The sequence below is a fragment of the Sphaeramia orbicularis genome, chromosome 22 (genome assembly GCF_902148855.1).
Source record: "Sphaeramia orbicularis chromosome 22, fSphaOr1.1, whole genome shotgun sequence".
Lineage (NCBI taxonomy): Eukaryota > Metazoa > Chordata > Actinopteri > Kurtiformes > Apogonidae > Sphaeramia > Sphaeramia orbicularis.
The window spans coordinates 37,757,149-37,823,655 of record NC_043978.1 but is presented as its reverse complement, the minus strand read 5'-3'; the positions used below and the strand labels follow the sequence as shown (position 1 = coordinate 37,823,655).

The 66,507-nt window shown below is 39.2% G+C and overlaps 1 protein-coding gene across 4 annotated transcripts; it reads right to left on the bottom strand.

Annotated features, from left to right (window-relative positions):
• Positions 1-33,273: 33,273 nt before the first annotated feature.
• Positions 33,274-62,708, bottom strand: ldlrap1b (low density lipoprotein receptor adaptor protein 1b). 4 transcript variants are annotated; one of them, XM_030126637.1, is made up of 10 exons: positions 62,371-62,708; positions 48,326-48,468; positions 46,876-46,988; positions 44,524-44,638; positions 43,660-43,732; positions 40,571-40,666; positions 37,772-37,905; positions 37,256-37,290; positions 35,403-35,434; positions 33,274-34,737 (listed from the first exon to the last, which is right to left on the bottom strand). In XM_030126637.1, exons 1-10 carry the CDS (start codon positions 62,453-62,455, stop codon positions 34,691-34,693), a joined length of 873 nt encoding a protein of 290 aa, XP_029982497.1. In that variant the 5' UTR covers positions 62,456-62,708; the 3' UTR covers positions 33,274-34,690. The 4 variants fall into 4 exon arrangements, with proteins under 4 accessions (XP_029982497.1, XP_029982498.1, XP_029982496.1 ...); XM_030126638.1 differs by having other exon boundaries at positions 37,811-37,905; XM_030126636.1 differs by lacking the exon at positions 35,403-35,434 and having other exon boundaries at positions 37,811-37,905; positions 62,371-62,707.
• Between the last annotated feature and the right edge of the window lie 3,799 nt (positions 62,709-66,507).

Sequence of the window (66,507 nt, the reverse complement as noted above, 5' to 3'; positions counted from 1 at the left end):
GGAACAGGAAGCTTCAATATTTCTCACTACACCCTTAAACTGAACATTATAAACTGAAACAGGATAGTCTTGCCATATAAGTCATCTGATATTGTACCATGCACTCAGCAAAAACAGACTCTTTGGAGGAATACAGATCCAAATATGTACAGTATAATAAACATGACTGTTGCCCTGCACTTGATGCACAGTATAGACAAGATAACATCAGGCTGAAGCTATTATCCTAACACCATTAACACCGTTAAAGTTTAGACTATAAAGCCTGCATGCAGTTATTTCAAAGATAACAGACATGTCCTTGAAGTCCTGGACTCTTAACCTCACAAAACTCAGACTGCTCACATATTCGGATTTCCTGCACCTCATAGTTTATTCATAATTTAAACCCGTTCTCCTCAAAACAAGAGGGTGTCAAGCTCAGCCTAATCTGGATGGAACTTGTTCTACTCATACTTAACTTCGATATTGCATGCAAATTTAGCATTTTATAAACAGGTCCAAATGAATCAGGATGACTTGTTTGAATGATGGTGGGACTTAGATTATCCTAAAAGTGTAGAAATCCTACTGAAAACCCCAGTGTGTAGCACAGAACATGACTAATCTGGGAAATCTCACGTGCAGTGTGTGGCGGTGCTTGTAGACGGAAAACTATTTGCGTCATTTTCCAGAATAAATCTTACCGACTGATCCTTCACACAAACAGCACCATCCAAATGGGTGAACAGAGTAAAGATGTAATAAATTACATAGCGTTGAATAAATCAAGGGTTTTTGCTTTTTGCCTTGTTTCAAGTTCAGCTTCTGTTCAGACAATCTGGTTACACACTGTACACCAAGAAATGCCATGTCCCCACATACGAGGACATTAAAAACAACTTCATGTTCAAAGACAGTGCTTAGTTACTCACAATACTTACTAGACTGTACAAGTTCAAATAGCAGGAAATATTTTAAAAATTTACACCTTGAATCTTCTGCATTAACTGCACAGAAAAGAAATAATAGGGAAAACTTTTGTATGCACAACAAAAAAAACTACAACACAGACACAGTAAAACATGCATTATTTCAAGTATAGTAAAAGGACAAGCATGCAAGACGAAACAAGTGCTCATTCCACAACAAAATGTACACAATTAAAACATGCATGAATTTTAACAATCTTAAAGAGAAAACGTACAGCATACGCATACACAAAAAACATTAAGTTTCACTGTTGACAAATTGCTATGCTTCTTTTATTATGCAATGAATTCAGGCAAGATGAGCGTTTATGGAAATGAACTCCTCTCAAAAATTTTTCTGACATTGTCAAAGCGTTTGTGACCTATATCGCTTTTGGCCTGCCATTCTTGGAGGGACAGTTTTGGTATCGTGTTCCCAAAACGTCGTTGGTAGTTCCTGAAAATAAACACAAAGTCCTGAGATTTGTCTTTAAAGTTTTTTTTTTTTTTTCCATCTTTAAAGTTGACCTCAACTTAGAATAAAGAAACCTGCTGTACCTGCATGTTAAGTCAGCGGGATGTTGCCACTGGTTACCCCTGGAGTTCTGCGTCTTGTAAGCCACATGTGTCATCAGGTTCTGAAGCTCTGACATGACATCTTCACAAACACATGCGCTTTATTTAGAAAACAGGCTTAAAATCCATCTGTATTAGGGCTGCTAACAAAAATTCTACATTATATTCCAATGAATAAAATTCAGATTAGGAAATTAATATTCAACTGCCTCACACTGCTGTGGTTTTCAAAATCTCACATGAGCAAAGCTTGGTCAGTGATTTGCACTCCAAGCTACATTAAAAGCCCTGTTTGGAAATAATTTGTCAGTATATGGCAAAATTATGGAATCACAAGATAAACCTGTGTAAAATCTATGTTCTGGCAGACTAAACTGTGGGCCTTCAGATAATAATGGGAACGTAAGTGTATCCTTTGTATCAGGCAGATCTCACCGTTGTACATTTACATGTACAGCCATTAAATTGGACTACTGTCACAGTCTACATGCACAGGAGTGTAACTGATTTATCGCTTAAACATGTCTCCTCCACTACTAGAGGGCCAATTCTGGTTGACGTAGGACATCAAAGACCACAACAATACTCAACAGAGAACTAGCAAGTCATCAACCCAGAAGTAAACTGGCACGACAATGGACAATATTGCAAATTCATACATCGTGTACTTTCTGTCCATTCTACTTTTTGTGCAGATGACAAGCATGTGGTTTGATGTCTGGGTCAGGATTCGGTGCGGAGTTCTGGTGCATGTGCTGAACACTTAATCCAGTTCCAGTCTGACTGGTCTGTTTACATGCAGGAGTAGATCGACTTTAAATCTCATTAACTTCATTTCCATGTACTTTCAAAATCCAGTTTGAGTTGGACTAACAATAAATCATTTGGGGGGGGGGGGGCACCATGTAAACCCACTGACTAACTTATACAACTCTGGATGCAAGACAGATGTGCTAATCACAGTGCAACTCACTAGGAGCATTTGCTCTATACTGACCCAGTAACGTTTAAATAAACGCATTTATACCAGCAACCAGTATTTAGGACTATCGTTGTATTGGTTCAGTGTCTTGTGGAAAGTGGACAGTTTAAACCTCTATTTGAAGAAAAAAAGAAAAGAATAATCAAACATAATTTTTGTTCAATTTTGACACCATTAATCTGAAGTCACATTAACTATCCACAGTAAAGGATTATAGAAAACAGCATCCATATCAAAAGACTAAATATAAATGACCTGACGTTGTTTCTTGCCATAACGGAAGCGTGAAGCCATATTTCCAGGTGTCTGTGTTGAAACACAGACAAGAGCAGTAGAATCTTATAGAATCTCATCAGTGATCAGTAACACAGCTATCCGTCATGTATTTAACCCTCTTTCCTGTGATTAAACAAAATCTGGGCCTTGTTGAATACACCTCCCACAGCCTGAAAACACTGAAAAGGAGTAGACTCACCAGTCCTGTGAAATCTCAGACACTTAAATTACAATATGCTGAAAGGGAATTATGGAACTGTTGCCCAGTGATGCTAAAACATTATCAAGCGCCGCAGCTTAAAGGATTGACATTCTATTTAAAACCGCGCTGCTTGATAGGTTTTTTGGCGCCATTGAGCAAAAATTCTATAATTATCTTTCAGCAGCGTATTGTAACACAAATGGTGTGAGACGAAACAACAGTTCTACTTATTTCTATGAACTCCCAGACATGAATCACCTGCACTGCTAGTGGCGGACTGTTCTTTCCACAGCAGTATACTCCTGATCAAAATTTTTAGACCAGTTGAAAAGTCACAAGAATTTACATTTTGCACTGTTGGATCTTAAGGTTCTAAGTAGAGTTTCAAAATGCAGAATAAAGAAATGGGAGACAAAAATTTTTTTTGAGTAAGCAATGTATTGAAAACAATTAAACTGAAACAGGCTGTTCATCAGCCGATCAAAAGACCACAGCCTTTAAAAGCCAAAATCTGTGCAAAAATGTGGATTCAATGTCATTTTCTGTCAGGTTCTCACACTGTCATGACCTCCTGATGGCAAAAGCTAAAAAGCTTTCTCTCTTTGAACGTGGACGGATTGTTGAGCTGCATAAGCAAGGCCTCTCACAACGCGCCTTCACTGCTGAGGTTGGATGCAGTAAGACAGTCAGGAGTGTGTGAATCAGCATCAGGTCATCTATATTATATGCGATTTATATATTTAGTCTTTTGATATGGACCAGAGAAGGAAGGTGTCCATATTCTCATTCTGGCATTTTTCCCCCTGTGATTTCAGCTCCTGCAACTTTAATCTTGTACAAAAATATGTATACACACACATCAGAGTGCTATCCATCATCCATCCAGCATTTAAAATGATGCTCACTGACATTTTCTAGTTCAGGTTCATACCTTGACCTGCGGCTGGGTTCTCATTGATGTGTCTGGTGATTGAATCCACATACTGCCTTTTTTCTCGCTCCCAGTCCACCTCATCCCTAAACACCTCTGGCCTGTAAAAGACAACACATTAAATAAACACATAATATCAAACAACGTCATATTTTGACACCCTTTCCATATCATTTTCTGCTGTTTGAGATTGGACTGATGTTCTTTAAATTACCTCATTTTTGTACATTTCAATAATGGGTTTTTAGAAATTTATCAAATATGCTGTGTATTTTTTTTTTTATCTACATACAGAAAAGCAGCTTTGATTTATGGCTTCCAATGTTCAATACCAACAACGGCTCTTCATTAATTATACTGTGTGTGAATAAATTATTACAATTGTTAGACCTATACTATTCTAGCTGTACAAAATGAACAGAAAACCAAATTACATCATTTACTACAGATATTTGTACAGCAGCTTGTCTGATCTTTGACTTTTCACCCAATTCTTTAGTTTGTTAATATATGTCAATTTAAGCTCTTAAGTGCATATGAGATCATAAATTTGGTGACCGCTGTGGTATGGCGTGAGCTACAGCTGCCAAGATTAATCGATGGTTCAAGTAGTCATCAATTAATAAATTCATCCTCAACTCTTGATAGTTGGGGAAAAAAAAGTGCAAAGTCTCTAACTGCATCTTTTTTATATGAATACCTTCCTGTTTATCAGATCCTACATAAAACTAGAGTTGTGGACCAAACATGACATTTGAGGATGTTATCTTGGGTTTTGGGAAACATTTTTTCACTATTTTCTGACATTTTATGGGCCAGACTATTCATCAATTAGTCCGGCATCAATACAACCCCTAGTGGCAACTGACTGAATGATGGATATGCTGCACGGTGCTGTCTACAACTGTTTGTTTTCATGTCAAAAACCAAAACTCAAACATATCTGTCAAAAAATGGTCAGACTGCTCCCCCCAGAGGTTGTTATAGTACCTTTGACTTGTATTGCATTCAGACTTCCTGCTCTGCTCTGGCTGAGGATGTGCTGGTTTACTGCTGCTCAAAACCACTACAACGGATTTAACCTTGAAAAAGAAAATACAGTTGAGTCAAAACACAACCTAAGTACACAACATACAGCTGCAAAACTTCCTGGCTTACCTTTACTTGGAGGGGTAGTGAAGCTTCATAACTAGTGTCCTGCGAGTCGTCCCTGCTGAGTGCGGTCTGGTACTTGCTGTCAGGTTCTACCTCAACTTGGTCCTTAATGACCTGTTCATCTTCAACACAGGTGGACGACTCCAGCAGCGGAGGCCCGATATTCCACTGTTCATAACCTCCTATGATCTCATCAGTAGAACTCAAATCTTCCAATACCGGTCCCCTTACATAAGATTGAGAAAAATAACCCTCATCCTTTCCCTCAACCTGCCCTTCCTCATCCTTATGCACTGCAGTGCTGAAAGGATCGAGTGACAAGATATTGTCTATGTCGCTGTCAAAACATGTCTCATGAGTTAGTGATCCAGCGTCGTTGCCAGTCCCTGATTTTATGCTGCCAAAGTCCACAAAACAACCCTGGTCTGGAGACAAAGCCCTCAGACAAACAGGCTTTTTGGCTGGAATCTCACAGGTCTCATCTGACTCAAAATGCTTATATTTACGTTTTCTGGAATCATTTGCTATTTCAATCTTAAAATTAATGAAGGGACTAAGAAAGTCAGTGGGTGGTTGATGAGTGTCTTTTGGGTCACAACTGATCACCCTCGAGTGCAAAGAAAGGGGTTTCAAGTGGTCTGATTTTTGTGCTTGTAGTTTACTGTAGTCCATGGTTCTTGTCCCCCGTCGTTCATATCTGAAACAGACAAAAGTAGTTACACATCATTCTTTTGCTGTCTGAGCTATAGTTAAAGGTGCTGTATGTAGGAATTATGTTCCAAGTAATTATAAAATGGCCTTGACTGTCACCACACATGAAGGAATCATGGTCATTTCAAATACTGATATCACTGACAGTAGTAGTCCCGCCAGAATATTTGCATTTAAAAAGGTAAGTGTCAGCCCCTAAATAATGTTTATGTTGTCATTTTGTGTCCTACTTACAATACTATGGGATGGGGGGTGGTGGGGGGTACGGCCCATGCCACATGTTCTTTGGGTAGGTAAAAGTGAAACTTAAGGTTCATTTACCTCTTCCCTACCTGCTGAATCTTCGCAAACTTTCATTTGAGTGGGCAGGACGTTTGTCCTGGCCTATTATATATTATACATATGTATAATAAGTCTGGTGATGATTTTTTTGTATGAAATTTATGGTGTGGTGGCAAGGATTAGCGGAAACGCTGGTAGTAGGCGCTCATACTGGATCTGCTACCCCTAGTCTGGGGTGAGGTATAGTGGAGGGAGGCAAAGACCCACAGCAGGCTATAAACAAGACATCAAGCAGACATCTGGGCAGTGGGCACATTATGGAGTTTATGAACTTGCTGGGAAACATGAACTGGACAAGACGCACGCTGTTTGTAAAATCTCCTCCACAAAAATTAGATACTCTGGGGATACAACAAATCTAAGACTATAACCACAACTGCCATCAGTCCAGCTTAACCTCTCCAGACAACAGAGAGGGTTCAGAGAACTTACTCCATGGCCTGTGTCTGTGGCAGGCTTCATAGTCAAGGATTTACGGCCTTATGTAGTCATAGAAGACTATGCCCACCTACTGAACTGGGGTCAGACACACACCTATCACAATACAACTTTACAGAAATGGCAAGCATTATAAAGCATTCTATAAAGCATTCTATATAGCATTCTATAACAACCAAAGTCCAGATAATGGAATGTCACTCAATGTTTATTTAAGGGTGACATGCCCTTTCTTAGTACTGTATTTTAATCAATTATAGATGAACTTGTAATGCAACTGGATTTCTGTATTGAGTACCATATTGTATTGATACCAATACTGGTCTGGAAAAAAGCAGTTGCTATGCTGATTCTACAAACCCTAGTCTAAATAAAAGGCAATTAAGATTTACTTGAATGTAAATAATGAAAAAAATGTGATGTGCAATACAATAGAAAATTGAGAATGTGAAATCAAGATGAATTGTGAATGATAATCTAAACAAACTGTGGCACTCTGAGGAAGACTGCAGAGGTAGTCAAAACATGTCAGCAAGGTAAAACACTCATCCACACTAACTTTGTCTCAAAGAAGAATTGCTAATCTAAACTGTGGGGCCACTAAAGCTGCACAGCCCAATGGGCTCTATGCACAACCCCACTACTTCCTGAACTTCAGGTGGGTCCTTTATTTCCTGTCTTTCATTACTGGACACATTGATTCATCCAGGTGTGCCTAATCAATCAGTTGTCCCAACAAGTAGCAGACACACCTGGATTAATCAGTGTGTCCAATAATGAAAGACAGGAAATAAAGGACCCACCTGAAGTTCTGGAAGTAGTGGGATTGTGCATAGAGCCCATTGACTTGGGGACACAGTGATCAGGTTTTGGTCACATTTTCCCAGGCAATCTATTATCCAGCTATGAAAAAATGCACAACCCATTAAAACGTTGCACAATGTATAAATGCTGCCATCTTTTGGTTCTGTCCATTTATTGGTGTAAACCAGTTAATGTTGTAATATAATTGCTTAGCGTTTTTTTTTTTTTTTTTTTTGCTATTTATTCTTAACTTTATCAGCTATACTTCAGTTCAATATTAAACTGTAGAAGGTTTAACACTGAGACCTGAGTTCTGCATTTTCTTTACTTGTTCTGGGAAAATGAATGGCAAAGTATCCCAGTGCAACACCACTACAATAAGGATCATTTCATTCTAATTATTAAAAGGAAGAAAAAAAAAAGCCAATCAATGAATAACTTGGGTTAAATTTTTCAGGGGAGTTCATGGAAAGAGGATAAAATGGTGCTAAACTGAAAAGTAATTCCTTCTCCATGGGCATTTTCAGCCTAAGAAAATCTTTCACAAATGAGCGGGGGAAAAGGGCGGCTAACTAGACAAGCTAATACAGCATTTTCTTTTTGTAAATTCGAATAAATGAATAACAAAAAGTGCATACAGGCTATAGTTAGTTTTGCATCAACTTATAAACTACATGAAAATTCCTCGCTACGTAGAAAACGAGACAAAACACCGGAAAACCTCATTTTAATCACTGGTTTGCTTTCTAATGTTTCCATCAAGAAACATTAGCCTTAAAGAGTTTAGCTAAAATCCCAACACTTGAAAAAAATTAAACTTATCCTTAACAATGGGCGGCTTCCTTGCCGCAGCGGTTCTGTCAAAGTTGTTGTGTTCCCTCGTTTTAGACCACAGATCTTAACACAATTGGCTAAAAGAACTACAGTTTTGGCTCCAGTTTGTTGGGCGGGCGCTAGCTGCTAGCAAAGTGTAGCTAATGTTAGCTTTTTAATACGGTTTTCTGGTGTGCTTTACCCTGCTAATTATTATGGGTAAGCTGCACCAAGTAAAACGCACTTAGATCAGTGCCCAGATAAAATGTAAGACCACAATAAAGTATGTAGTTGAAAAAAAAATCAGCCACACATCACCCACCTGGCGTTACCGCTCCTCAACATGAGCATATTCCGGATCTCTGCTGCATGAACTGGGGCCTGGTCCGAAAGGTCAAAGGTGACGGGGCGGGGTTTAAAACCTTCATTATTTGTTTCATCAAACATTACAGTTTTTCTCAAATTTGATGAGAAAGTTGCACCTGTTACTGTGTTCCAACGCATAGATTTAAGAAAATATAAACAAGTCTTGAAAAGAAAAACACTTGAAAAACAGAATCAAGATTAAAAAAAAAAAAAAAAACAGAAATGAGGAGCTTAGGCCCAAACAGCCATGGTTTTGTCCACACAACTAAGGAGAACTCCTATACAGGGAAATGGTCGAGTCACTGGTTGTCCAAGCTCAGGTTTATCCACAGAACAGTTGGGATCTAAATGCATTTTAAATGAGGACTCCCACCCTTTACACAGTGATTTTAGTGGTTTGTAATCTCACGGTGCAGGACTAGGCCTTAGAACAGGGGTTGGCAACCCTGGTCCTACAGAGCCACTATCCTGCATGTTTCAGATGTATCCCTCTTCCAACACACCTGATTCAAACGATAAGCCTTTCATCACGCTCTGCAGAAGCCCGGTAATGACCATCAGGTGTGTTGGAAGAAGGAAACATCTAAAACATGCTGGATAGTGGCTCTGTAGGACCAGGGTTGCCGACCCCTGCCTTAGAACAATAGCTTTGTCCCTCCTACTATTAATGATTGGAACAACCTGTAGCAGTATTTGTTCAGGGTTTTTTGGGTTTTTTTTAATGTATTTATTCTTGCTGTATCTGCTTCTTATTCATCCATTTATTTTCCAAACTGCTTAATCCTCAAGAGGGTCACAGAGGTTCTGGAGCCTATCCCAGCTACCACTGGGTGAAGGTGGGGTACACCCTGGAAGGGTCACCAGTTGGTGGCAGGGCTGACATGTACAGACAAACAACCATTCCCCCTCACATTTACACCTACGGGTGATTTAGTTTGACTACTTAAACTATTAGTGCATGTATTTCTCTACTTCTTATTATATAAGTTATCTATTTAAATTTTTAGTAGCTCTGTTACATCCTGATGGGTGTGGCCTTGTCCACTTTTATCATGGTTTTTTATCTACAAATACTTTTCTATTATGTTGCCCGTTATATTGTTTTGTTCCTTATCAAAAGTGGACGGTACCAGCTTGCTGTGAAACACATCTGCCGACATGACTTGACAAAGCAAACCTTGTGCTATTTCAGCAGTGACTTCCAACATCCTATCAGCATTACCCTTTTTTCTTTATTTACCATTTATATCAGTTTGTGTCAAAGTAATAAAAGTAGTCAAGAGCTGCACAGACTGGGAGGATCAAATAAAGTGTTTTAGGACATGGTGTTTGGTTAAAGCAGCTAATGTTATTACGGACATAAATTCAGCACAAACTGAAGTTATGGACAGAAAATGTAACAAAAATTTCTTCTTTTTTTTTTTTTTTGGCTTAAATCATTAAATACTGAGTTTCTAGTGATTTGTGTTTCCTGAAAAATCTGAAAAAAAATTACTTAGGCAATTATTTTAGAAAGGTGATATGATAGATGAAAAATTTCTGAAAATAAACTTGTAAGGATCACATGAAACAAAAAGCCTACCTTGGTGACTCTTGCATGATAACCAGATTTGAAATTACAAAACAGACTACAGCGTTTAAGTGTAAATGTTAGACTTTAATTTCAGATTGCTTAAATTCAACACCAGTAGATGGCAGTGCAGTCTCTAAAATGACAACAGTCCAATTGATTCGCTACTGTACTGATATAAATGGAACAAGGTACATAAGGACACTTTTTATTGATAAAATCTCTGGTATAAATTCCTGCACTTTTATTTATGTATTTACTAATCTAATAATCTAACTTATATTGAGCACAGCATTCACAAAGCTGTTTAAAATATGAACAGAACATAAATGGCTGGATCAGAGCAGTTTATTTATTTTTTATTTCTTTATTTATTTGCACATACAGTATAAAATAAGACAAATACATGTAAATATCTCTCTTTAAAGAGAGAAGGGTATGAAAATGTACAGGTGAGGTCGGAAACCCAAAAGGCTTGTAGAATGACCTCACCTTGATTTAAGTGTACTTTAAACAAAATAAAAGAATGTCATTTGCATACAGCAGTCTTTATAATAAGAGATCCATGGTTAATGTAGAGACTGATTCTAAGTTTTTATGAATGTCTGCATGATTATTAAATGACTGACTCACTTGTTGACAAAACTTCATTTGGAAATCTCTACGAAAATAGTTGTTTGTCTTTCAAGGTTAACTGTCTCAAAAATCAGAGTCATTTTTCAGCAACTCTTTCATGTCACATTAATTGTGAATTTCAGGAAGAAGAAGTTGGTGACAAAAATAAAATTCCAGCACGGGATGATTCATGATGTGACTTTCCTATTTAGCAAATCACAAGAAAGTGGTTGACCGCCAGCAAAGATGTGGTAGACTGAAGGACAGAGAAACTGAAAAGTATTCCTACACAGAAATTATAATTATTTTTTATGAATGTAAAAGTCTCGGTGTTAATTCTGTGATATTTTCTGGTCTCAGATAAATGGCATGACAGAGGAGATTATATCTAGAGTCGTTTTCATACAGACATTTCTGAGTGAGCTTCTGTTTTGTAGTTTGTGTACACAGACCAAATTGTATGTGACTCAGCACACGTCCATGGGTTTTTCTTTCAGTCTTCTGTTTACAAACATGCATATATACACAGTGTCCCCTTATCTATATTGCAAATCAAGTACACACACACACACACACACACACTGCTTTAATAGAGGAATGAGAGTGTGTAAAATGTCCTTAGTGAGAATCAGTGTGTCCTTATATCGGCAAAAGATTACAAGGACAAAAGTACCTAAGCTTTGAAGGCTCTATTTGAGGTTCCTCCTTTTCTTTAACTACATCATTAACCCCTGAAGACCTAGAACTAACTGAATTGTTCTGTATCTAACCTTTCCTAAGTGATTTATCACCGTTTATTACTTTATCCTCTACATTTTTTAATTAAAATAAAGTATTTTCTTTTGTTTAATTTGCTGATGATGTAGATGTTTACAAAAACTCAGTGTAAATTCAAAGGCTATTATATCAGAACAGAGAAAACTATCAAACTATATCATTTATTTGGACATAAAAACTAGCCTCCACAATTACACTATATTGCCAAAAGTATTTGCTCGTGAGAAAAAATAAAGGAAGGTCCGCACAACCAGTGAGCTCCCAAACCATTTAATCGTGACGTTTCGGGCCAAGGCCCTTCATCAGACTGAGGACAGAAACTTACACAGGTGTTCTATATGTGGCGTCTAATCATAACACGTGACCTGCGTTACACGTCATAACAGAAAAAAATTATTAAAACTTTTCAAACATATGACCAATTGTAGATGATCAAGAGTCTTACATTTCAGAGTATCCACAAATACAAAATACACAGGTGTTTTATATGCAGTTTCCGATCAAAATAGCACGTGACATGAAATAAACATCATCTTAGAAGATCAGAAAATAACTTGTAAAGCCTAATCATATGTGCAATCAATCATAAATCATGAAGTGTTACAAACGTCTGCAAATATACATGATTTTTAATGATCAAATTGCTTTGCACTCATATTTGTAAATAGATAATCAAATTTCTACAGGTCTACGTAGTTATACTGTCCATCTGAATGTGGTGACAAGCACCACAGCATGTGTGCACGGTTCTTATTAACAAAAATACAAGAACAGATTTACAAGAGCAAAAACAAAAGAAAAATTCTTTTAAAAAAGGTTTATATTGGGCAACGTTGAGATACATCCAAATAGACATCTAAACTGCAGTGTTGGAGTGAGAATATATATACTACATACACTGGAGTGAAGTGGTCTATGTGAAGATTAATTTTAGGAATGTGTGAGAAGTTGTGAAGAGTCTATAAAAATGGTCTAAGATCAAATTCTTCATTAAGGCCTTTAGGGCTAAGTGTGTCTAAGGTGTAAATCCAAAAAGTCTCCCGTTGGAGTAACAAGCGGTTGATATCTCCCCCTCGGCTGGGCACACTGACTTTTTCTATGCCACAGTATTTAAGCATGCTGACATTGTGTTGTGCTTGTGTGAAATGTATGGCCACTGGGTTCTTTGTGTCTTTGTTACGTATGTTTGATCTGTGTTCTGAGATCCTGGTTTTCAAATGCCTACTGGTTTTTCCAATGTAGGCTAGTCCACATGGACATTTTAACATGTAAATTACGTTTCTTGTGTTACAGGTTATTATTCCTTTGATTTTGTAGGATTTGCCAGACCTAGGATGAGTGAAGGTCTGTGTTTTATGTGTAAAATTACACTGAGTGCAGTGGCTGCATCTATAGTTACCATGTGGTATATTTTGTAAAAAATGTGGCTGAGTCAAGGGAGGTAAATAAGCCCGAACCAGCATGTTACTCAAATTAGGTGGTCTTTTGAAAACCACTCGTGGTGGTGCAGAAAAGTCTTTTAGGTTCGGATCTGATTGTATTATGTGCCAGTGTTTATTGATAATCTGTATAAAGTCTTTGCCCAAGGGTGAGTATTGTATAATACAGTTGATTTTTAGTTTTTCTAAGTTGAAGACATTGATTCTGAGTCTTTTGGTCAAACCTTTTTCGTGCTTCTGAAATCCATTCCTCTTTATACTGTCTTTGTTGGAACCGCTTTGTCAGATCCTCTTGCTTGAGTCTTATAATCAGAGTCAGAGCTGCATATGCGGCGGATCCGGTTAAATTGGGAAATGGGTAAGCTTCTCTTCAGAGGCGTAGGGTGAAACGATTCACCATGTAAAATAGAGTTCCTGTCAGTTTATATCGGAAAAGCACTGACAGGAACTCTATTTTACATGGTTAATCGTTTCACAACTTCTCACACGTTCCTAAAATTAATCTTCACATAGACCACTTCACTCCAGTGTATGTAGTATATATATCCTCACTCCAACACTGCAGTTTAGATGTCTATTTGGATGTATCTCAACGTTGCCCAATATAAACCTTTTTTAAAAGAATTTTTCTTTTGTTTTTGCTCTTGTAAATCTGTTCTTGTATTTTTGTTAATAAGAACCGTGCACACATGCTGTGGTGCTTGTCACCACATTCAGATGGACAGTATAACTACGTAGACCTGTAGAAATTTGATTATCTATTTACAAATATGAGTGCAAAGCAATTTGATCATTAAAAATCATGTATATTTGCAGACGTTTGTAACACTTCATGATTTATGATTGATTGCACATATGATTAGGCTTTACAAGTTATTTTCTGATCTTCTAAGATGATGTTTATTGCATGTCACGTGCTATTTTGATCGGACACTGCATATAAAACACCTGTGTATTTTGTATTTGTGGATACTCTGAAATGTAAGACTCTTGATCATCTACAATTGGTCATATGTTTGAAAAGTTTTAATAATTTTTTTCTGTTATGACGTGTAACGCAGGTCACGTGTTATGATTAGACGCCACATATAGAACACCTGTGTAAGTTTCTGTCCTCAGTCTGATGAAGGGCCTTGGCCCGAAACGTCACGATTAAATGGTTTGGGAGCTCACTGGTTGTGCGGACCTTCCTTTATTTTTTCTCACGTTCTACTTTTTTGGGATCCAGCACACCTCTAATTTTGGATGTGCGTGTCGTTCACCTTTTTTCAAAAGTATTTGCTCACCTGCCTTGACTCGCATATAAGTGACATCCCATTCCTAGTCTATGAGGTTCAATATGACGTCGGTCCACCCTTTGCAGCTATAACAGCTTCAACTCTTCTGGGAAGGCTGTCCACAAGGTTTAGGAGTGTGTTCATGGGAATTTTTTACCATTCTTCCAGAAGCGCATTTGTGAGGTCACACACTGATGTTGGATGAGAAGGCCTGGCTCTCAGTCTCCGCTCTAATTCATCCCAAAGGTGTTCTATGGGGTTGAGGTCAGGACTCTGTGCAGGCCAGTCCAGTTCATCCACACCAGACTCTGTCATCCATGTCTTTATGGACCTTGCTTTGTGCACTGGTGCACAGTCATGTTGGAAGAGGAAGGGGCCAGCTCCAAACTGTTCCCACAAAGTTGGGAGCATGGAATTGTCCAAAATGTCTTGGTATGCTGAAGCATTCACAGTTCCTTTCACTGGAACTAAGGGGCCAAGCCCAGCTCCTGAAAAACAACCCTGTGGAATATTTAGGAGCGAGGAAATTTCACGACTGGATTTGTTGCACAGGTGGCATCCTATCACAGTTCCACGCTGGAATTTACTGAGCTCCCGACCCATTCTGTCACAAATGTTTGTAAAAGCAGCCTGCATGCCTAGGTGCTTGATTTTATACACCTGTGGCCATGAAAGTGATTGGAACACCTGATTCTGAATATTTGAATGGGTGAACGAATACTTTTGGCAATATAGTGTACTACCATGTGATATTGTGTTTCACTGATGAATCAGTGTTACAATGGTGTTTCAACTTTCACTACAGAGCATCTGCACATCCTAATGGATCATAGGTGAAGCTACAAAAAACCTGTGAAACTGCATTTTACTTGAATTATTTACATATATTGATAAGATCAGCGGTTCAAAAGTTATTAAAAACTTTAGCTCAGTGGATGCATTTGGGGTGCTGGTGGCTGTTCAGGTCTGTGAGCATCAAAATCATCACCTGAATAATAGATTACACAGGCCATTATCTCAGACTTGCTCAACCTGTTTCAACCCGAGTGAGACATGACGTCGTTCCTTCACTACAGTTTCCCATATATGGAAAGAATGCATATACAGTTAGCATGTGACCCATTTTTTTCACGACTCTAAGCTGAAGTTCACTTCAGGTCACAAACATTGAACTTTTGTTACCTCAGTATGACTTTCCTTCTCTATGACCTACTGTAACCCTAAGAAGTTTCACACTAAACATACAGTACATACATTCTTCTGTTTTGTTGTGGAATGTGGTACTTAAATTACCTGCTTCAGAGATTAAATGTGCTAAATGTTATGTATTTTCATAAGATTAATTGGAAAACAAATGACAGAACTGTTGGTTTGCTGATGTTTTCAAGGTATATGATAAAGTGTTATTACATATATATTGGTTTATTTACATTTATAAAACAGATGTATGAATCTTCTATTAGATAGAATCTGTAAAGTGAATGTATATTGTAATGTGCAGAGTGTTTTGAAGTAGATCTGTAGCTCTGAGACAAATATTCCTTTTGAGTAATACCCATTCTCTCATTAATTTTCTAATTTCACAGTTTGACCCAAGACTATATCTGGGAAACTTTAGCCAACCAGCATTTTTTATTTGATTTGTCTTTATCAGTGACTCACACATGGTAAAATGTTGCTACTTTTATTCTGGAAGCATTTTACTTGTAGACCAGTGCTATCACAGCTTGATTTCTCATTCTCTAAAACCCTCAGAGTATTCTAAACATTCCATTATGATACCACTTACTGCTTTAGTGTCAGACAGTAATGAATACTGAATAGGGTAATATCAGGTGACACTGCAGTGAACAGACTTTACATCTAGATCTGTCTGCCACTTCCTTCCTTACACTCACACCACCTCACCTCCCTTACATAATAGGCTGAGAAAAGTCACCCCATCAAATAGACCACACCTGGTATGTGAAAGACAATCAAAACAACAATGAGTTCAGGGAAATTTTATTATCATAAAATCAGACATTTAAAATAAACAGGATTTGGCAGAGCTTATAGATAAATAATCACAGCCTGGCCAAAAATTTGATTTAACTCAGCAAATAGAGATCCTCCCGCTGAATAAATACTGTAGTGATTGATGTATTTCAGCTGCAACAAGTTCTTTAACCATTTGACTGATGCAGTGAGTAGCTTCTTGTTTCTGAAATAACCACCAGTTTGATAGACAGCATAAAGATTGGACTGTGATTGGACTTCATGTGGTCTGATGAGTCCAGACTAACCCTTTTCCAGACTGATGGATGCATCAGTGTAAAAAAAACAGAGATGAAGTGATAACCCATCATGCCTAGCGACTACAGTACAAGTATATGGGGGCAGTGTTATGATCTGGGCTTGGTTCATTTGATCAGGTCTGGGTTCAGTAACATGTGTTCATACAGTGACAGAAATAAATGTAACACTGCATTAGCTTATTGAAACAACGCCATGGCAAATGCATACTGTCAAATTAAATATTGGAGTGTAGGGCTTTTTTTTTTTTTTGGCCAGGCTGCACATTATTGTATTATTTATAAAAGTTCAGTGGTTGAACATGAGCACCTACTACAGTTTTCACTCTACAACATCACAAAATATCCTTTCATTATTTCCCACGCTACATTTCATTTATGCTGTATAAAATATACATAATTTAAATGCATATATTAGACCGATCTACATATACACTGTTGCTCATAAAGTTCGAATAAAATATTTTTATCTCTTCTCATGAAATGATTGGGACAATGTGATTTATTCTTGACAGATAAAATGTAACTGGGACTCAGTATGTAATCATTACACCTAGTCAAAGATGATTAATGATGCATATAAATAGGAATAAAAAGACAAATGTATCTAAAAACAAATTATTCCAACTTTGTGAGTAACAGTGCATATAATGGATATCAGTATTAATTCATTTTATTTTCTATTAATACATATGATATAAAAATAGCAGGGATGCACAGATACACTGGACAATATGAGGCTTACTGACTGACACTGGTTATGTACAAATAAGATGACAGATAGAACACAGATAGAATAACAAGACATTTCACTGATGTTAAAGAAGCTAATCTTTGTTCTGTAATAAGTCTGTGCTCATTCGACAATAGCGTTATAAAGGCTGGAGAAGACATTAAAGCTGAATTTTTAAGGAAATTTCTCAGTGTCTTTAGTATAAGGGCAGGAAAACCTGACAACAAAACAAAATCATATTGGTGTCAATATCAGCTCAGAATTTCTCAGTCTGTGCACCCCTAATAAACAGATAATCCATTAATATAAAATATACAATAATATAAATAAGTAAAAATGCCATCAGTGTTTGTGTGTGCAGTGACAACTGTAGAAAAGGCATACAAAAGATTGAGGAGGTATGTTGAGTGTTCAGGGGTCGCTACAGGACACTGAAAGGGCACACCCTGGTGCAGCATTACAGGTCTCCAAGCTTCCACAGCATTGGTTCACAATAACGCCAATTCGGAGGTCTTATCCTGAGTGGGCATAGGGGAGAGTGAGTGGGAGGGGGTGTGGTCATACTGCATTGTAACTGGTCCTCAAAGTGCACTCGCTGGTGCAGCAAAGAGCCTGTCAGCTTCCACAGCCGCTAGAACTATTTGTCTGTGCACCAATACATCAGAAGTAACTAACTATTGGTTGTGCAATAATTATTAAGGCTGAGACTATTACACGCTGTTTGTGTTTTATTTAACACAAACATTTCTCCCGAGGTGAGAAGTGGAAGTGTCTGTGGGCTTTTTATTTGATAAGAATGAGCTTTTTGTCTACATATCAAGACTGATCTCATGAAATCGCGTTCTATGTCATGCCAGTTCTTATGGCATTTGGCGTGCTATACATACGCATTTTTGTCCTTTCGTGTGTTATTTGATCGCGTGTCAATTTACACCGAGATCACCGGTTCACATATCCATAACTGCTAACCCTAACCTTAAATCCTAACCCCTGACCCAGTGGTCCCCAACTTTTTTTGTACTACGGACCGGTTTCATGCATGAAAATTTTCCGTGGACCGGGTAGAGGTGCGGGGGTTCCAATAACAAAAACCTTTGTCAGTTCAGAGCATGTGATCTGAAACACTTGCACTGTATATCAGGCAATTCCAACGATTCTACAGTAGAATATCAACTCACCCTAATGCAGAACTAGTGGAACCCTGGACTTGTTTTCCTGCAACTAGACGGTCCCATCTGGGGGTGACGGGAGACACACACAGTCCAACTGTGTTCCATAGATTCAGTCTACCCTCAGTGCGTGGTATTTGATGGGACGTGAACATACACGCGAAAAGCTTATAATGCATACAAATAAAACTCCAAAAAGTGCCGTGTATATTTGATATCACATTGACATATCCTAAGATTACCATCATAGGACATATGAGGACTAATGATTTAGTAGGGTTGTTTGGCAGCCATATCAAACCTCCTCATATGAAAAAGAAGAACAAAGTGTAAAGCATCTTACGTATTGAAGCTGTGGTGGTTTTTGTCTTAGTAAAAATACAAAGTTGAAATGAAGCTTATGACTGTTCAATACGTATTTGATAGATATTTATCTATAAGACTCTGTCACACTGTTTATAACCTCCCTGTATTCTACATGATTGACTAAATCTGAGTAAAGATGCACCCTGAGAGTACACAGCATACTGGTGCTTATGCATTATAACATATTCACACCAGCTGGACCTCAGAGGGATCATTTGTAGGAGTTTTCTGCATATCGGCAGTGGGGTACCGGCATTTGCTCTGGCCACAGCAGCACCACCTACCAAAAAAGAAAAGACTATCACTGAGGAATATCAGATAAGAGCAATTCCTATAATTTAATAGACTGATTTGTTTAAAAAAATACCTGGAGATTTTATCTTTGTATATGTAGCACACAACAACCAGGACCACCAGCGGAAGACCAAGACCAAGACCAATCCAGTTGTTGGGAGAAGCTTTCTGGAAACCTAAAAGGTTTAACAGTAAATCCATCCATTAGCAAAATTTTACTGCATTTAGATAACATGATTAGGCTGTGTGTAAAAGTTGATTAAAGAAGCATCATACAACAGATCTTTTGTCCAAATGACTATACTTCTACAGAGTCATTTGGATTGTGAGAGTTGATTTGGGATTGATTTCTTTACCCACAACTGATACTAATATGAATGAATTACAATACAAGTTATGCCTTTTGCTTCATCCTTACCTTTGTCATGTGCATTTTCATGGCAAATGGCTGTAAAGAATAAATAAAAAACATATTTACTATGACAATACAAAAATATAAAATTAATAGCAAAATAAAATTTCTGACCCAAGGTGGAACAAAGTATTTACAATGACATCTGCAATAAATATAAATTAAAATACCCACTGTTACACACAGCAGTGTGCCGTTCACCCTGGTAAGAGGAACAGAGAAATAAAACACATTATATTGTCTAGAAATTGGACAAATGCAGGCATTTTTAAATACAGATTATATGTTTTAGGATGCACTGATGTAAAAGTTAATCAAGATTTTTTTTTAAATTACATTCTTTTTTTACTATAATATTTTAGCTTTGGAAAATCTTGTTACACTCTATTTGTGTCTAACTAATTTTGATTATTTCTCCAATTTATTTTCTGAGTTGTTCAACATGTCTTTATGCTTTTCTTTGTGTGTGAATAATGTACCTCTGTGATGCAGATTCTGGTGAGGTACATTGTGTTCATGCATTTGGATGTGACGAGGAGGTTGATGCTGTTATTCACCACCAGCCCCTTCATTTGATCCATTTGGTTGGCAAGGGCATGACTCTAAAACAAAATAAATTAAAAAAAAAAAAATCAGCCCAGTACACAAATCAGAAATCTGAAGAAAACATCACCTTTATGGTTTATTATAATGAAACTATATGAAAGCCATAGATCCTAACAGAAGTGTGAGTGATTTTGTGATGTGGTTTATGGCGGAAAGTTGGAGGTGTTAGAACTTGTGATGGTATGACGTAAAACAGAACGCTGTGGTTCTTGTGTTTAACTTACAGTTTCATTGGTCCAGTCATAGTGGCAGTTAATCAGACGGACATTAGAGGTGTCAGTGATGTTGTAGTATGTCAAGTCACCATTCTGGGTGACAGTACAGTTCAGTTCGTAGGCACTGAAGAGAGGAAGAAGTTCTGGGGATAAAAAGAAAAACACCAGAGTTTACTGAGTAAAAATGCACATGCATATAGAACCACTAACACACAGGAAATGATCTTTGACTAAAGGGAGGTAACCGATCATGCACTCCAAAAAAATTATAAGTTGGCTCAACGTAAAAAATTGAGGCAACAATTTCCATTAATCTTTTTAAGTTATTTCAACATGGCAAATTGCTTAAATGCAAACAGACTTCTGTAGTTCGGTAAACACTATTACTTTAGTACAACATGATTTGCTTTTTGCTCTACAAGATCAATTAAGTTGAACCAACTTAGTTTTATTTGTGTAAAAACTACTCCATTTAGTTATACTGACTCATTGTTTTACTTTTATTCTACTCAAAATTATCCATTCAAGTAGTTACCTTAATTTTTTGAGTTGATCTAACTTACTTCTGTACGTTACCATAAATTCCACATAGAAATTGCAGTTTGATGATCAAATTGCTTACTTCTCTATGCATCTTCCTTACTAGATATATCTGCATGTTATTTACACAATTGCACACAATACTGTTGTCCCCATATCTTTATTGACAGGAAATTACTTTTGTCATGCAGTGAAGAAATGCATCAAACACAACTTGTTAACAATAAACAGTAAACGCATGGTTTGGCCTATGGCTCTGACTCATGGTGCAATTCCATAGAAATACAAAAATAAACACAAAAAGGCCAATAAACATTAGCATGCACACATTAACCCAAATTTAACACTAACACCACAACCCTGCTGTACCCCTGCACATAAAATAACACATTTTCAACAATATACCCAATACCCACAATGCAATGCGGCAAACACTCTACAATATAGACTACAATTTTAAATTAGAAAGGTACTAAATGTGTATTATTCAGTCCTTGACTGATTAAAACTACTGTTACAGAAACAAAACTAAATTCTATCAAGCCTTAAAGTTTGGTAAAGTTCTGTGCAAAATCATGTTTCTCCTTTTTTTTCTGTGCCTCCCTCCATTTCTTGTGGTAGGCGTGGTCTGTCAGCAAAACATGCCCAGGCATGTCAGATTTGTACTCAGCTTTTAGAGGAAGTTTACAAGATTTTTAAGTTGTACAAACTTAATCTACTTCTTTGTTAAGTTACAGGCAGAAATGTCAGTTCAAAATCGATATGTTAATAAGTTAAGACTGTTTTACTTGTTTTTCATTTAGATCAACTTAATAAAATAACTTATCAACTGATTTAAATGTGTACATGTAACAAAACTTATTTTTTTAAGCAGAGAAAGCTCTTGATTTTAAGCTTAATTTACTAATCCCATGAATCATTTTTTAGAGTGTGGCTAGTGATTATTACAACCAGGCAATCGGGTATCTTCTTACACTGCACATAGTGGAGGACTACTGCAAAACACTGCAGCAGTGTCTCACGTTCTCTTTTTTTTTGAGGCTGTTGTAATAACCAGTCTTATCATCCGGTTGTTAAGGCAGTCCTAGGAAGCATAATCAATTGCAGTTTAACAACATGGTTTTGCACCCCAACAGCGCAGCTGGCAAACAGGTTCACCTACATGTACAGCCATGAAACCCACAGGCCACAAAATATCACAGCAAAGAACTCAGGCAGCCAGAATGCAATACTAAATCTAACATCTGTCAAACTACAGAAAAAAACAGAGCACTGTGATAACTCAGCATGTGTGATTCACTCACAAATAGGCTACTTACTGATTTATTACCAGGTTATTGTTAGTAGGGCTGGATATCATGGCCAATTTCCATTATCGATTCGATTTTGATTCATAAGGTTCTGAATCGATTAATCACGATTCGATTCGATTCAATATCAATTCGATTAAGTATTAATTGACTGATTCAGAGTAATTTAGTGATACCAAAGTACAATTTTGAGTTGTAACCTGATTATTTGAGTACGGCAGTCATGCAACACATCAATACTGGTGTCAATATTGATATTAGAAAGGAAATAAATATGACGTTTCAGCAGTAAGTAGCTGAATGTGCTCTTAAATAATGAACGGGACAGAAACATGTCCATGTTTGTACAGTGGCTCAGAACGGACTCCTTCGTCATCTTTATTCTGTTTTATGGCTGGAGGCTTCTACTCACTGGGGGTGGGGGTGGGGGCGGGGGGGCTGCTCCGTGATTGTTGGTCGGGGAGTGGGGGGCGGGGGTGGCGTAGCGGTCGGATATTGTCGCTTTACTCTACCTCTAACTTCATACTCAGCCATAGGTGATAGTATGGATCCAAGTTATTATTCCAAGAACGACCGGGTTCCGCAACTCGCCGGGTGGCCACTTCCTTCACACTGCAGGTTCGAGTTTGAGGCCGGGGGGGGGGGGGGGTTCCTCACCCTTCCTCCGCGTCTTTTCCGCGTGAGAGCCGCCGTGAGTGAGACCCAGTTTTCCCCAGGGGTTCACAAGATGGAGCCGCCCGCAGTTCCGCGTACTCCCGGTCCTGCTCTGAAAAATCGATCTAATCCATTATTAATCGATTACGCAAAATTAAAATGAGATCGATCTAAGATCGATTAAATCGATTTTTTTTTACCCAGCCCTAATTGTTAGCATTATTGCATCATTAACAGTACTGTACAAAAGTCTTAGTCAGCATTTAGCTTTGTTCTTTGTAAAGGGCTCTAATGGGTGTGACTATTTCAACCAAGAAATCCTCAGGAAACATGTGCACAGTGTTCACAAAAATACAGCTTCCGCAGGTAAAGTCTATATTTAGTGTGACTTCCAGTGTGTGACTGAGTGTCTGGATGTTGCCTTAAACAAGCCTGTGTTATATTACACACCTTCAAAATGTCCCAGAGCTTTTAACTGCCTTTTATCCTTTTCTCTGTCCAGACTATCTCAAATCGTCTGGACAGAGAAGTATCAGGCGCACTACTGTTAACCAGTGGTTGGCAGTAGTGCGCCTGATAAGTCAGGTCAAGGGTTTTCAAGTGCGCGCACGTTATGTTTATCTTTAATACTGTTTACATAGCCTATGTGCTGACCATTTATTGCACAATCAAGGCCAATAAAAAACACAAAAAAACAAAATTGAAAATCACAGCAAACAATATCTGGTATGGCCACCATTTGCCTGGACACAGGCTGTCTCATCGAGCATGTTGCATGTCTGTCTTGTTGCAGGATCCGGATTTCTGGGAAATCATTGCGGACCCAAGGTGAGGTGAAGTTGATTCTTAGATCATTTTGGCATAGCATCGTTCTTGAGGTCTGGTTATTCTTCACTTTTCGGGGCATTTCATGGACAATATCAGTCACAGAATTATAAGTACGGAACTGGCACTGACCACTGAGGAAAATCACCAATTTATTTTTCAGCCAATCACACGGCAGCATACCAAGGAGGACAAAACTGGTTCCAAGTCAGTGGCCATCAACATGCCTTGAACTGTTACAATAACGCAATGGTGACTTTATTACCAGAGCTCAAACTGGTTGCTGCAGAACGCCAATCTACAACTCTGCTCTTCTGCGTTATATGTTCTCATACTCATACCCCATCACACACACACACACACATACACACACACACACACACGGTTCCTTTTTCCGCCGCTGTACACCTGTCTTTCAATCTTCAATCTCTCATAGCACACATACACTCACTGCTCCACAATCAGCAAATATAGAACATTAACACAACACAACCAAGCTGCAGGTCTCTACAGTATTTATGAAAACATAACAACAAAAAATACGTGTAAAGTTGTCATTAATGCCAAGTCTGTATTACTAAATACACTGAGAAATGCACGTGTGCTCAATACTTAACATACTTTTTCCCGACTTGAATAAAAACAGGTACTTACGCAGCAAGAAAAACTTGGTCGCCCTCTCCATTCTTCTAAGACTGAATGGGTAATGGTCACGCTCACCAAGAACTCCTTTTTTATGGGGCGGGGTTACGTCCTGCGTCAGTGACGTGTTGATGCGGCTTCTTGTCTGCGTGGTGTCATAATCGGGTTATCCCCTAACCCTAACCCTTCCCCCAACACCAACCCCAAAACTAACACGCAGGATGTAACCCCCCTCCCAGGTGAAAAGCCCCGAAAAATAGTCCCGTCGCTCCATCACAACAAGGAAATAGCGGAGCTGCGTTTAAGTCTGTCGGAATGTCGGAGTACGTAAATAACTCCAGAGTTTTACAAGCTATAGGTTGAGAAGACTTCAGTATGAAGTAGAGCAGATATATTGTCTCACCCGACAAAGCTGCAATTATAAGACTCAAATCAATCAAAGTTAATCCATAAACTTTTGCAGGTTGTTAGAGGCTTCTCTGAGTCTTCCCAATGCACAGTACAGCGATACAATGCATACTTCAGTTTAGTTTCTGTTTACATTTCATCTGTTGTCAGTGCAAGGAAATTATGCTGTTACACTTAAGATAGTATAATGCTATTGTATATACAATTCGACCCCCAGATATTTGATGTTTTATTATTTTCATGTTGTTCACTGTAAGTCAGTCAGGATGAAGCATCTGCACAGTCGCATACCTTGTTTTACACAAAACATGTAATAGATAGCAATTTGTTGTTGTATGTTTTAATTGAGACTTTTCCAAGTGTATCACGAACAAGTAAACCAGTAAATTTAGGGAAGTCAGGAGTTTAACCACACACACCCACACAACCATCGCGTGCAACAGTACACTTACAGTGTCATACTGCAATGAATTGATCTAACAGAAGTGCATATATAGCATTCTATCATGACATCTTTCATGTTTTGGGTCTTTAAAATGATGAGGGTCTTAAATTAGGTAGTTTTACATAATATTAAACAGATCCAGGTGGTTTTTCTTGCATCAATCGTCTGTGGTGTATTGTCAGTAGATATGAATGGTTGATCAGCTCAGTCATCTGCATCAGCCTTATATAATTATCATTACTGCAATCTATGTGGACCTTAAACATTTGCATTGCAATTAAAACATTTTACAACATCATACCTTAACACAACCTTAAAATGTGTTTTAAATGTGTTCTAGTAGATATAAATCAACACTTACAGGGTGGGGAAGCAAAATTTACAATATTTTGAGGCAGGGATTGAAAGACAGTGTATGACCAATTAGTTTATTGAAAGTCATGAGAATTTATTTGCCACAAGAAAATTTACATAATAGAAAATGTTTTTATTCTATGTGTCCTTCTTTCTCAATAACTGCCTTCACACGCTTCCTGAAACTTGCGCAAGTGTTCCTCAAATATTCGGGTGACAACTTCTCCCATTCTTCTTTAATAGTATCTTCCAGACTTTCTCGTAATAGTTTTGCTCATAGTCATTCTCTTCTTTACATTATAAACAGTCTTTATGGACACTCCAACTATTTTTGAAATCTCCTTTGGTGTGACGAGTACATTCAGCAAATCACACACTCTTTGACGTTTGCTTTCCTGATTACTCATATGGACAAAAGTTTCTGAAAAGGTATGGATAATAGTGTTAGGTATGATTATGACATCAATATATATTTGGTTTCAAAACAATTGACGTAGTTCCAGCTGAGAAAAAAACAACTAAATGTTCATTGTAAATTTTGCTTCCCCACCCTGTATAAACCAGAAATTTCATTCTGTGGTTGTCACATACTTTTTATATTTATATTTATAACTTTTCTCTCCCAAGATGAAACTCCTTGACACATTTAGCATTTTCAGTCCAGTCAAGTAAAACGTTGTGCAGTTAAGCCATGTTTCAGTCTCTTCAGCTTTACCTGGACAAATCTCTTATCTCCAGTTTTCGAGTACAGTTATTCTCCTATCACTTATGTACACACAAGGACAAAGGAAAAAGTACTCTTGATCTGGCTTATCAAGAGTCTGGTCTTAACCAGCTCTAAATGTAAAGTGTCATGAGATAAGTTTTGTTATGATTTAGTGCTGTATAAATAAAATTTGATTTGATATGATATGATTTGATCTGTATAAGCATTCATTCGGACTCCAAACTGGATGATACTGTGTTTGTGAAACACCAGAATGAACCCTTAATGGTCCAATGGGCAGGATATGAATGACCAGCCTCTGCGTCTCAGGTATAATGAACCCTTATGTGGTGTTCATATTTTTGTTATTCAGCCAGTGTTTGTGGGTTTGGTGGACCCGCTGCATTTGTAGGTTCATCCCAATTACAAGCAATATAAAAAGCATATGTGTTATGTTTTTGCCTTTGCTTGATCACATTTATCAATTATAATGCTACTCGTTTTTTAGTTGGTTTTTTAGTAAAATGTAATGTAATCAAGTTATGAGAGGAAATAATTCAATTAAAGAATAATTACTCATCATTTTTCTTTTAATAAAAAATGAAAACGGGTTCCACAGACCCAAACATCATATAAGGGTTAATCTAAGAATCTCACATTGATGAAGTTCCTTTCCAATTAAATTATCTGTTTGCATGTGTCAATTTTCAATATGCATGTTAGATTTGACCATCTATTTAATAGCTGATAACAGTAGATAAAGTTGTTGTCAGTGGAGCTGTGAGGAGTCAACTGTCTCCTGCAGACAAAGACCTTGGCAAATACCTCTTTAATGCCACTTCATCTCTTCAGTTCAGAAGATTCACAGATGCTGGACCAGGTAGCTCATGACCTTCTGCCTGATGGAAAGCGCACCACAAATATTTGGAACCTTGGGATTGTGTGAAGTATAGCCTTTTAGGTGTTGTGTTATTAAGCCGACTTTGGTAGTTCCTGAGAGTAAACACAAATTCCTAATATTGATTTGGTTGGATTAGTGTCATTTTCAACCCACACATCTCAAACCTACTGTACCTCATATGCTGACTGTGGGATCCTGCCACATAGATCACCAGGTTCAGCAGCTCAGACATGACATCTTCACAAACACATAAGCTAAATTAGAATAAAAGGTTTAAAATACACTTGCATTTACACACACTACCTATAGTTTCATTGTGGTGGCTTGCCGGTCTATTTGTTTCAGCCATAGTCTCTTAACAAACCAAAAATATTGAGGAGTATGTGGAGTATCACTCTAAACCAAGTGACGATGTAAGGTCATTTGAGGACATGGAGGTGCTGCAAATGCTTCAAAAGAATGGTGATTGAAGTGAAATTAGACACACACAAACATTTGGCACCGTTCTATGTTCACACAGCTGGCGTAGCACACTTTGACTATCAGATACAGAATATATCACACTGAATAAGATTCTGAACTAACAACTCCTGAACCCAAAAGAGCTGCAGCTACAACAAAAAAATCAGCTCAACTCAATGTAACACGCTTATTATAAAGGCTTGTTAATGTTTGTTTTATAGTAACTTGTTAGTATCTTTTGATTTTACAATGAACTGGGCAGATCCTTCAGAGACACACCAGGTAGCACACTAACACTGATAACATTTGTCTTTTTACCAAGCAACTTATGACTTAGTGTGTGTTGTTCTATTTACATAAACTGGACTGTTCACGCTCTGACGCTGCACAGTTCTTGCTGTAACAATGTGAAGTAGAGATACCAGCTATCAGAGCAAACATCCATTTCCTGACTCCTCATGCACTGGAAAAAAAAAACTGAATGGAAGGAGTAGACTACCTCAGCACTTCAGTTAAAAAGGTCTAAACTTAGAACGCGTAGATGATAAAGGCATTGTAATCATTTTAAAAGAGGAGTAAGTCTCTGCTGCTTTTGTATTATTTTATATATTTATATGACCAGCTGCTTAGTGAATGCCTCAGGCACCAAAAGCCCAGTAAGGACGAGGAGCCTGAGGGACTATCATGGAAGAACAACCCCCTGCATGGCATGTACCACCGGCAAATTGAGGAAGCGGCTGATATCAAGAAAACATACCAGTGGCTGGAAAAGGCAGGACTGAAAGACAGCACAGAGACACTACTCACGGCTGCACAAGAACAGGCCCTGAACACCTGAGCAATAGAGGCCGGGGTCGACCACACCAGAGCCCTCATTAGCCCTTATCTAAAAAATACTGCCAGAGTAAGAGCCTTTCTCTCTCGAGCCAGTGCAGAGACTCTGATACATGCATTTGTCACAAGTCGCATTGGTTACTGTAATGCTCTCCTTTCTGGTCTTCCTAAGAAGACCATGGCACCGCTGCAGCTGCTCCAAAACTCAGCAGCCCGATGGCTGATGAGGACCAGAAAGAGAGAGTATATCACACCAGTGCTCAGGTCTCTGTACTGGCTCCCTGTGAGCCTCAGGATTGATTTTAAAGTGCTTTTATTGGTTTCTAGAACTCTTAATGGTCTTAGCCCTATTTATTTATCTGATTTGCTTTTAACATATGAGCCCTCTCAGACCCTCAGGTCCTCAGGCAGTAATCTTTTAACTGTTCCTAGAGTCCACTCCAAAACTCATGGTGAGGCCTCATTCAGCTTTTATGGCCCCAAACTATGGAACAGCCTACCTGAGGACCTGAGGTCCACTGCGAGTGTTATTATTTTTAAAAGTCTTTTTAGTTTATCTTTTAATTAAACTCTTACTTAAACATTGCTTTAACTTTGTTGCTTTGATTTTTAGTTGCAACTGCAGGACGGTGGGGGGTTTGATGTGAAGCACTTTGTGCTACATTTACCATGTATGAAAAGTGCTATACGAATAAAGTTTGATTGATTGATTGATTGATTGATTGATTGATGGAGACAAGACTCCAGGTGTAGGCTGTGTAGAAAAGCCCCTGAGACAGTCCAGTACATCCCAGCAGGATGCAAGATGCAAGGCATACATGGAACGGCATAACCAGGTAGTGGGCATGATGGACAGGAACATCTGTACCAAGTATGGACTGGAGGTCCCGGGGTCCAAATCTGAGACACCCCTGAAGGTAACAGAGAACAAACAGGCCAAGATCCTGTGGGACTTCCAGATCCAGACTGACCAGATGGTGATGGCCAATCAGCCTGACATAGTGGTTAGGGTTAGAGTTAGGGTTAGGGTTGGAGCAGCCACCTACTGGTGTATGAGTGTGTGAATGTGTGTGTGTGTGTGTGTGTGTGCGTGTGTGTGTGTGTGTGTGCGTGTGCGTGTGTGTGTGTGTGTGTGTGTGTGTGAACGGGTGAATGTGAGGCCTTGTAAAACGCTTTGGGCACCATGAAGGTGTATAAAATGCGCTATATAAGTTCAGTCCATTTACGATTTACCATTGGAAGACACAGTGGTAGTGATAGATAGATAGATAGATAGATAGATAGATAGATAGATAGATAGATAGATAGATAGATAGATAGATAGATAGATAGATAGATAGATAGATAGATAGATAGATAGATAGATAGATAGATAGATAGATAGATAGATAGATAGATAGATAGATAGATAGATAGATAGATAGATAGATAGATAGATAGATCTCACTGAAAAGTTACTCTTTAGGTGATTATGTCTTATTTTAGGTGTGATGAGATATTTTGAATAGAAATGAAAAATATACACTCGGTAAGATTTACATTTTTGCAGTGTCACCCCCTTTAATGAAAGTTGCTACAGTTCCCTTGATTTGTCTTAGATACTTCCTGCTCTGCTGTATTTCCATTCTGTTGGCTTCCTGTTGCTGAATGTGGTTAGACACTCATGACAACCCCCCCATGGGGGAATGTACAAGAATCACAACCCATGCATCTTATTGTTAATTTTATCATCTATATAGCCTTTATTACCTGTAAATATCCTTATATGTTGTTTATATTTCTTTTACCTTTTTATCTTTTATCTGTAATTTTGTAGTTTTTGTGTAGTTTAGTATTTTATCTTTGTAGTTATTGTCAATATTTTTCAATATATATTTTCAGTACAATTTGTGTGATATTTTATAGTCTTTTTCCACTTTAAGTGATTGCTGCAAAACAGAAACAGAGCTGTTAAACTGATTTTCTTTGTTCCGACATATTGCTGCATATAGTACTATGTGGGTTTTTTTTTAATGTCTGTAGAGTTGTTGGGCCTTGAAAAACATTCTGTTTTCAATGTAATAAATGAAATAGATCTGCCAAGTTGGAGACTGAATGACATTTTCCTGCATCTATGGTGTCCTGTGTTTTGGTAACCAGCTTTATCATCTACCTTATACCTATATCCAAATAACTGGTATAAAATGCATTTTGTCATCTTTTCATGGTCATCAGATATGACTCATTTGGACTTTCAGAGCCTCCGTAGTTACCATGGAAACACCATCATCTTCTGCAACATTGATTCACCAGTAAAACCCATGGAGTTGGATCAATGACAGTGGATGGAGACACTGGGTTTATGTTCAGTTAATAAATCTTTACTGAAAAAGTAACTTTTTCTTCAGTTTTCTATGTTTCTGATTTAATAACCTTCAACTTTAATCTGAGCTTTCATGGACATCTATATGATCAGTGAATTAAATATAGGAAAATACCTGATTTATACTGAAAAACTGCACAAAAAACAGGATAATATTATAATAAATGGTGATAAAACACTTAAGAAAAGTTAAATATAGAGAAAAAAATTTGGTGCCACAAATGTAGCACTGGGTCTTTATGGGTTAAATACATTAGGCAGTTAAATATAAGAACACAAACAACAGATAAAGATGAACCACAAGGCCCAAGCTGAGACAGAACTGTGATCCTACTGCACCACCCAGAGGTATGTTGGCACCAGTGTCTTTCATGCCAACTTGACCCATATTTCAGTTCAGAAGCATCATAGTGACACTAACCAGCAAGTGCACAACCTGATCTCTGTTGGAAAGCAAACACATGACTATTTCAAGGCCAAAAATACCCCAGGATCTCCTAAAATGGCAGAATCATTGAGCATATTTTGAAGTCTTCTCTGAGTTATGTGCATTATTTTTCTAATCTTTGAAGGAGCTAAACAATCAGGAAAAAGTATCTGATGCAAAATGGTTGTCCCATAGATAAGAAAAGAACTACCATGACAATGGAGCTGGGTCTGAAAGCAGCTCCAGGTTTTCCTTAGAAGACCTCATCGCAGCAGGTGCTTGTTTTGTAGCTATAGAATTATTAAAGACCACAGAAACAGGACGTGGATTGACTGAACTGACATGTTCATGGTGAGTCTATCATCACTGCTGATGGACATCTGGGATGTTTATATGTGTCAGTGACCCACTTTGTTAAGGAGATTGTACAAAGTGACCATAAATGTCAGAAAGTAGCTTGAATAGAGGAATTAACAGATTTATTTGTTGATCATTATGTTTTATTGAGTATGGATGGCTTCTATGGTATGGTGCACCAAATGATGGTATAAAGTTAGAGTACTCCTGTAATTCTGTATCCTGAAGGTGCTACTGCTCTCCACTGCGCTGATGGCATTTTAACCCTTTAAGTGCCAATGCACCAATACTGGGAGAAGCAGTATAACCGAATGAAACTGATCATACACTACCAGTCAAATGGTTGGACTCACCTATTCATTTAAATGGCATGAGATGGACCACAGATGGCCAACATCACTGGAAACTCCTTCAAGACTTTTGGAAAACATTTCAGGTGACTACCTCATGAAGCTCATCAAGAGAATGCCAAGAATGTGCAAAGCAGTAATAAAAGCAAAAAGTGGCTATTTTAAAGAATCTAAAATATAAAACATGCTTTGAGTTATGTCACACTTTTTTTTAACTACATACATTAACTTCCATAAGTGTTCATTCATAGTGTTGATGCCTTCAGTGAGAATCTACAATGTAAATAGTCATGAAAATAAAGAAAAACCAGGTGAGTCCAAACTTTTGACTGGTAGTGTAGCTCCAGATAGAGTTGCCAAATCTTGTTACCGCCTCCCATCAATAAATAGTGGACATGTGCCCTGTCAATCCTAACTCCATTTCAGGGAATGTTTTCTAAGCAAAGCAAAGAAGAAAATGGAGTTTGAAAGGTGTGGTCCCGAGCTGGTTTAATGAGTATAGCCTCGAAATCTTGATCTCAAAATGTAATTTTTTTTTAAATAGTACAACTCATCAAACTTGAGAAGGAAGGTTAGATTTTCAATTGCGGGTTCTAGTAATGTTTTCAACAAAACCTGGCAGCCCTTCATAGAGTATTTAGACTGAATTACTATTTACCAAGAGGGTGTAGATGCACCCCCACCCCCACCTCGACCCCGTCCTCTAGTTTGGTTTAATCATCTAATTACATTTATTTCATTGTAAATCCAGCAGTGGTCATGTTTTGGTTTTTTTTGTTCTGTTTTTTATATGTATATTTCTTTGTGTTTTATTTAGCTTTTTCTCTTAATAGTGGGTGGGAAGGGATTAATTATGGTGCATTTATAGAAGGTGTTCTGGCTTATATTAAAACTGTTGTTCTCAAGATACATTGTATAAGACAACTTTCTATTACCTTTCAACTAGAACACCTGGAAACATTGTACATGTCAGATATTGCTATGTGTGTATGAAAAATCCAATAAAAAGATTTATATATATGTGAAAAAAAAAAATAGTACAACTCAGTGATGTACTAATAATTAACTCAGCAGGAGTAAAATCAGCATTTATCATGTCAGAAAACAAAAAAACAGTCAGTAGTCCTTAAGATGAGGAAACATCTGTGAACATTAATTTTGTGTGTTCTTTAGATTTTTGGATTATTCAAGGCTTTTTAGCTGTTCTTCCACAAAACTGCTCCCTCTAATTCTTAATTTTGAAATGCACTTATTTGCTCATGAAGCAACAAATACAGGGCATCATTTTCTTGAGTCCTGCACTTAGCATAATGACTCGGGCAATATGTACAAATATTCAAAGTGACACAATGAGGCAGCTTAAAAAATATCACACATACACAGTTTTACTTTTCTTTCAAGTTTATGTAAATTAATGAATTAAATTAAATTCATACATAAACAATTTGTCAAAAGTTACACTGGGAACCATCCCTGGAAAAATAACTTGCAAATTAAATGCAATAGTATAATTTAACATACAGTGGTACAATGCCCATACATGTCAAATGTACTCCGTCCCTTTGGCTTTATGGTTTGTGGTTAATTGTTAATCATAGTGGCGTAATGAAGCTTTTTGACTAAATAAAGAAAAAAGACAGTCTCATCCGAGTGCCATAGAAAGTCATTAGAATGGTTTAAAATGTATTGCTACTTTCCAGCATACAAGGATGTAAGAAAAACCCATTGCATGACGTGAACAGGATTGAGGCACAAGGCTCTGTCCATCTCTGTCATAAAAGCCTAGATAGTCCACTGTGATTTAAAGTTTTAAAACAGTAAAACATGTACAAATCCACGGGGAAGAATAAATAGAGGTGGCTCTATACAAGCTGCAATGACTTTGATGCTTGCTGACATTATATTCCCTTACATGAAAAATGTGCTTTTAAAGATGGATGAATGCTGAGTGCAAAAATAGATTTTTGCATTAGAAAAAAAAATAGGATTGTCATTTTGTTCTCATCTATTTCTCCCACACAGTCTTTGACCCACACATACACATTTTTAAAGCTTTTGAGGCTTAACAAAAGGCTGAAGCCTTAAACCACACACAGTAGGTAGTAACTATTATTCTATTTCATAGTAGAACTGGGGCATCGGTGGCCATCACCAGTAAACTTTCCCTCTAATCCAGTTACATCTCTCAACCTCTAAGTAAATAAACAATGCGACAGCACCTTTTTGACCTTTTACTTAATTAATGAACTGCTTCAAACTAAAAAAAAAATCATATTTCTCATGTCTCAGTTTATACATTTATATTCTGTACATACAAACGCATACTTTCTTTAACATAATGCACACAGCACATACCACAAACACATTACATACAGTGAATGGGTAACCAGACATATAAAACTAAGTAATACACTGACAAACATTAAATGACTGCATGTATCTTGTAGAAAAGAGATAAATTGGTTTGTATTGTATTGCTTTGGCCTGTTCTGTCAGCAGCCTGCTCATGCTGCCCTGCTCTCATTGTGTGACTGCATCTGAGAGCCACTAGGTGGCACCGCTGAGAAGACATGGCAGCAGGGAGGAAATCCTTACTGATGTCACAATGTCCGTTTCCTCATTTGTCCAGGATTCAACGATGTTTTAGTCACTATTCCACCTGATCTTCCACCGTTTTCTATCTTATCAGCAGAAGCTTCACATTAGAACCCCACAGAGTCTTTTTGTGCAGTGAAGTCTGTGTCCTCTTGGTCCCATTTGCCTGGGGACAGGCACTCTTCAGTGTTGAAGTCCTGAGGGTTTACCCCAATGTCCAGGACCTGGGGGTTAGTGCGAGACTCAGCGAGTCTGGGGGAAAAGAGTACAAGAAATGTTTTATTGGCAACTGCTATGATGAAAACCTGGGCATGAATAAAGATTATCATCATCACTACAAAAGTAGGGACAACTAACATGAGCAATGCATGAGGGGATACTAAGTTGTAATAATGAAGATTCACAAAATAAACCAAACCACACACAACCAATGGTGGTACTGGAATGGTTTCTTTTATGACTGGACCATGAGAGCCTAACATGATCTGATAGGAATACAAGAGACCCACATAAACATGAACATGTTAGAGACCTACATGTACACACAGCGTTGTGGCTCAACACAATATCGTATTGAATGACAGAGCATTAAAGGAGTACACAGCTGATGAATGTGACGCAGAGAAACACAAGATGAGGACATGGACAGTGAAGGACTACATCATGTTCTGTAGCAAAGAAAGGATTCTTATGTTTAATCAAATGGTGAAAAGAAAATGAGGAGGATCCCCTTATAGTGTATCTCTATGTCAATAAAGTTAAGAAAATACTTAATGGTACTAATATGGCCTCCAAAGACAACTAGATGAGATTTAATTCATTTGGGTGGACACTGATATTGAGACGGATGAGCAGAATTGTGGAAATAACTATAGGAGAATGAAGTGAAAGTCAATATATCCAGCGAATGATGTTACCTGAGTAGGATTCAAAGCTATCCAGACTGCGGCTGAGGGTGTAAAGGAAACACCACAAGTCAGGTAACAGTTACAAACTGCCTTATAGTAAAGTGAATGACCACGTGTCTGTTTTTTATATCTAGGGATGCCTCATACAACGGCTGTAACTGGTAGATATACACAATTAGTGCAAAATTATATCAAATCAGTAGGGCAGAAAACATGATCTTAAGCGTCAAAGTGACTCAACAGGTGCCTCACAAGCTTTTCTATCACTAATCAGCAAACTGCAACCAGAAGATGGCAGTGTCGTCTCTCACATCTCAACACAAGATAGCCAACACTTAACGCGTGAACCAACCTGGTGAGAAGGAACAAATCAAGCTCTCTTTACTGCTCTCTTCTAAGAGAGCTGTAAAGTCATGCAAAAAAAAAAAATAAAAAGGAATCAAACTAAGAGACACTTTGATCCTCAGAGAACCCCAGATTGCTGGGAAAGGAATAGATGTTTTTATGATTCCCATAAGTTGCTGTTTAATACATGATCTTCAGCATGTTGAAAGGGCTGTGTGCCTCTGAACTGTTTGCACACTGGGTACTTTGATCAGTCAGGAAAGCATGTTCTGTCACCGTTTTGCACTTTTACTGAACTGTGAGAAGCAAGAACTTGCAAAAAAAGAAATCTTAAAGCAGTTATATACACCCTATCTGTTTCTCAAATTCACATCTAAGACACTTAATCTCCACTGTTTATAGCCTTATGTGAAATAAAGATGTGGAGACTACGTAGAAAGAGCAATAATGGAAAGGCACATCTATCTTGCTCTTCTCTGAACCATTCATTAATCTGGAGCTTATATCAAACTGCACAAGCACGTGTGCCATCAGGTAATGTAAAGATAATACATGCACCATCTTTTATCAGTGTCATTAAGTCATCTTGGCTCTTTCTGATCCTGATAATATACTGTGTAAACATCTGCTTTGGATTGATGAAGATGTCAGCCTGGCCCTGCAAAAATCTGGATCTAGATACACTGCTGTTTATAGTGGGAGCATCCTTATTAATCACAGAGAGGGAGATTAACAGCTATGGGGTGTAATTATAGTGTGTGCAGACAAATAATCATCTGATAAAGGGGCTGAAATGGCCTCTTAGGGCTTGATTACAGAGACTGTGGAGCCCATTCTCCCTCCATTAAATGAAAGTGAGCGCATTAGAAGGCCACAGTCAAATTAGCAGAGGGAATGAAAAGCTGTAGTGAAAGACTGAATGAGTCTTTATGGGGGTCTAAAACAAATCGTGGTAAACAGTTAGATAGCGACAGACCACCGTGTCTTATCTACGTGTGCCACTGATGCAGACTAAATTGAAACATTAATCATAGTGGACTCCAGCTCTGGTCTGAATGGCTCGTGGACGTCGTGGATAGAAAGTGAGGAATTCCAGTCATTGTGGACAATACACTTTCCTGTCAAAGCTAAACCAGAAAAAAAGTATAATGCCTTAAATAGTTGTCTCTTGGTTTAAGACATGAGTATATGCTGCGATGATTTGTTTTTCAGTATGCATGTGTGAGTGTGAGAGCTCATGAAATCAGTGTGTGGGCCTGAGAGGTTGAGAGTAAACTGAGCCTACAAAAGCAGCATGACTCAGGCTGGGTGTCGGCTGTGTCAGGGCCTGTAAAAGGAGCCCGTCTCCTGTCCGTGGGAGTGCACCAGGCTGAATCAAGCAGAGGGAGCAGTGGTGTTTAGTATAAGAGACTGAGGGCAGCCCAAACCACAGGTGGCTATTTTCAGTCCGACGCTGTGTGTGGCTGTGGCCCAGAGCCTGTTCTTTAGGGAAACACCAGCCCCACACTTATTCTCACCTTGAGAAAGCTTCGTCCAGACCATCCTCCAGCTCCTGCCAGACAAAACATACATTCAAAGGGTAAAGTTTGTCTTGGGTAAACAAAGGTAAACAGTGCTCATTCATGAAAATATTTGCATGTACAGCCAACTCTTTGCTATGACATGTGTCATTCAGTAAAAGTACATAGAGTGTTAGCATTATGAGATGTAAGTACACACATTAGCAAACTTTTCTTGAGCCTGACATGGTCATGGGAGGTTAGTCTAGGCTACTTGCAGCCCCACACCCTCTCCAACTATGTGACCGTTAGATAAGGCCAGCTCTGTTCAATGGGGTATTGTCTAGCTAAGCATAGCAGCTGTACGGCTCTCGAATCCACTCCTTTGAATATAGCAGGTACAGTACATCACCGGGCGCTATGGCCAATTATTCACTGCTTTCCCTTTCCCCAGCAGCGCAGCATTCTTCTGGTTTCCATCTTATCGAGCCCTCGCAGACTGAAACTTAGTGACCAGCCTGACTCTCCTCTTACCCATACAGTATTGTTGTTCTCTGTTGCGTGATTATGCACCATAAAGGGATCCGATTCAGTCTGTTTTGTTCCTGAGTGGACCAGCGCCACATTGGCCCCCTCTGCCAAATCAAGAAGTTTCCCCGTAGCCACTTCTGTAACACAAAACAAACACAAGCATGAATATTTACATACAACTTTTTTACAACTATCATTAACCTAAATTGCTATGTAATTAGAGGACTATATTAACTGTAACAGCGCAGAGTGTAATTATAAAGATGGATTGTCTGCATGTAACCGTTTGACTGATCCTGTGATTATCAAACTCGTGCAACAGTAAATGGCAGCATGCATGCACAACCACTGTGATTCCACTTGTCCTAGGCTGTATCTCATCAATGTGTCCATCTGTGGATTGTCACCTTGTGATAAGTGAGTGTGGAATAACCTCCTGACACCACTGATCTGTAATGGGATTGGTCTATAATGGCCTTCACCGATGATTAATGTGTGTCAATAGTGTGTCAACTCCAATTTTGCTTCAATATTTAAACTCATGATATCTATTGAAGTAACAGTAAAAAGCGATGCTACAGCAGCTAGATGTGTGAATCTTCATGACCCTCACAATTCACTGAAGATTAATTTGTCCATGTTCGTAATCTATATCATAATACTGGAAGGTCTCAGAGCATCGTGTCTGTGTGCACGCGTGTGTATCTGCACAGTTTTGAGAAACTGAGACATTTTTAACTGGCCAATTCGGTACCTACAGTGGAGGAATAGTCCCATCTCCACATTAAATATCTCTGCATGTTGATAGGACAAATATTTTGGGAGATATTAGTCATTTTGGAATACAATAGCCTTACAATCACATTGTATTGCCCATGACGGTTGATGGGAAGTGAGTACCACCTTGACGGGAAATGAAGTTAAAAACACCAACAATGCATTTACTAACTTCAGTCCCTTGATATCAGTATTAATATGATCCATGGTTCACCACGGGTCAATGCTCTAGTGTACAATAATTCTAGATGCATTTCAAGGTATGGCATCCTAAATTTTCTGTTTCACTGCACATTGTTGCTTTTCATCAAATTATCTCAAGAACTTAGGCAACTCTGAAGATGGTTTAATATAAACAGTTGCACCTTTTCAACATACAAATACATAAGTATACTGATAGCAAACAGTTCATGAGAAGAGAAAAAATATTTGATTCCATCATCATGGTCATGGGTAGATTATGATGCCCAGATCATGATGCATCTTTGGAGAATTCCCACACAACCATACAGTTTTCTTGTAGTACCTCAAGAGACAGAAATGCATATAGCGAACTATTAACTGACTGGACACGCAACAATAGCCTCATTCAGCAAGCTGAAAGGCAGTGAAAATATTCTCTTGACGGTATCGGGGGACATCTATAGATAAGCAGGGGGTCAATGCACATTTGAAGTCAGTGCCTCCAAGATACCAGCTTGCATGTTTGCATAAACAAAGAGTCAGGCTAATGCAGGGAGAAGGGGCATTTATATCTGCAGCCACTCTCAGAGGCCTGGCATGGGAAGAGAGGTGAAAGTATCATGTCTCGTGAATAAAGCTGACTCATCTCTGACAGTACCGCTAATCCTGAGAGCCCCTCTGACTCAGTATCATGCCATTTGATCATCTGCAGTGAAGGGTACATAAATGTAACCTTGTGATAGCTCTATAGTTGTACTCTACCCAATCACTGATTTACAGTTGGTGATGAAAACCTCTGCCGAGAGGGAATACTCAGCCTATTCAGAAAAGCATTCAGTAGCTTTTACCATGTATTACTCTGCTGTAGAATTATGGAAATTTACATTAGAGAAGTCTGGAAGCTATGAATGGCAAACCAAATGGGTAGCGGGATAGAGTTAGCTTAAATGCACACCAAGCCTCTGTGTTACCAAAATCTGTTTCCAATGCCCAGTTTGTCAAGTCTTCTCACTAGGGATCATCCTTAAAGCCATGTTGGTCATAAAATGCTATACACGTAGGGCAACAAGCCACAAATAAAGTGCCAGAGCTGATTTATAGAGATTCTGCTCTGACAGGATGCCAGAGAGTAAGCTCAGTACAAAGCTGATGTTTTCAGAGTTGTGTCTTTCTCAAACAGAAGCCTCCATTAGCATGAGGATCAGGGAAAACTCCGCAACACTGACCATCAGCATGTAAAACACTGACAGGAAAAAGGCACACACAAACACAGACAAACAGAAGAAAGGGGTTATGGGGAATTATTGTGCAGTCATTGTGCCCCAGGCGAAGGACATTTCTCATTTAATTTAATCTCAAGCATTGCCATAAGGTTTTCTGGCTCAGTGGACGTCAACAACATGTTTAGAGGGCATGAGTCCCATCTTAAGTCCTGGAATCATAGTAAATACAATGAACAACGGGGTCACAAAAGATATAGACCTTTTCCATGCTTTTTATACACATTGGGACATTCATTCACAGGGTTTGTTCTCATACACGGTTTTTACATTACCATCAAATGTCAAGGCTCCACAGCAAGAGTGCAGCATCATCATTACCATTAGCATCAGAATCACCTAAAAATGTCATTTGTGGTTTATTCTTAGGTTGCCAAATTGCTCGTAGTGACAAAGAATAAGCAAACAAATGTATATCATTGTCAGCTGACCAGCAGACTCGATATAGGGCAACCTTTGAAAAGCAACTGGATACTCGTTGCTCCCTGAGGCTACAATTGCTGAGAGAGGAGACAAGTGACAAGTAAGGGACGGAGACAGGATGATAGCTGACATGACTCACCTCCTCCCTTCAGACTGGCCAGGCTGGCTGAGCTCTCCGACTGGGAGTTACTGGCTCCTTCTCCGTCTGAACCTAACTTGACTCGCTTTTCTTTCTCTGTGTTGAGAATGACAGAGGGCAAAGACCAAAAAAAAAACAAAAAAACAGAGCAGTCAGCAAAGACCAGCAAGCTATGATTCAGAAACGTGTACCCACCAGGTTAGTGCCCTTGCAGTGAGATGAAGTCAAGTGTTTATTTTTCTAGGTGCTGTAAATACAGGTCTTAAATGTTTCACTATCCAAGCGCATAATGTGTGCAAACAAATTAGTGGCAGTAAATTGGCAGATAAGGTTAGGACCATTACTCAAGCCATCTGGCAGCCGAACACCCACAGGGCCTGGGCTTTAAGGATAGTAACACACTTCACACATCAGTAAGTACAAAAACTGCAGCATTTAAAGAGTAGGCATGGCATCTGGGTCAGATGGATAATAGGCTCTGCTTGCTCCACACATTCTCACCTACTAAGAAAAAGGTGTACCTCACAGAACAGGTAACTGAAAAAGATTTTATGTTCCCAGCACAATTTTGCATAATGGAAGTTTAAGAGAGTAGTTACAGACTTCTCCCATACATACAGTCACCCTTCTCTGCCTAAAATATCATTTCCCCTGACATGAACTTAAGGCACAACTGAAACAAATCCTTAACTCTCCATGCATGAAGACACCAGACATTCTGGGCAAATGTGAAGATTCCCTGAGGGAGCCAAGGGGCTGACCGACTGAAACTCAGACTTTTAATAATGTGGCTAGAGATTAAACATCTATTTCTGCCTACCTGTAAAGACAATTTCATAACTGTCTTTGGTGTGTAAAGAAACTCGACAAAATGAAAATAACATCCTCTTTCCCCCGGGTATGGGTAGCTTAGTGATGCCAGTGTTACAAACATTTCCCCCAGGCACCTGTTTCTCCCCACCGCCTTCATTTGCAGTCTGCTGTTCTGTTAACTCCAGCTAAACATGGAACTAACTTAAAGAAAAAGCCCATTTCAAAGCCAGCTGTGCTGTTTAGAGTGAATAATCTGGAAATGCAGACCGCTTATGAATAGAGATGGGAGCTGCAATATGGAGAGGAATGTGGGTCAGGAATGTGTGGTGGGCTGTGGAGAACCACTGTGGGTGGTGGAGAAGAGGTTGTAAGAAACAAGCAACAAGCTAAGCAGACATAGATATCCCTGCTTCTCACCCTCGTCCTCTGGGGTCTTGTAACTTTAATGAAGCAGACTCCAAAGGATTTCTACCTCTCCCCCTTTCCAGCCTGGCATACTTTCTTCTCCATGAGAGAAACCCTGACTTCTTTTTTGAAAACATATTTTCCCTTTCCCCTTTATATCCCTGCTACAACAAGGTGCTGGCTCTTCCACAAGTGACATGGTTCTGAAGAAGAAGAAAATGTTGAATGTGATGGAAGGTGGCGAAGCATGTGAAGACAAGAACACAAAACACAAAGGCGAAAGGGGTGGTAATGGGGAATAAAAGGTTAAAGTGTGAGAAGGCTATATGTGTTAATTTTTAGGGGTTTTTTTTATATTCAGTTAAGTAATGCAACAGCCAAAAGAAGAGACATGAGATGTGCACATGGCCTTGATCTTGGGAAAAATAATCCCCCCCTGGAATGAAAACATGCCCACATTAAAACATTCCAAAATACTCAGTTTGAAAAAATGGGAAGTAATTGAAAAAGGTGGCTAGAATAATCCTACAGGGTAACTGTGTGTCTGGTAAAGGCTGAATAAATTAGCTTGCTTATGTGAAACAGGATCAATGAAATCAACTGTGAATTTGTTAGGGGGTTGAGCTTTCACTGACACGTGGGCACTATTCATTATCCTTTTTCTCTTGCATACTCTGCATCCCACCCCAACACCCTCTCTGCCCCGCCTTTTCATGCTCTCATGCCCTCTCTCCACATCCACCATCCCCCTCCTCCACGCTCCTCTTCTTCACCCGTCTCTGTTCAATATTATAAACAGAAGCAAGCACTGGCGTTTGGGGGAGGAGAGGGGGAAAAGAAAATAACTCGACAGGAGGGAGCAGCGAGAAGGAAGGTGCCAGGTGCAAAACAAGACACACAGCAACAATGGATAATCATTCAAGTCAAAACACACCTATACAAGTGGTAAAAGATGGTGATGATGGGTGGTGTAGAAACCAACATTAGCCTATGTGGTGAAACCCCCCTCAGAACCGCTCATTTACACCGGAGTCATACAAGCAGTAAATTACATGCATGTTCTGCTGAGCTGTACAAAAGAATGTGCTGCTTATGTGTGGCACCATCCTTACACAGCACTTTGACTGCTTCATGTGTCCACACTGGTGCTTGAAAATGTACCGTCTGAATAAAGTCTACTTTTAAGGCTGCTCACAGACTTAAACCGGGTGTCAATCCTTCGCTGGATTGACAAAAAACTGACAAATTATAAATATGTAATGAAGACAGCAGCTGAGCAGAGTGCGGCAAAAATACAGTAAAAACATACTGAGGCTTAAGTCTGAGCTCCTACACATTTGAGACCTATTCTCATCATACACAGAATAAAGAAAACAGATTTGCTCTGTCAGACCCTTTCTGCCTCAGGTAACCTTAAATCCTCTCCACCTCTTCCCTGTCGATACCTAGATGAGTCTTTAACCATGACGGAGCTGTCTGTAATAAAGAGGCGTCACTAAACTAAAACAGGTCTCTCTCTTTTTGGGCTGGGATTCAACTACAACATGGGGAAACTGGTTCAATCGATGGGGATATTCCCCTGTGTGCAGGAGAGATAGACAACAGTGACTGGAGGAGCAGCAAACATCTCTCCTATATTTCACACGATCAAGGCCAAGAACAGGAAAACACAAGCGTATGTATGTTTCTGCGTAGTCCTGGAGCTCTCCAAATAAAACAAACTGCTTGGCCTAACACAATGAAGCAAGAAAAAGAATGTATACAGTAAGAACAGAGAATAACAGCAGTGGGGGCGGAGAAAGAGGAGGAGAGGGAAAACGTTTTCACTCATCCGTCACACTCCTTTGGTCGTTGGGGGTGACCATGCGTACCTTCTTTGGCAGCCTGCCAGAATTCAAATGCCACTCTGAAAGCCTGAGCCACGGTTAGGGTTACCGCCTGGGCCTGTTGGAGACAGACAGACCAGAATGAGACAGGAACAAGAAAAAAAATACAAGGAAGATGAATAATACTCATTCATGGAATCCACAGGAGGGGAAACTCCAGGAAAGCTAGAAGCTAGGATTGGATAAGAAAAAACAAAACAGGAACTGACAAACACAAGGAGCTACTTCACAGATACTTTAAGAGAAGGAAGAGAAACCCATAGGCTCTACAACAAGTTGTTTACGTAACAGGGAGGATACGTGGCCTTTGGGTCACAGCTAAATTAGTGAGGGGAAGGAAGAAGAGGGAGTGGCTCCTTCATTCAGCAAACCTCCAGGGATGGAGAGAATGCCAGAAAGGGATGACAGCATCTCCTCCCTTCATGTTCTCACTCCTCATCCTTTTCTCACTTAATACTTGGACATTTGCATATATACAATAGTAAAGTGGAAAGTGCAGCTGTTCTGAGGTCTCTCTGCAACAAATTGTGTGCTTCTCAAAGATTGCCAGGGGCAAACCCAGAATCCAGTATCCACTTTCATGTTGCAAGCGGAATTTGTAGCCTTATAGTTGGAGCCTCATTATGGATTTGTTTGGTATCTAACGTGAGAGTAGGCATTAAAACACAGTATTCACATTTGAGCCATTTGCTTTTGAACGCTGTTTTTTTTTGCAATACAGGGTGATTTTGCACACTAGACGCCACATGCAGAGCTCACAGGACTATGTGGTGAAAGCATTCTTCTGGTGCAAGCAATGTGTGTCTCTTCACTGCAGATAAATAGGATTTTACAGCCTAATTTTCTTACCATTTTTCTCTTAGTGCATAGGAAAGCATGACACTCAAGAGTCTCATTGTGTTGACTCTGGACGATGTATGCAAACACTTTGTCATGCATCTTGTCCGCCGTGCAATAGGATATTCTGAAAGGAACACAGAAGCACACTTTAATAAAAGAGACCTTATTTAAGGTCATCACAGTTCGAGTTAAGCAATTGTGCAACTTTATCTGCACTAAGCTCTTAAGCTAGTGCAGCAATCTGGGTTAAACAGTTCAATCTAGCATTTCTCTAAAATACATTATAGAAGGAAAAATCCCAGCTTTCTTGCAGCCAGCTGCACTCTCAATCTCAGCACATGATCAAACATGCGTGCGCGCACACACACACACACACACACACACACACACACACACACACAGCTGTGTGCAGGTACAGAGCTGAATAACATCATGAATTTGGACTAAACGTGTGCTCTGGACATCTGTGCCGTTTAACCAAAGGGATGCCGTTCCTCTCTGCTTTTCAAACAAGTTACTACATCACACTCCAACTGTGTCCACCTCTTTAACAACCTTGACACACACAGAGTTTTAAATTATAGCTTTTAGCTGGGGCCTGGCCTTCTCAGCATATGAAAAGACTCTGATAGAGGTGAATGCTGCTGACTTTCTGTGGTGTAGCGGGGCGTCTCAGGTGCACTGAGACTGTTGTGTGACTGAGGTATCAGTTTTGCTTGTCAGTCTCAGGTGCAGACTAGGGCTTTAAATCGAATCGTTATGCTCCACAAATAGCTTATCTCCACATTTTGATCATGATGTGTCATTACCCCAACACTAAAGTAATAGGACGATACACTGGCCAGTTGGGGAGAGACACCCAAAACGATGGAGGAAGGCTTAATGAATGTCTGCCATCTGTCCTTCCTTTCTCCTTCGAGCCTCAGCGCTGTATTCCAACTGCGAGTTTCACTGTGGGACAGTCACTTGCTGAGTCACAAGCACTAACTAATGATTAAAGGATATAAGGTGTGGAAAAAAGTAAATAAATGTCAGGGAGTAAAAGTTTGAAGAGTTTTAAGAATCACTGCTGTGGTGTGTACAGCACAAACAAGATTTAGAGGCAAATGTTTGGGAGGGACGACATTGAGGGAAAATAGTTGTCTAAGCAAATCAATTTCTTTTATTGGTCGTCTGTCTTCTTAACAGATGCCTGGGGAGAGGAGCTCCAATGGGGTGCATGATGCAACCAGCTGCTTTATGTCTTCACACCAACCTGAGGTCACAGCTGGACCCACCTCAGGCAGTCAGCCTTTTAATTACTGCACTATTTACCTCATATTCTTCAAATGAAGGAGTCCATTATCATTGCTATATTAAACTGGAGATGTTCTGTGGAAATGGGCTGGGTGCAAATGACATTTTAAACCAAAAGAACCCACAAATTTAACTGAACCCAATACCATAACAGATGTTGACTATGTTTAGTTTGACATTGGCGGGTTCTGACAAAGCTTTCAGGAGGTATCCACATCAATGATTAAATTTCATCCTACAAGAGAGACATTTGTGATCTGTTCCTCTTTTGACATTTTTGTGAAGTATCATTCAGGTTTAATATGGAAAGAGATGTGATTTTTAAACACACATTCATTTTGTCTATCAGAAAGTTACTTTCACTTCAGTCTAAAACAAAAGAGCAATCCAAGGTGAAACTTTAAACTTAAAAATATGGCCAGTGAAGACATACTGTCAATCAAACTGCTCAAGGATATGAGAAAAAAAAACATTTCAACAACTGAGATTTTATCCTCAATCTGCCAACTTTCAGAAGAAATTATTCAACATAAGCCTTGTCATGCTTAACAAATGATGGAAATTCCCATCTCGCCTTGATATGTAGACTCATAAATGTGGAATTTCAGCAAAGTGAGTCAAGCTTGCCTCATAAGCTCGAGGCCAATGGAGGTTAGGCAGAGCTAAACGTGCAGGCTTTGGCAGGCGAGCAGTTTTGTGAGATCTGGAGGCATTAGCATGAGACGACGTATGCATGTCTGTGTGTGTGTCAGCCAGTCACTCCTGAGGTGAAAGCTCAGGCGAAATGCTGTTGTAGTTCTCTCCAGAGAGCTAGAATTGATGAGACAGTCCAATGATGGACTGAGACCTCACACTTTTTCTTCCTCTCACATACACACAGACACAAATACCACACCTCCCATATTCACGGCCATTCAGTGACAGATGAGAGCAAGGAGGGAATAACTTTTGTTTTACTGAGGGTGTAAAGAAAAAGCTTATATAAATGTATTTCATAACTTGGAGTGCTAAAGGAGTCAGGGATTCAGAATGTGTTAAAACACTAACAGTCACCGGAGGACTAACCTGTATATTGAGATGTTTTCTATCAACTGGTTGGAGGCACTGTCGTAAAGGATGATTCCACGTGGGGAGACAGTTAATGTGACTTTCTGGAGTTTTTTTCCGCTGGCTTTGGCCTGAAGGAAAGAAGCAGAATGCAAAGCGAGACACAGACAAAAGAATCAATCAATTTGTGTCACAATTGCACTGATGTGAATTATGACTTAGACTGCTAATGAAAACATACTGGAATACCAGGAATAACTGGATTCAACTGAATTAATTAAATTAGGTGAATCCAGAATTAAGGTCAAAATTGGTGATTATATAATGATGCTTTAAATCTCGATTTGCTGGTGAACAAACTGAATGCAAACTGAAAGAACAAGCAAAGGTACAAGTAAGCTTAACACCCTTTAAAAACCCAAATAATAATATATACACATATAATTACAAAAGGCTACAATATGAAGGTCAAGATTTAGGAGGATTTGAGATGATCCAAAGGTAATCATGAGAGACACTGAGAACGTAATGTGTAAAACATGCAAAATGAAAGTCACAACATTGTTTTGTTAAGTTTAATTTAAAGTTTTTGTATGACTGATACCAGTTTAAGTTTGTATATTCAACATGATATCTGTACATGAGTAATCTATTCAATTTCCGTTGCAACAAAGCAGGTAGGCTCAAATTTCACCAAACTGTGCAGCTCTATAGAGCACGAAACCATTCAGTCTGATTATATATAGACCCAACATGTCTAATATGATCCCAGCTGAGTGATGTTTTAACTTTCTGATATTTGAATGCATACTGCTCTCAAAGTAAATGAATTTTGCTCAACAATAGCTTGACTTAATATTACTCATTATCATTATTATTACCATGTGCAACCCATTACATTGTATGACATGTTAAAAAAATATCCCATTTAAACAGCCAAACATCCTTCTCAGAGGGGCACCAAGGGCACACAACAGATTAGGCCCAATCAGAACCCTGTGTCTGCCCCCCCCATACATCATCGCACTGTCCCAAGTCCCATCATTCTGCTGCTGCTAACTTCATTATCCACTGAGCTGCCAGATTCAATAACATTAAGGCTTTTCTACCACGACAAAGTGGCCCAAGCTATAGACTGAGCAACACTGTCCAAACTAATTGCATCCCCCTCTAAATGTCAGCCTGGGCTTCGGGGCAAACAGGCAGCCTACCAGTCACTTTTCACCACAGTGTCAGTTGGGTTATGAACAGGAGAAAAGTACTGGACATTTTCAAGCGGTGGAAGTGATGATGTGGAAAATATATTAGTGGCTGCACTGGAGAAACTTGAAATACTTATTTGAATAACAGCATAATTGACATGACATTCTGGGTGCCCACTATTTGGACAATTCCAGTTGTGCGTCTTGTTTGCTGCAAGTGACACCCGCAGTAGTGTGTGTGCGTTGAAGTGTGTATTGTGTCTCACCGTGGCCACTATCCTCTTGACAGCAGCCGCCGACAGCTCCTCTCCTTTGGGCTGCTCAACCATCGTGACCCCCAGGTACTTGAGCTGGAACACCATGCCCTCCAGTAGGGTCTCTCTTGTATCTGTCCAGTTTTCTGGAAGCTCTGCAGATCGGAGACATACATCAGTGACAGTTCTCCTCATCAAGAGCTCTGCTAGTTTTACCATAAGGCGAGATGAGATGTACCCCTTGAGGCATGTGTCTTTTGGTCCACTTGTAGGATGTTAGACTCAGCTACATTATGTGACAGCAGCCAAACCATGTTCTCATTATGGGTATGTGTAATGAGCACATGCTTCTGCCTTCTCCACTTGCAGGAAGGTTAAAGCTTGTGTTTTGGCAGAATATGGATTTTACTGCCTCAACAAATTGGGTCTATTTTCAGTAACATATGCAAGCCAATGTTCGTATAAATAATGTATTTTCCAAACAAAGGTGCAGATTTCTCAGTTATCTAAAATAACATTAATAAGATAATAACTAATGGCATAACTGAAACAACCTTGCCCCCCTGAATAGCCAGTGATATCATTGCAGTCTAGCAGTGCAATTTTATCATTTTTGATCTCCACTCTCACTCCATGTTGCAATTAATTAAATCAAGCATAAATATCCAGGGAATTATGTAATTCTTAAATAAAACTCAAAGTCGGGGTTCAACAGATTCCAAACTTGTTCTTCTTGACTGTTTGCAAGAATTCATTTACAATTCTGTCACCTACTCTGTGTGAGGTCATTCATAAAAGATAATCATCTCCTGCATACTAGACAATGACATTTATCCAGAACTTAATAATGTATGTTTTTTTTTAACAATTCTGTGATGAACACTGTGTGAGCCCTTCAAGATGATCCCTATTCTTTATTGATGAGAGCTGTACAGATGCAGTCAAAGGATGTAAAGAGATGAAAAACCAAAGTAAAAGAGAAAAGAAAAGATCTACTGCTTGCCTAATTATCCAAAATAACTGAGACCCATGTTTGCATTACTGTAATGAAATATAAATGTATAAAACACAGAGCGCAGTCATTTTAGACTGCCAAAATGCTCCCAAAGGAACTAACTATGAAAACAAACATGATACAAACTTCTTAATGGAAGTTCAACAAAGTATTTCTCCAGTATTAAGCTGCCATTTACCCTGACAATAAACATACTAAGCTCTCCTTGGAGCTCATAAAAGGTTTATGGACTTGCCACTGGGTGGTGTGATAATGAGTTGGGCAGAGGGAGCCATTTGTCTCCTTTAGAAGCCCATCAGAAAACACCTCTCAATATCTCCTCCCTGCCTTGGTGGCCGTCATGGCACCCAGTATCTTCACTTCAACTGATTCCTGTTATTGACTGAGTTGACATCAGTCGATGATTTACAATATGTAAATAAAAACAAAATGAACAAAAAAAGTGTGAACATGCAGTGTGATATTATAGCAGTTCTTGTTTCCATTACGCCTCTAGTCAGATCAGTAAAACTTTTTCAAGCTTCCTGGATGCATTTACACTTTAAGAACACCCTTAGCCTGAGAACCCATATGGGAACAATAAGCCATTTGGAGACCGCACCAAAAGCTAACCTATAATATTCTTTTCTCCCCCAGCCAAACCAAGCAGAGTGGTTGGGGAGTATGGTTTTTAATGGTCTAAATGCAGCTCTAACCAAACCCTTACTTAAGTAATGGGTGAGTCTGACAGTGAACACCCACTCATAGGTCAAGGTCTTTGAGCTCCTAAGTGTAGAGGACAGATCTTGCCTTCCTCCTGTACTGATCCTGTAGTTACATTAGGGCCTGGGTAAGTAGCGCCCTTACAGTAATATAATCCATGGGGATGAATCACTAGATGCTATTCATGACCTAAATCAAGTTACCAAGTGGTCCAAGTGCACTATAAATGGCCATTATAAGGTGTAGCCACTTAGGACATCTGCAGACAGACAAACATGATGAGGATAATGCAGACTTAACCTTGACTGCTATGGCATTTCTGCCCCGATGTGTGATAATGACATCAAAATCCTCAGTAGAATGACTACAGTACAGAGATTATCAGTGTTTACAAATGCAACATTGCTGACAGGAACGCTTTAAAAAATAGTCTTGAGTGACTGACGACTAAGAAGAGATGACACTGGCATAATCCTCACAGCTGTAGCAGAGGTTTTATGCTATTCCTGTGGAACCAACATAAGCAGGCACTCCTACACTAGGACTCACAAATCTCTAAGGATGCCCAGCAGTTCAACTTGACTGCAGTGTTCAGATTCACCCATGCCAATGAGATGCCAGGGAAACTACTAGAAACATAGAGCCCAGAAATTATAAGATCTTCCAGGCAGACTGTCAGAAACAGATAGATAGATACAAAAATAAAGTTAAAAAACCCACAAAGGAGCAGTAGGTGAACAATAAAACAGCAGTTTTCTTCATAAACAGACATGATTACAGCAAAAATGAAGAACTTATGATCCAGAGTTATTTTTAGACTTGTAGATATGCCCAGAGTGCCGCTTTGTATGGGGGAATAATCCATTTTCATATTGGTCACATTTGCATTTACACAACCAACCCCCACCCACTACCGGGAGCCTTCTACAGCTGCGATGCTGATTAGAGGGAACTTCAAAGGCTTCTCGGCTACGCTGGAGCCCTGGCTGGTCAGTGAGCACCGCTCGCCCGGGTGACACTGCCTGTAAATAAGATGAACTGCTGATGTTTGCTCAGTGGAAGAGGATAGAATTGGAGGGGAGACAGGTAGAGGACTGCAGCTGGGTCCTGCATCAGTGAGGAGAGGAACTGTGGGAGAGGGGTTTATTAGTCAATCATCTTCAAAGAATAGTGTGGATAATGAACCAGCAGGGTCATTCAGGTCCTGTTCAAACCCTGCATTAGCATGCATCTTTAGTGATTCAATCACATGTGTCCAAATGTAGGCACACTCACTCCCATGTTGTCAGACCTCACTTGACAGCTCTATATCCAAATTAACAAGTTCACCAATAGTCTAAAACATGGCCTACTGCAAGATTTTATTTCAACTTTAACAGACTGCCTTTGTCACGGTTATTTTCAAATATAATTTAGTCTGCAGCACAAAAACAATGTTCAGCTTCTAAAGGTGGAATATTCCCCTTCCTGTTACTCACTGCACTTGGTGATGTTCTCACTCAATCACTCCACAAGTATCTATATGACAATGTAGAGTCTAACTGATATCGGATTTTTAGGGCCGATGCAGATACTGATATTGGGGGCTTAAAAAAAAAGCCATTTTCCAAGATATTGGCCAATATCAGATATATCGGCCCATATATAAAGTAAGAACATTGATATACACAGGATATAATAGTCCTATATTAGATAATGGTAGACATGTGGATTAACGGTTGCATATTTGTTTGTCTCACAAAGATAATTTACACAACTTAAAAACGCTCTATAATAGTCTTATATTAGACTAGTATGTAACCCATGGGGAACCACGAGTTGTAGATGTGGTAGTTTTTATGCTGGGGAGAGCAGACTTTTGGGAAAAGATGTTAAAATTCTTGGTAAATCATTCTTTAAAATGTAACTCACAATTAATATACAGTATTTATACCCAGGCGCACCTGCAGAGTGAAACTGTGAGGTACACAGGAAGCGCACAGACGGAGGTGGGCGGTGAATAGTTCGTAAGACGGGGGCAGAAAGCTGTCTGTGATTTTTGGAGGGGGGGACAGTGGTCAGTGATTAGAAGGGGGGGTAGTGTGATTGTCAGGGCAGAGGTGCAAGTGACACTGTCACGCTTTACATTTGTTTTATTGGTTCTCTTCCATGACATGAGTTATTGATGTATGAATTTACTGCAGTGTTTTTTTGTGTCAATGGTAAAAAAAAATCCTTAATTACTGTTCAGCATATATTTCAAATTGTCTGTGAGGAAACAATAATCCTACTCATATCAGTGGGGCAGAGACGCAGACATACACCCATACATAGGGATGTGAGGTCCCATTATATTCATGATCCATCTTAATTTGGCTTATGACCTGCTTTTCATGTTTGTTTGTGTTTTTAAATGACCATATCATTACAAAAATTAACTACTCAACAAACATTCATTTTAAATTGCCCATTTACCACTATAGTTTACATTGATACTTAAGCATCTGTTCAAGTGAAAATATAATATACATTTTTAAAAATTCTTAATATGACACCATTGGTGCACTAACTGTCACTTCCATATTTCAAGTGAAAAGTCTTTCAATCCTTCCCAGAATGCATTTGTGTTCACATGGCTGAGTGAATTTAGACATCTATATTTTAAATCAACTCCAAATGCATTTAGTGATTGAATCTCAGTGCATCTAGAATGTGTCCATACATAAGGGCTGTTCACCTACAATCAGGTGACTCGTTATACTTAACAGGATCAGAGTGGCTGTGACTCTTGAGAGAAGCGAAGTGAATATCAGAAAAATTAACTGTGTTTTAAGTTGGGGAAAAAATATGTTGGTTGTCTCCAAAATGATTTAAGGGCTTTAAATTAAGAATGTGTCACACCCAGCATCTGTCAGCCTTGGCTTATGGTTACAAATTTCAGGCAGTCTCTAAAGGCTACCTCCCTTTTGTGAGCCTAATGTAATTAACCAATTACAACTATTTTTGTCAATCTAAAGATACAAAAGCTAAAAGTTCAAAACAATGCATTTCATGTAAAGTTGAAGAGACTTTATGGAGAGCCATATTTCTAAACCTCAACACTTATATGCTACATTCATTGAAGTCCACCCTGCTTCCATCCTGCCCGTCTCCTCCTGCATCAGACAAGTTTCAACACTTCACCAGCAGGGATTAGCCAGGCGACCAGCAGAGCATATCTGCAGCTACTTACTTGCTGTGCAGCTCACCTCACCTGAACTGTACCTGGTAAGTCAGTTACAATGTCACTGAAGGAAAAAGCTTGTGGAAAGCAGACAGATTTAATAAAACAGGAATATCAGATTTCTGGATCAAATGTTTGATAGCAGGTCATTAAAGGAATAATGTCTTCTTCATAAAAAAAAACTTCATTGGGAACAGCGTGAGTGTGTCAAAATGCATTTAACGCACATTTGAAGTTCCTCAAATCTGCGGCACGTCTCCATTTTTTTTAATTAAAGACACTTCACAAAAAGTGGTTAGTATGCCAATAAAGGAACAATTTAAAAGGAAGATAAAAAGAATTATTAAAGACTGAGCCTCCATCATATCACGCTACATTTCCCTCCCTCACCTCCATTTCACCTGAGTCTTTCTTTCTATTTCAGGAAGGTTATTGGAGCTGTGGACATGGCGGCAGGAATCCAGACAGTGAATGTGTGTTCTCTGTCGTCAGAGAGCAGAGAGTCTCAAGCCAAGCAGTGGTCATCTGACTCCTTTCAGAGCCTGGTGGAGGAAAACACACTAGAAAGGGTGGAAAAGGTCTTAGCCTCTTCTTTAAGATCCAGTTATTTGAGTCAATGCATAAGCTGAGACTCCGCATGAAGTTTTAATGAAGCTAAAACTACAGAGGCACTTGGACCCCTTTGATGCAACTAGAGATCTGGAGAGGCAAGACGGCACAGAGGCCTCGGCAATTATAATCAAAGGATTTGAGAGCTGAGCCACAGCAGCATTAGAGCATGGGAAGGGAGGTAGATGTGTTGGGCATTTTTGGCAAAGCCAACACAGAGGAAATGAAGCATGCCATTTGGAAATGGGGAGGGTCAGAGAGGATCCCTATCACTCTTCCTGTCAACAGCGAGAGACAGTGACAGTAATGAGGAGAGAAGATCTGCTGTGCCTGGCCTTGCCTCTGTTTTAAGAAGGGAAAGACAGCAGACAGCGGGGGAGGGAGAGAAGACACACCGAGGCAAACAGGCACAAGAACAAGCAGATAAACAACTGAAAGGGGTTCAGGTTATCCTGAAATAGAGTCGAATAACAGGAAAAATATGCAAATAAAGGCAGCGAGTCAAAATTCCCACCATAAATTCGTATGCACGCTCTCACTCAACAGAAGTAATGGACAATTAGGGAGATGCAACAGTTTAATCACCGTGGAAACAGCAGGAGTGCTGAGCTATGCTGCGAGAGCAGGCTGAAAAATGCAGTTAATACTCTTGGGCTGGGAGGGAGAGAGATATGCTGCGATACCGTCATAAAAACAAAAGAAAAATGAAAATAAAAAAATAGAAAAATCACATCCTGACAATTTTGGAATTTTATCACTGTCAGCTTGCTTCTGCCCAACATTAATACTCTTTATGAGTCTCGTAAGAGATAAATTTGCTTTCCTGAAAATGAGACAGATGAGGATAGACAAAAGATGAATAAAACAAAATGCTTCCTGGCATTTTGGCAGCGGATTCCTCTTAACCCAAAGCTACATGGACAGTGATAAAGTTCACAAGGCAAGATTATTTTAGTGATACTGCATCAAGAAAATTCTTTAACATCCTTGTTAATGACATAATTCTACCCGGGGAAATCACATTGAGTCAGTAGACCAGTGAGTTCATGAAACCCTCGGTTATAGCTGTTAGTTATTCAACAAAGTCTGGCACAAAAGATTATGATAGGCGGGGGAGAAGGGAGGGGAGGACAAGCAGCAGTGTGACCCCGCTTGGTTCACAAACACAAATAAAAGGCTTTAAGGTCAACAGTCAAAGCCCCAGCACTCCACAGCCACAGCCGAGCCTGCTGTATCAACAGTTTCCCCTTTGTCAAGATTTGAAAGGAGCTTCTGGGCATTGAGAGCCCTGTGCACAGCCTCACACTGGCTTCAGTGAATGAGCAAGAGGAGACAGTCCAAATGGTTTTAACCCCTGGATGCCAAACACTGAATGAATCATTGTTTTTGGTCAGGGAAGACATTCTCCTACCTGCCTGCATACCTTCTCCAGACAAATATAGGAGATTAATGGTTCTCCACTGGGGATTTTTTGTTGTTGTTTTACAGTGCACATGGTGCCACACAGTGACTCCAGCTCTGACATCTGGCAGATAACAGGGTTGGAACTGCTGCTTTGGCTGGAGATGTGCGTCACCCTGGGATGAGGGGAAAAGCTGTATGCAGCTGATTTTCACATGATCCTCTCAGTGGATCAGAGGTAACACTGTCTGCACTTCACAAAATAACTTTTGTGTGATCAGTTTTTAAAACTCAAATAACATCTTACAGCTGTGCAATCTGGTTTACAGGTCATATCACAATGTTTTTAATCACAAACTACCGTTTGAATAATGTCTTTACTTACCATGTTTAAATGTTCTGTCGAATATAGACATACTAAACAGTTTATGGGTTCTTTATGTGCAAAATGAAAACACTTTTACATTTTAGAATAGCCCCATTTCCAACACAGATTATAACTTCAATAGTATACTTCAACTAGATAGTTCATAGAGAGTTCTAACTGACACTGAACAATTAATGAATCAATAAAATATAATACTGCAAGCACTTTCCTTTACAGGGTTATCTGAAAATGGTATCCCTGTAATTAAACATTTGTCCGTAGATCTGTTGACACCCATCATAATGGGAAAATGGCAGATTGAAAAATATTTGTGGCTTTGCATGACACATAATAGATCTACAGCCTGCATAAACTGACACTCCCAACCACATTAAACAGTATTGTCTTTGGCTAAATAAAAACTGTCTGTTTCAGACACTTCTCTCCAGCATATTCTACCTTGGTCATACTTTGTCTGAGACATAATTTCTGGTTTTATAAGCAGGTCTTTGCCAAAGGCACTACTGCTCAAGTTGCATGTGCATCATGTTCGGGAACTCGTGCGTCCAATCAGCAGAGCCATATATCAGTTCTATTAGATTGCTGTTGCAACGGACATCCTCATTAAATGCTCTTGGAAGATATGAGAAATTTGGAAACTGGAGTTGAAAGATGTACAATGAAATAAATCTCTACAATTTACTGACATGAAACACTGTGGTCATCTGTGAGGTCAGTCGTAATATTAAATCATCTGATCAATGGCCAACAAGAGTTCAAGAAATCAGCCTAACACAATTACTAAAGGTACAGCATAAATAAAACAAATCATAAAATGTTCTTGGGTTGTCAAATGGACTCTTAGGTCTAGGGTTGACTTACAACTATTGTGAAATGTCTTTTACCTCAAAACAAGACATGGGAAAGAAAAAACTTACTCCAGCATTAATAGATTCCAATCTAGACACTTTAAGCTAATTTAGAAACTGCCGACTCAGTTGAAGGAAGATGCCTGCAGGGATACACAGAGGCGTCTTGAAAGAGAGTTGTGGACACTCTCTAACTATGCCACCAAAAAACTTTATTTTACATTCTTCCTCAGAATATCTGCTGTGGTTTAACCTCATATAGTGCTATGTGTTTTTCTGTTAGGGCTGTTAATTCCAGAGACGTGCACCATTGCTACCACTTCCTAACAGGAGACACAGCCATCATAAGAGAGGGTTTGAGATAGAGCATTGTTTAAGAGACAAAGACTGAGTCTCAGTCAAAGGAGGAAAAAAGTGTGTTACTACACATGAGGCGATTGTCACTGTCTTTCCGTCCCTGGTACAAAGACTGATCCGATACTATTGTTTCCCCTCTTAAAGTCAGCTATGGTGGAAAGGCTACAGGAAATGTTTAACATACAGTATTATCTGGCAGCCAGGGCAAAGTCTCTAAGAGACATACAGACATAAATGCAAATACCTGTAAGAACATACTATATCTGTGCGACAGTTCATCTGGTATATCATGCAAAGTCATTGCAATAAACAGCTGATAGAGTTCCTTCATGACCAACAGTGTGTCTTTTTTCATCATTATCCTTGAGCACCAGAATGCTATGACACAGTACGCTTATGATATTTTTAAAGACCACACTAGAGGATAAACAGAGAGTGTTACACAACTATATATATCATGAGAAAGTAATTTGATGACAGTTCATAACTATTCCAGTTGGGTGAAATAAAGGATTTGTAGAGGATAAGAGTCTTACAGCCATCGTTTAAGTCCTAACATTAAGACACGTGTCTGTCAGTATTGGCCAAATCCACTCAAAGAAGGAAAGTGAGGCAAGGGAGTGGAAGGAGAAATGAGTGGTCATGCCAGTCAAGGATTACAGATGATGACCAGCTGAGGTCAGAATGTACTCTCAACAAGGAGCAGAGCAATGAAACTGATCCTTTAAGAGTTCCGTGCTCTGCCACATTAAACACTAGAGGCTTCGTTCTATTGTAGCTGAAATGACATAGATTTGTGCAAGTTCACATCAAAGCACATTTTCATACTTGCACATGGCTAAAGGGTCAGAATGCTCTAAACTACAAGGTTCTTTAAAGGCCAAAACAAAGAACTGACGAAAAAAGCACATGTTATCGTTGGCTCTGTGAAAGGGCATTTTGACTATTTTTTGACCTTTATCCAGACAAATGGATTTGGAAGTTGATGAAAAAAATGTAGTTGCAGCCCTAAAAATGGTAACAAAATATACCCAATTTTCCTGCCATTCAGAGTTCACACTTTCCGGCTATTAAAAGCACATAAAAAAAAAGTGGAAATAGAAAAAATTGTAAAAAGTTGAAAGTTTCAGCTTTTACTCTTGGGAAAGGTGGAAAAGTCAGTGTGTCAATAAAATGCAGAAGAAACAAGAACCACAAATGCCATATTGGATGGAAAACTGCAATTGAACTCCTCCATGTATGAAGAGCTGCAGAGACAAATATTGGACAAAGGCTTTGACAAACTGTCAAAGAGTCTAAAACATCACTGTATAATTCAGACCAGTGTTTCGGCTTGGGAGGCAACAGCTCTTTGTTACCTTAAAATAAAAAGACTTTTTGCTCAGCTCCTCAACAGCTCAGATGGACAAGGCTATTTTATGAAATACTGCATCTAATATTGTGAATATTAAAATCCAGTTCTTAATATTCACATAACTGTAGTATATGGAAATGCACATACATTCGCATTTACATTTGGTGAGATTCCGAAAATTTGTTTAAAATTTGTGCTACATTTGGATGGAAACCAGCCTTTAAACACATCTGCAGACCACAGAAGATTGCAAGTCTTTTCAGGTATTGCGAATATTGACATTAATACCCAAGGAGAATGAGACTCTACCTTGGCCCAGACTGACTGGATTACCACATGCATATGCTGAGGCTGTGTTCCAGGCATCACCAAGTGACTGTAAACAAACCAGTGACAAAAAAACCCTTCATAAAATGATTTAAAAAAAAAAAAAAAAAAAGCCTCAGATTTTCTCTGATTCTTGTCCCAAGGGCTGATTAATATTCTGGTTGTTTAGCAAGTTAGTGTCTGACAAACAAGACCCCAACAAAATATAACACCGATTTTTTGAAGCGTTCAACTCTGTATCTGTATCCCCAATAAAGCTGCTTCAGGACATCTCCACAGAGACATGTTTCAAATTGTAATTTTGGTAGCAGTGGTAAACAAACAGGTAGAGGAGAGCACCGGCCAGTGAGAGACAGAGGAATCTTGTATTAAGAAAACAATCCTCTTTGCTTTCCTAGTGAATTAGGGCATGTCATGTAAGGTTTCATTAGATTTCACTACTGGCAGAGTGCAACAGGGGCTTTTCTCTGAGCTACACCTCTGGAAATAATGAGAGCTTTGACATGGAACTCAAAAATAAAGAAGAACCACTTTTTTCTGAGTTTCAGGTCAAAAGCACCTGGAACTTCCTGAGGAACAAGTATCAGTTCAGGGGAAGGCACTTAGAAAAAAATCAAGTCTTACTTGAACTACACACTGAACAGAGCGAGGAGACAGAATAGACTGTTTGCTTTATCCACCCCAGTTTCTTTCCCACCCAAAAGACATCAGTAAACTCTTTCCACTTCAAGGCTGGAAAATGAAGGCTATTCCTACTGTCAGTGTGCAATAAATTGTTGTCTATACTTTAATGCTTGTAGAGCAATGTTCCTTCCCTGCCTGCAGTAGTATCTTTCAAATAATTATCTCAGTTACTAAGAGTAGATTAAAGTGAACAAGACATAACTGCTGCAGACACGGAGTGATCAACAGCATAACTGCTCTCAGATTCAGAGAGCTGTCTAAATATATTTATGTGGAGCTGTTTGTTCAAAAACTTTCAGGTGGTGACAGTGCAATAGATTCTACTGACAATAAGGCTTAAGAACTGTGAACTGGCAAACTGACCATATGTCTAGACATATGGCTGAAGGAGATTACATCAATTATTTCTAACCAGGAGGGTGAACTGGTTAGCCACTGTGCTTCCTGTCTAGTTTTAAAAACAGGCATTTTGAAGATGTCTATACTGGAAACAAGTAGGGCAATTACAAGATGACTGGCATGAAACAATCCTTTCTGACAGCCCCTTTTTGTAAATCAACAGCAAGGACTTAATAAGAGAGCGAAGAAAGTCCACCGACAGAAACATTTTCAGTTATTTTCTCCCCGTTCTGTCAGACGAAACAAGAGGGAGTCAAAGATATACTGCTTCACAGGATTAAAAATTGTCCTTTTAGAAAAACAATGACAAAGCACGGTTGTGCAATCCTGTCCACAGATGCTTACACGTGACTATACAGTGACAACACACAGAAGCAGATTAGAGATACAGAAGACCTAACGGGGCCGTAAATCAGTACGGGCTTTACAACTCTATAAAAAAAATCCTGCTGGAAGCAATCTCCATTACAGCTCAGGGGCTCCCTTTAGTTGACTTTGTGGTAGGGACACGGCACTGGCCAAAGCAGGACCACAGGGACAGCTTTGCTCTGTGGTTCTCAGTCCATACCACAGAGGATAATAATGAAAAACTGTCTGTTTTGATAAAATATGTAAACATAACAGGTTTGCTGAAGCTACAGACCCTTGGCAATCTAAAAAAACCCAAACTAATTAGCAATAATTATCTCCAGTGGCACTAATAAGATTTGACTCACACTGTCTAGGTATCAAATATGATAAAGTGCAAATGGACAGTCCAACTGTTGAATATTGACAATCCCACAGAATAGAGGGCCTTGACCAGGAATGTGGGAGGACAGTCTATCCTCAAAGCAGACAAGGATTTTCGACCTCCCACACTTGACAGACGCAGAAAAATAGGCCTACACCCCTTTTTCCCCCGGAAAATGGTAAGTATTTGGACATCAAGGCAGGGCAGTGTGCAGAAACATTTCGTCAGTTCAGCAGACTGCCAGAGCACCACTGAGCTGTTTAAACTGTGCAGGAAATGACATAGTTGACACATTCTTGCTCGTGCAGAGGCTAAAAATTGCAGGAACTGGGGCAAACACACACTTGTGCTGCCTTTCCAACAAAGCCATAATGTCTACTGAGACAGTGGGCAGTGATGCGGTGGGCGGTTTTAGTGAAAACATGATAGTAACCTGTTATGATCCAGCTCTGACAGTGGGAGAAAAGGAATGCAGCGATGATAGATGCCAAAGAGGTGAATAGACTGCTTTGACAAGGCCAAGCCCACACATGGGAGGGATAGAGTCAAACTAAAGACATGTGGAAGAAATGCAGTCAGCTAAAAATAAAGTGCAACTCCAAAATACTTCCCTTTTTATGTTGCAAATAACTGACTACAATATAAAGCACATTCCCATCTGTTAATGACACTGCAGTTTCACAAGTCCAAACAATCTGTTAAAATCTGCCTGTAATCTAACCAAGACTTCTAGAGAAAAAGGAAGACAGTCACACAACCAAACGGGACCCTCCAGTGAGAATACCTTATAATGAAGATGTACAGTGAAAGGACAGCATCAGTTTGACTGTCATAACAGTCAGCCTCATCTTGCCAATATTAGCAGCTGACTGATGGGCAGTTAGACCTCTGTAACGGGAAAGCCTCAATCCAGTCCACAACTACTACTACTACTACTACTACTACTATTACTACTACTGCTGGTGGTGGTGGTGGTGGTGGTGGTGGTGGTGAGCATCAACCCCCTCCCTTAGAGAGGAATGGACCAAAACACAGCATCGATTGCACTGTCTGGCACGTGTGACATCTTTCTGCCCACTGGTCTATTGTCTCTGAAATGAAAAAGGAAAAGAGGCAGAACGGCAGGGGGGCATTTCCCCTTTTGTGTAAGCAAACATGACATGATCTCTACAGATTTGCTGTGCATGTGCAGTGAAAGTGATGATGCTGAGCCGCCTGGGTGATGCTCGTATACATCAGAGGGTATAGATCAATATGGAGATCCAAAGCAAAAACAAGGCTGATTTTTATGACCGGTTTTGGCATTGACCACTATAAGATGCAACACTCCGCACCCACTCCTTCTATAGAAGCACACTTAGCTTTTTTTTTTTTTTTCTTAGAGTGTATCGCCTAGCAACAGTGCGTTGCTAGGATCGTACAGCCTCGCCAGGAACACGACCACTCATCTCGCCATGCCTTTTCACCCCTATGCCTTTCCTTATTCCCCTCACACGCCCAGATCCCAGTGTTTTAGCCCCCCCACGGAGCCTCTCCAGCCGTGTAAGTCAGTCGGCTGAGTGACGTGGCAGACAACAGGATCAGAGCTTAAAAAAATACCCAAACTTTTTTGTTTTATCGTCTCAGGCATTCAAGTGAACCCAACAGTCCAACTCATTCGACTGGTCGGACTTGAGGAGAACCAGTCTGGGAGCTCAAGTTGCTCCGACTCTGTTTACGATATATGGGTCTCGACTGTCAGTTTGAGTGTCAAGTTCAGAGGCATAACAAAACATTTCCGACCGTAAATGTGCGGTGTAATACAGCTGTTGTGTTTCAGAGTTACTTCCCCCACTTTGGCTGCTTTCAACCCCGGTAGCTGTAGCTTTTCCTTCGGAGTTGTAAAGTCAGGTTAGCAGTTAATTAGTCTCCGTGAACACCGGTTGTGGTGTTAGCTAGTTGTCAAGGCTAGGTTGGTTTAGCCTAGTTAGCATTGGTTTAGCCAAATTAGCAGCAGCTAACACCTCCACAATGATGAGCTGAGGAAATGGATACTTACTTTTATGTCTGCCCGCACCCCACGACTGTTTGGCGATACTGGGGCTTCGTATAATTGCCCTTCCGGCGGATTTCAAAGCGTCCATATCGTAATCCAAAAGTGGGGCAAAAAGCCCAACACGATCCGGTTAATCTCTGTCGAAACACTTGGCTTGGTTTAACACAACCCTGTCCGCTCGAAACTTTTTTCAGCTGTTTTTTTCCTCCCCTCCACACGGTTAGTTTTCAATCGATGGTAGATTATCATGTTCGTCCCCCTGGGCGGTGTTATGTATGTAAATTCACCGGATAATGTGCGTGACGCCCGTTTGTGGAATCACGCGAGTGCAGCGGCGCTCGCATCCCGGGCGGGCGGAGCTGTCACTGCTCCCGTTAATAGTCGGTACAGTTCGACTCCCACCCAGCGCCTTTTGTGACAAATGATTTGGTAGTCACATCACGGGCTGTGGGTTACACTCTCATGTTTAATTCAGTCCCAAGACATTTCTTTTCTGAGCGCCTGAAACAGTCTTCTATTGAGTGGAAATGTGCGTAATGTCACCACCAGAGCAGAAATAGACTGGAGGGGGTAGGTCCACTTCAACACAGCTGACACACCTTTTCAGGTTGAAACAACAAAATGTATAATTATAACACAACTCAGAAAGACTAAACTACTTAATTCTGTATATTATTAAACTCCACTGATGTCTTTATGCTCTGAATTAGTCTGATTTTATTACACATCCACTGAATATAGCCTTCTTAGTGGGATCATTTCCACTATTATGTTGTATGCATGTTCTGCCCCACACCTTTTCAGGTTAAAACATCTAAATATCTAAATATAACACAACTCAGAAAGACTAAACTATTTAATACTGCATATTATTAAACTCCAATGATGTCTTTATCCTTTGAATTAGTCTGATTTTATTACACATCCACTGAATATAGCCTTCTTAGTGGGATCATTTCCACTATTATGTTGTATGCATGTTCGGCCCCACACCTTTCCAGGTTGAAACGACAAAATATCTAAATATAACACAACTCAGAAAGACTAAACTACTTAATTCTGTATATTATTAAACTCCACTGATGTCTTTATGCTCTGAATTAGTCCACTGAATATAGCCATATTAGTGGGATCATTTCCACTATTATGTTGTATGCATGTTCTGCCCCACACCTTTTCAGGTTGAAACAACTAAGTATCTAAATATAACACAACTCAGAAAGACTAAACTACTTAATACTGCATATTATTAAACTCCATTGATGTCTTTATGCTCTGAATTAGTCTGATTTTATTACACATCCACTGAATATAGCCATATTAGTGGGATCATTTCCACTATTATGTTGTATGCATGTTCTGCCCCACACCTTTCCAGGTTGAAACAACAAAATATCTAAATATAACACAACTCATGCATATTATTAACCCTTTCATGCAAAGTGGTCACTTGTTTTAATTCCATATCAGCCAAAACAGTGGACACTTATGCATCATCCCAAACACTGCAATTCACACCATTAATGTAACTTTGCTGTTCTTGATAAACCTGATCTGCAGTAACATGTCTGAGTGTAAAAAAAAATGTTAATTGTTATTAGACTTTAATTAACAGTTTTTTTTTAAAGAAAAAGTTGTTGGTTTTTTTGCATATTATGTCCTTGAAGTGTGTAATAACTAGTATTTGAGTACATTAAAATGCGAGAAAACATCAGCTTAGCGGCATTAAAAATGTTTTTATTTCATAGTTTTCACACAGTATATAAGTAAATATATGTTTCTTTGCTTTTAAAATTAAATGCATGATGTCCAGCTGAGTGGACAGTTTTGTAACTCCAAGAAAAATAGGTTCATAAAAAAAATTAAATTCACCCACACTTTTTCAGGCTGAAACAACTAAATATCTAAATATAACACACAGAAAGAATAAGCCATTATCACTCTCCACAGAGTCCTCACCCTTATATTTATGGTCTTAATAATGCCCTTATATTTTGGATTAGTCTGATTTTATTACACATCCATTAGGGGTATTCTATTTCATCTATTGTATCCTATTATGTTGTATGCATGTTCTGCCCCAATGCCTTGATGGCCCATCATACAAGTGAACAGCTGCAGGGGAGGTAAAAACAGGCTTTGGACTCATAGATCACACATTTCAGTGAGTCATTGTTCCAAACAGGGAGCTGGACATCTGGGGGACAGGGTCTCACAGAGCTAATTTGGTGAATAAAGATGCTTCATTACAAAGATTTCTTGTTGGCAGATGCCAACACAATTTACATGCTCAACAAAAAATATATATTTGTATAATCTTAAAATTCAGAAATGTCCATTTATAGACCTTTTGAATGTACAAACAGCTTTATTTGAGTTGCAGATATAACTAGAAAAACTGTAAATAGCATTATAATGATCAATATTTGCCATTAATTTAGTCCTGTTGTCTGATGTCTGAATATCTTATTTAAGCAGTAACACAACTGTTCATGTTGTAACAAAGAATGATCTATAAAATGATAATAAACCCTAAAGAAAAGAGAGTTTCGTTGAGTTTACATCATCACACAGGAAATGAATCACCCCAGAGAATGGCTTTCAAAAAAAATCCTGCACTACCTGATTTTACACAAGATGACAAGCTCTGAGGCAGGAGTGCAACAGGCTAAATGTGTCCCCAAGGACACATTAGGCAACACCACCACTATCTTGGATCTGAAATTTACATAAATGTCAAAGTAGTACCTTAATGCTGCACAAAATAGAGATGGAAGGGTGATTTATCACTCCACCAGTGTACTACTGTAAACTAAATGATTCCTCTGTGTTCAGGATGGTACATTCCTTTTAAATCACTATTTCTTTGTTGGCTGCTACAGCTACGCTTCACTGAAAGACTTGAAACAAAGAGTACATTCTGTACTAGTAAATCAGCCAGGTACTTGACGCATGTGAGATACGTCTTTACTTTAATGCTGCAACGTGGGTAGTAGTTATAGCAGGTGTGTGGAAAAAATAAATCAATGATTTTCGGAATTGGAGGCAAACAGAGGTTGGCCTTCATTCTGAGGGTAAGGATGAAAGACCAAAACAGTTATTTATTAGGTAGACAAATATAAGCCTCATAGTGTCAGCTGTGGGTATGCGCATGCCAAAAAATGTACCATATTTTCTGTTATCTGAGAACACAAATTCACTCAGTCTATTTCAGCACACACCACATTTGTAGGAGACTGCAGAGGAAGGTGGACTGGAAATGATTTCTACCAACAAAATTGCTCATGGATTTTATGTTAATCAAGAGAAAAAGGAGAGCAACACAAAGGGTTACTCAATTATGGTGTCTCCACCCCAAACAGCTGGATTAAATATTAGCATTGCATGTATAATTATGCCAAATGCCAAATGTTGGAAAAGACCTACAGTAAATCTGTTAAATCCACTGGAAGGTCTCTGCCAAACACCGGTGCCAAGTTGGAAGTGGGAGGGTTATGAAATACTGACGATTCAACAAATTTACACTTCACCTAGACGTCAGTGACGAGCTTTACTCACATTTTCTTTGCTGCACAGGTTAAATATGTGCATTTCCAGAATCCTGCCACGTGACAGAATGCTGAGCAGAGGGCCTCTTTCATCTGAGTTATTCATTGTCCTTGGGAGACTGATTCTTTATCTCCCTGTAAAATTTCCAATTGGATAAATGATCACAGAAATCAAAATGTGTGCAAGCCATAATTTGCTCCCATTTATGTTTTGAAGTCTCAAGACCAGGGGTCAGCACAGTCCAGAATGTTCCCTTTGGTGGTTGTTTTTAACTATTAAAAGGCAGGACTAAGAGTACGTAATAAATGTGTTAAATCTAAAAATATAAGCTTTGAATCTGGTTTTACAAAGTAGCACTGATTAAATTATTTCTCCACCTGAAGCTGCACCACAAATGCTATCAGTTACGATCATGGCAGGCCTGTTGGTCATGGTATGAACAAATTATGATGTAACTTTTGTCAAGGCAGAATAATCCTGAAAAGAAGGAATTAAAGGTTTTTGACAGAGCTAATATCTTGAGAATGTGCAGACAGATTATCTCTCTAAGCATACATTACGCTGATGACCACTGCCCCCTAGCGGCGATAA

Bases quoted from the DNA above. Each gene is read 5' to 3' on its own strand.
- ldlrap1b (XM_030126635.1), bottom strand. From the start codon at position 62,455: ATGGACGCTTTGAAATCCGCCGGAAGGGCAATTATACGAAGCCCCAGT. The intron at 37,906-40,570 runs GTGAGTCATGTC...TTTGTGTTACAG, and splicing joins GGCCAGTCTGAAGGGAGGAG to AAGTGGCTACGGGGAAACTT. The intron at 37,291-37,771 runs GTAAGAGGAGAG...TTTGTCTGGCAG, and splicing joins AGAACAACAATACTGTATGG to GAGCTGGAGGATGGTCTGGA.